Below are 68,827 nucleotides of genomic sequence, written 5' to 3' on the forward strand. Positions count from 1 at the left end.
AACCCTCCTTAACCAGCCCCCTTCCTGAGCCCAACCTGCACCCTTCAGGCCTGGGGCAGGGCACCCCCTAGTGGAGCACCGAGGAATAACCTGCCCAGAGGCCTCAGCCGACCCCAGTTAGGGTGACTGGCATACGGCTGAGCATGATTTTACCCTCTCTAAGAATGTGTTCTTCCAATCTGCAGGGTCGTCCCCCCCCCACCATTGAAATGTCCACTCCCTGCTGAGCACCTCACCTATCTACCACAGGTGTTTGCCTGGCCTCCGATAGCCTCACCAGTAATGAGCCCCATGGAAGCCCCAATAGCTGGTCTAAGGTCACACAGGAAGTCTGTGGGGAGCAGGAAACTGCTGTCTGGTCTCTCAAGTTGCTAGGCTGCTGCCTTGATCACCCTCCCTCTCTGAGAGATGTTTCAGCAGTGAGTTCCACAGGTTAAATAGTTAATGTATAAAGCAATGCGTCCTTCGCCTCTGTTGAACTGGCTGCTTTGCAGTGCCCATGCATGAGGAGAAATAGGACATGGGAAAATCTGAGCCATTCAATGCCATGTCCCCACTCTCTCATCTTCTCCAAACGTAGTCCCCCTCTTTGCAGGAGAAGTCTTTCAAGGGCCCTGACCATTCATTTTCAGTGCCCCCCTCCGAATCCCTCTTCACCTGCTGGGCAAGGGTGGCCAGGACTGCGCACAACTCCCAGCTGATGTGTGGAAAGGCATTCGAATGCTTGCTCTCTGATCCTCTCTTCCACTCTCTTGGCTTCTGTGACGGCGCGTTGGGGGTCCCCCGTCTCCTGCACCCCCGTAATGGCACGAACAGACTCCACCAGCCAGTAGAATAGAGGGAGTTTATTGCTTCTCCAGGATACAGCACAGCACAGATGTAATCTGGTTCCAGGGCAGGCCTGGGATGCCTCAGCCCCCCTTGAGATGGGGGGGTCTGGGCTCCTAAACCCCAGCCTGTTGCCTAGGCTGCTTCCTCCATGATACCAGACAGAGACTAACGAACTCTCTTTCAGCCCTGCCCCCCAGCCAGGGGCGGCATTCCACCTTCTTTTGTTTCTCCCCCTGGGGGGTAGCTGGTCAGACAGGTTTGGAGCCCCCTTTGCATAATGACTCACCCCCTGCCCTGCTGGGTCATGCTACAGACAGCAGAGGTCGCCCACAGCCCCAGCAAGTTACCCCCCACTACGTCACAGCTTCCCAATAGTATGTGTCCATTTCTGACTGGCCCTGTGCAAAGGATCTGGAAACGTTTTACAAACTACCTGTCCAATACAGTTAGACGGAGGCCTGAAATGTGGGGTGCCTGTTTTAGAGGGATCACTCAGACTCCCCAACAGTGAGGCAACCAAACCTCAATGACCACTTTTGAAAATGTTGGCCTGTATCAGGAGGGGTAACTTCACCCACCACCGGAATGCAGCCACTTCTGGGATGCTGCAGCTGTTTCACAGCACGAAGCAATGTTACCAAACAGTTAGGAAAAGTGGAGGAGACTATTGTGTCTTTTAAGTATAGGGGAATGCAAGGATGCTGGATGTAATTACCTGCATTGGGTGTGTATGCTAACAATCTGGTAAAACTTGCCACAGCATCTAAGTGGCGGGGTTTATGCACCATTCTATAACAGGGTAATAATCTACTACATATTTGAGAGAATTTGTTTGTCTGTCTGTCAGCCTGTTTGTTTGATCAAGAACCCTTCCTAAAAGGTATGAACAAGGACCACAAATTCGGGATGCCGCTTCCTCTTATTCTATCTTAAAGCAAGGTGAGGGGTTGGTTCTGCCAGGACAATGGGAGGTGCCTGAAATGGGATTGCTTCTCATCATCTTCTCTTTCTGATATATTTTAGAAACGGGCATCTGTCTGTCTGTCCATGTCTGTTCAAGAATGCCTCCTAAATGGTAGGAGGTAAGATCACCAAATTCGGGATGTAGCTTCTTCTGATCCTAACTTAAAGCAAGGCCAGGACAATGGGATGTGCTTGGAGTTGGGCTGTTTCTCATAAAATAGAAAGGGAGGGATCTGATAGAAGGGAATTACATTGCAGAATGACGATAGGGGGACAGCAAAGGGCCAAAGATGGGGACCTGGACAGCTATAACCCGACTGGGATGGCCGGACAAAGGGACAGCCACCTTCTATATATTTCAGAGAGTTTGTCTGTTTGGCTACGTCTAGACTGGCATGATTTTCCGAAAATGCTTTTAACGGAAAAGTTTTCTGTTAAAAGCATTTTCAGAAAAGAGCATTTAGATTGGCATGGGTGCTTTTCCGCAAAAGCACTTTTTGCAGAAAAGCGTCCGTGGCCAATCTAGATGCCCTTTTCCGCAAAAAAGCCCCGATCGCCATTTTCGCCATCAGGGATTTTTTGCACAAAATAAATCTCAGCTGTCTACATTGGCCCTTTTGCGCAAAAGGGACTTTTGCCTGAACGGGAGCAGCATAGTATTTCTGCAAGAAGCACTGATTTCTTACAGTAGGAAGTCAGTGCTTTTGCGGAAATTCAAGTGGCCAGTGTAGACAGCTGGCAAGTTTTTCCGGAAAAGCGGCTGATTTTCCAGAAAAACTGGCCAGTCTAGACACAGCCTTTGTGTGTCTATCTATCCCACACCAGTGCCCGCTGGAGCTGCAGTGGTCTTGGAGAGGTGCTTCTCACCTGACCCTAATCTGCTGTGGTGAGAAAGGGCTGGGGTTGTCCTCTCTCCCCAGGTCAGCCTGCATACTGACTCCTCATGCCCAGCCCCCCTCCCCCCCCGAACAATGTTTTAAGAAAATAAAACACAGGGGGCCCAATCGGCACAGGGTGTCATTGCCAGTGGAAAGAACCTAGCGGATATTGCTAGGACAAGCCAGGCTGGCAGGCGGCAGGGAAGAAAGGGGGCTGGACAAACGGAGAAAGAGGGCAAGAGGGAAGCCTGTGGAAGGGGGAGGAGGCAGAGAACCAGGGCTCTGACTGACAGCCTCTTCCATCTGAACACCTTACTGCAGGAATTCAGCTTCACAGCCTGAGTTGGGTAAATCACATTAGCATGGGGAAACTGAGGCATCAAGGGACGAGGCCCCACGGTCTGTCTACATGGAACCCAGGCCCTTTGTCTCCCAGTCTGACTACAAGCCCAGCCTTCAGGGTAGGTCTGAGACACGCTGACATGTTCTCGGGGCCGGAATTTCCTCGGCAGTGTGACGGAGGGTCCTCTCTGGACAGCAGCGTCACAGAAGGCTGAGATGAAGCAGGCAGCCTGCTAGGACCTGATCTGCATTTAAAGGTCGATGTAAAATGTGTTGTAAAGAGACTTCCCTAGTCTCCACCCAGCTCCGAGTCCTAAACCTGCTGCTGGCTGCTCAGCCCCTGCCCCAGTGCCCAGCCCGAGCCAGACTTGGGAGTCTCCTCAGGATACTGGGAGGCACCAGGGGCCCAAGCTGGATGGCTCTTGCTTTCCTCAAGCCACCAGGGTGCTGGCAAATGTGGGCGAGTATCTGCTCAAAATCATGCCAGTCTAGACGCAGCCTGTGACGTAGTGGGGGTACTTGCTGGGCTGTGGTGACCCCTGCTGTCTGGAGCAAGACCCAGCAGGGAAAACCTCACTAGGCAGAGGTAATGCCAAACTTGTTGAACCAGTGGCCAGACACCCCCCATGGAGAGGAACAAAGGAAGGTGGAATGCTGCCCTGGCTGGGGGGCAGGGCTGGAAGTTAGTGAGTTGGTTGCTGGCTGTCTGAGGGCATGGAGGAGAGCCTAGGGGAAGGGGCTGGAGTTTAGGGGCCCAGTCTCCCCCATCTCAAGGGGGCCTGAGGCATCCTAGCCCAGTTCCTGTAACCAGATTACATCTGTGCTGCGCTGTGCTGGAGGAGCAATAAACCACCCTCAATTCCACTGGCTGGTGCAGTCTGTTTGTGCCATTTCGGGGTGCAGGAGACGGGGAACCCCCAACGCGCCGTCACACAGCCATATTGTAAAAACTAATAGGTCAGGTCAAAGAGGTGAGCTTGAAATACACAACGAGTCAGATTAGATGGACAGGCAGACAGACAGGTCGCTACAAAGGACTTGGAATAAAGCATCTGATACAGAGAAGCAAAGATCCAGCGTGGGGAATGGGATGACAGGAGGAACAGGATAAAACAAAGCAGAACCCTGCGCTGTGAAGTCAGGTCTACCATTAAGTGCTGTCCCCTCCTAGCTATTGAAAAGCACCTTGGTGAAGGCTCAAAATGCAGCTTCCAGGTGTGTCTCCTGCGCTGTAGCATCACCTGCCACACACGTCATGTTGGGAGGAGCGTGGTCTCTGGCCGGAAGCCAGGTGTACTGAGGTCCTGCCCTGGCTCCCCGCTGCTACTGGGCCATTCCTCTTGGTGCTGAGGAGCTTAGTTGTTGAAACAGGGCAAGGAGAGGTCTCTTGGGAGGCTGGGGGCACTTTAAGCTTAGCAGAGCAATTTAGAAGTCGCTCCTTGGTCTGAGAATGGATTTGCTGTTTCAGCTCACAGGTAGGTGACTAGAACTGCCTTTGAGAAGCGCTTGATTGATTTAGGAGCATCAAGCCAGTTGTGAGAGGATCACCTGCTGATTGCAATGGGAGTTAGGAGCCTACACACCTTTATGGATCTAGGCCTTTCAGGATCCCGCCTCGCCTGCTCCTCCGCCAAGGCAATTTGCTCCAGTCAGTCCTCTCCCCGCACTGCGACTCAAGGCCAATGACATGGCAGGTACAAATGCCTGCGCGCTACTTACAGGGATTCCGACCTTTGCTGAAGCAAATGGATCACTGCAGAAGTTTCAGCCCTCGCCAGAGAAACCTGCTCAGGGAAAAGCCACCCGTCAGAGCTGCTGCAGGAGGTGTGCAGTGCTCGCTCCCCTCCCTTCCGGAGCCAGAGGAGTTTTGGGGGAGAGGGAGGGGGAGCAGCCCTGCCTTCCCTGGCCAGAGAGGTGGGGGAAGAGCCCTGGAACTGCTCCCACCCAGGCAGAAGGGGGAGAGGAGGAACCCTCCTGTTTGCCCTGGACTTGGAACAAGGCTGAATGGCTCCACAAGCGCAGGGGGGTAGGGCTGGAAATGGAGCTGGGAGGGCGTAAGAAGCCACTGGGCAGAATTAGTGAGAGACTGGGGGAGGGGGCTGGGCAGAAGCTGGAACCTCCAGAGCTCTGCACCCCCCAGTGGGTGTAACCCCCAACCGCCCTGGCTCCTGATGGGCAGGGCTTGGAGAGCTGCAAATGCCCCTGCACTGCACATAGGCGGGTGCCGGGCAGAGAGGTAACTGCCCCTGCACTGTGCGGGGGCGGAGAGTGCAACACCCCCTCCTCCCCCATCATCTTATTAAAACCATCTGTTGGGGGGGGGGTGACACTGATGTTGAACTCTGGGGGCTGGCAGGGAGGCGATCTGGCTGCCAAGCCCCAGACAGAGGCCTGGCCGGGCGGGGGGCTCGCTCCTTCCCTTTCAGGGGCTGGGGGCGGCTTTGGAGAGCCCGGCCGCGGGGCAGGACAGCGGCTGATTCCTGCAGGTGACAACGGAGCCAGGCTGCAGCCGCCCCCCCCCCCAGCTCAGCAAATTCCACCCGAACGTTTTCCTGCCGGGCTCGCTCCCGCCGGCTCTGCGGGGAATCCGGAGGCGGGGGGCGCACGGGGGGCCCAGCACCGCCCCGCAGCTCGCGCCGGGCTCGGCAGGCGCCGCACACGTGCCCGTGGCCGGCTGCTCCGCCTCCTGTGCCGCTGCCAGGGGCGGGCGAGCCTGAGCCGGACCCGCCGCCGCAGCGCCCCGGGATCCCGCGCGCCGCGCGCTCCCTTTGTCCCGGCGGAGCCGAGCCGAGCCGAGCCCGGCGCCGCCATGGCCTGCAGCCTGAAGGACGAGCTGCTCTGCTCCATCTGCCTGAGCATCTACCAGGACCCGGTGAGCTTCGGCTGCGAGCACCACTTCTGCCGCCGCTGCATCACCGAGCACTGGGTGCGCCAGGAGCGCCAGGGCGCGCGCGACTGCCCCGAGTGCCGCCGCACCTTCGCCGAGCCCGCGCTGGCGCCCAGCCTCAAGCTCGCCAACATCGTGGAGCGCTACGCGGCCTTCCCGCTGGAGGCCCTGCTGGGCTCGCGGCGGCGCGCGGCGCCCTGCAAGGAGCACGAGCGGGCCAAGCTCTTCTGCCTGACGGACCGCGCCCTGCTCTGCTTCTTCTGCGACGAGCCCGCGCTGCACGAGCAGCACCAGGTCACCAGCCCGGACGACGCCTTCGAGGAGCTGCAGGTGAGCGCGCGCAGCCTGGGCCCTCCCCCCTGCTGGCAGCCTCCCTGGTTTCTGGGGCGCTAAGGGGTGAGCCAGCGGCCCCCCCACCCCCGGTCCCGAGGCAGGGCCTGCTGTGCCAGCTGCTGGGCGGGAGCACCCAGCCCCTCGGAAGCCAGGGAGCAAGGATCGCGGCTCCCCCTCTCCCCCATGCGTAGGGAGTTCTGCTGCTTCTTGGCCCCATTCCCAGCCAGTTTGCCCGTCCGAGTGGCCACCTCGCCAGGGCAGCTCCCAGACCGCTCCAAAGGTTCTGTGGCACTTGATTTGAGTCACCTAAGGGACATGGCCTGGGCCGTATCCTGCCGTCCAAAAGCTGCAAATACCCCCTGGGAAGATGCCCAGGCCCAAATGGGGCAGAGGCTGACGGCCCTGGGGCCTGAATCCACCGGGGCTGATGTGGCATTCCCACCATCCTGGTGCAGCTGAGCGGGGAAGCAAGGGAAACCACGGTGCCTTGGGAGTGAGCCGCAGAGGTTGAGATCTAAGATGGAAATGATTGAATGCCATGCTTCAGGGCGTACAGTGGTCACTTTGCAGGGGTCAGGAAGGAACCGTGTTCCTCCTGTGCAACAGTTTGCTTTTGGTCTGGGACACCGTGGGCTTTGCTTTCCCTCTCCTCTTGAAGCATCAGGCGCCAGGACACGACACAACGGACCGGTGTTGTACTTTGCTTTGGCAAACCCTCTGTGTGACACCTTGCTGGTTCCTGCTGCGGGGGGGAGGGATGTGAGCGGTCAGAGTCTGCATCTCTCTCTGCCCTCACTGACAGCACTTGCTTTGCCTCCAAGGCAAGTGATTGAGCCGAGCTCCCCAAATCGGAGACCTCCGTGAGCCTGGCTGCAGCGTTTCCAATGGCTCTCGTAGCCGGGCCCAGCATGGTGGATAATTTCTAATGTTTGCTTGGGCAGGAAGCTTCAGATCTCACATTTGCCTTAATCTTTGGATTAGAGTCTGACAAAAGGGGAGCTGGGGGCCGGGCCTCAGTCTCCTGCTGCTTTGGGAATGAGGAATAACGGTAGTTCGAACTAGGAAGCCTAGTCCGAACTACCTAGTTCGTGCCACGTGTAGCCGCGCGGCACGGGGTTCGAACCAGCCGGGATTTAAAAATGGCGGCGCCCGGCTTATGCAAATGAAGCCTGGGAAATTCAAATCCCGGGCTTCATTTGCAAATGCGGTATGCCTACATTACCCTCCTAGTTTGAATTAGGAGGGTAGTGTAGACCTACCCTGATGGACCTAACCTCCATGAATAGATCTAGTTCTTCCTTGAACTCTGTTAAAGTCCTGGTCCTCACAACCTTCTCCAGCAAGGAGTTCCACAGGCTGATCATGCACTGTATGAAGAAAAACGTCCTTTTGTTTTAAACCTGCTACCTATGAATTTCATTTGGTGACCCCTAGGATGGGAACAAGTCAATAACTTTTCCTTATTCACTTTTTCCACACCAGTCATGACTTTATAGACCTCTGTCATAGTCACCTCTTTTCTAAACTGAAAAGTCCCAGTCTTTTTAATCTCTCTTCATATGGGACCCGTTCCAAACCCCTCATCATTTTTGCTGCCCTTTTCTGAACCTTTTCCAATGCCAAGAGATCTTTTTTGAGATGAGGCAAACACATCTGTACGCGGTATTCAAGATGTAGGCGTACCATGGTTTTATATAGAGGCAATGAGATGTTCTCTGGGTTGTTTTCTGTCCCTTTTTAAATGATTCGTAACATTCTGTTTGCTTTTTTGACTGCTGCTGCACACTGAGTAGATGTTTTCAGAGAACTATCCGCAATGACTCCAAGATCTCTCTCTTGAGTAGTTGTAGCTAAATTAGTCCCCATCATATTGTATGTATAGTTGGGATTATTTTTTCCAATGTGCATTCTTTACATTTATCAACATTATATTTCATTTGCCATTTCATTGCCCAATCACTTAGTTTGGTGAGATCTTTTGGAGGCTCTTCACAGTCTGCTTTGGTCTTAACTATCTTGAGCAGTTCAGTGCCATCTGCAAAATTTGCCATCTCACTGTTTATCCCTTTTTTTCTAGATCATTTATGAATAGGTTGAATAGGATTGGTCCAAGTACAGATTCTTGGGGGACCCCATTAGCTACCTCTCTCCATTCTGAAAACTGACCATTTATTCCTACCCTTTGTTTCCTGTCTTTTAACTAGTTATCTGTCCAGGAGAGGATCTTCTTTCTTGTCCCATGACAACTTACTTTACTTAAGAGCCTTTGGTGAGGGACCTTGCAAAGGCTTTCTGGAAATCTAAGTATACTATATCCACTGGATCCCCCTTGTCCACGTGTTTGTTGACACCCCTCCCCCAAAGAACTGTAGTAGATGAATAAGGCACGATTTCCTTTTACAGAAACCATGTTGACTTTTCTCTAACCAATTATGCCTGCACCCACTGACTCATTGCTCCCAGTTGATAGCAGCGCTTACTGCCTTATTAAGGATACATCTGTCTGGGATCAGGGTGGCATGCAGCCTCAGATCTCCAGGTTAGGGCATAGTCATTCCCACCCCCCGAACTCCTGAGCAGGATGAGAGCTGGCTTTACAGCCTTTGGGCTGCCAAACGATTGGCGGGGAAGGGGGAGAGGGATGATGGGGTGCTGGTGAGGAATGCAGGGTTGCTTATGAATTGCTCCCCCAAATCAGAGGGCCTCAAAGAGTTGTGGGCTTTAGATTGCCCTAGCTGCTTGGAGAGTGTGGGACGTAACTAGTTGGGCTATAGAGAAGAGGGCTCTCCAGTGAGGGCGCTGATTTATTTGCGAGTGGCCAAGGCTCCCCAGCATGAAGTTCCTGGGCTCAGGATTCAGAATTGTTCCCAAATGACTCCTAGGAATTATTCCCGCCTTCTGGGTTGTTTGTCCACCGAGTTTGTGAAATCAGGTCATTCCGGTTAGCAGTACAAGTCGCATGGTTTTGTTCCTGCTTCTTGACTTACGTAGCTAACTAGCAACTGCCATAGACTTTGAAATCGTCTCCGAGATCAAATTTGAAAATTCTCCTTGGTGCTGGTTCTGCTTTGCACTGAGAGAACCCAGACCAAGTCTGTTCGGAACACAGGTGTGGCCAGGCCCAGTTAGAACAGGGACCCCTCTAGCCTGGCCAGTACCAGCTGCGTCAGAGGAAAGTGAGCCCACAAGAGATGTTTTTACCTCTTTAGTCAGTGGCTGGCTGGTGCATGGAGTGGCAGGATTGATAGCCCTCATCCATATTGTATCCTAGCTGATAGAACTGGGCTGGGCGGGGGAAGGGAGTTTGTATCATCCATATAAACCCTTTGTCCTTTTTGTTTAGGTCTCCTAATAAATCTGCGACTGTGTGGTATCTTGTGGCGGTGAGTTCCACAGGTTACTTCTGTACTGTGTAGAGAGAAATGTGTTAGGCTCCGATTTAGGTTTTGCTGCGTTCCAGTTTTATGAGCCGCTGCCTTGTTCTTGCAAAGGGATGACTGGCACTCCTTTTCCCAGGGGAATGAGGGGAAGGGCTTTCACAAAGGAGGGGTTTGCAGCATGGTGGCCCGATTCAGGACTCTCTTGTTCTTTGTGGAAGATTTTGTCCCCTGCCTCTGGATGATTTGTCCTGGGCTTGGCGACCCACATGTTTCTGTTACATAGTGATAGAGATGTAGCCGTGTTAGTCTGGTGTAGCTGAAACAAAATACAGGACTATGTAGCACTTTAAAGACTAACAAGATGGTTTGAAAGCTCATCATCTAATAAACCATCTTGTTAGTCTTTAAAGTGCTACATAGTCCTGTATTTTGTTTCTTGTTACAGTCGTTGATGTAGCTGGGTTGGTTTTTTTAAATAGCTTTTAAAATTAGGATCAAGATGTTCAGTTGGCATTGGAAGCACTGGGGAGCCAGTGGGGAGCTGGGGCCATGGCCCATGTGTTTCCCAGTGGCCTGAGCCACGGAGAAGGTTTGCAGCTGAGTTCTGTTCAGCAGGGGTGGCTGGCTCCCTCCAGAGGAATCTGCATGTGCCTGTCGCAGCCGAGCCTTTGGGATAAGGGGGGTGGGAGCGCTGCCCAGCTCTCTGCTCTGCTGGGTCGTCTCTGAACCTGCCTCTCAGCTGGCTCTGCCCCACAGCGCACGTTGCGTCTCCCCCACCCCGAGTGAGAGGCAGCGCTGACGGGGCAGGTGGGGAGTTAGTCTGCGATACTCGCACCGCGGGGTAGTTGTGCATGGCAGCCGTGCCACAGCCCGGCCCCAAAGAGCTTGCTGGTGCCGTACGGACAGTGATGGGCGGGCGGCAGCAGTGAGATCAGGCCTCCAGCCGTGAACTCTCGAGAGATTGGACTGCAGTGGGAGCTGCCTGGTGTTTACAGGAGGAAATGGTCGTTTTCCATCGGGGTCTTGGCACAGTCAGGAAAAGTGTTTCCTTCTCCCTGTGCCTGGTGCCATCCCTTGTGCCGGGGCTCAGCCCCAGCGGCCTCCCGGTGTGCGGCGTGGCTGGGCTGCTCAGGTCCCGAGAGACAGTTACATGCTGGCACCCGCTGCACCTGCACAATGCAGATGAGCTCTGGGCCTGCCAGCCGCGCTCGTCGCTGCGCATCTGCAGGCGCTCTGGCACATTCAGCCATCTCCTGGCTCTGCCCAGCTGTTTCTCTGAAGCCCCACTTGGACTGCTGAGCAGAGCTCACCTTGGGGAGCTGCAGCTCTGGCCCTGGGTCCTAGGTTCACCCCTCTCCCCCCCTGCACCACTTGCATCTCAGCCATTGCAGCAGGACGGAGACGAGAGCCCAAGGGGCAGCAGGTTTGCATGCAAAGCGCGATCCGGAGCCTGGTTTGGAGGATGCCAGCGGCGGAGCAGGACCCTGGGAGCAGGCTGTCTGGGCAAGGCGGAGCGGGGCCGGGGCTGGCTGTTGGGCGCAGGCAGGGGATTTCTCTCTCCTTCCCTGGAGGTGGGAATTAGGGAAGGTTTGGTGCCTCTGCTGAGCGCCGCCAGCCAGCTCCCCAGCCTTGCTGCTGGGTACTAATCCGCCTGACAATTAGCAGAATCCCGCAGAGGCCAGTGCTAAGGGGAGGTGGCTGCGAGCCCCGCCTGCGCTCTGAGCAGAGCCGTGCGGTGCTGGGAAGGGGAGCCACTCAGTGCACTGGGAATGGCTCCCGGACCCTTGCAGGGCCTGTGGCTTAGCCTGGGACAGGGCAGACTCAGCCTGGTGGTGCCCTGCCGACGGCTGTCCTGGAGCCCAGATAACTGACTCTCCAGGGCTAGGAGATGTGTGATTAGCAGGCAGCCAGGGGTCCTGAGTGCCCACCCCAGCAAACCCCCAGCTTCTGGCACCTTCGGCTTCACCCCTTTGCCCTCGGAGGGCCATGGGGCTCATGAACCAGCAGCCTCTGGCTGATCGTAGGGATGTGATAGTGCAGTCAGTGAGCCGATAAGCTTATAGGTTAATGCTACCCGCATTCCTCCCCCTTCACCTCCCTGGCCAGGACATTTTTTAGCAGACAGGCCAGCAGCCCGGCTCAGTCTCAGCTTATGCCGGGTTCAGGACCTACCCTGCTGCGGCTCTGCATTTAACGTGTATTAGGAGCCAGGTGGGCAGGCAGCCCGGCTCAGTTCCAGATCGTGCTGGGTCTCGGAACTCAGACTCTCTCCTGCACACGGGCAGCTGCCGTCCCTCGCTGCTGCCTCTGTATAAGAGATGGCAGCACAGGGCGACAGGTCCACAAGGGGAGCTGGCGTGACCGGGCTCCCTGGGAGTGGGGTCGGAGGGCACTGGCTGCCAGCCCCACCCCCGGGGACTATCGAATAGTCAAGGAACTGATCGGATTTCACAAGGTTACTGGACTATTCAAGTAACCGATATTTAACATCCCTAGCTGATTGATTCCCACGGCGCTGGGGGGCAGAGCAATCTCTGCACAGCCCCGCTGAGCTGCCAGGGGAAGGGGACGTTGCTAGGTCTTGCAGCGCAGACGGCGCGAACGGGGATGCCGGCGGCGGGCAAGATGCACTGGAGCGTGACGCTGGAAGGAAGCGGCTCATCGATCCCGCTCGCCTTGACGGCAACACAGCAGCCGGCACCAACGGGGGGGGGAGGTGGCGCCAGGAGCTGCATCTCACTGTGGCTTGCTCAGCGAGATGCAGCCCCGTGACAAGGCTCTGCTGCCGGCGTTGGTCGTGGCCATTGTCGGGTGATGGAGAGCTCGCGGCTTCCCCGAGCAGGCAGAGCCTCACTGTCTGGTCAGCACGACCCCCATGGCAGTTCCAGCTCCTGGCTTGTCCCCGGCACCTCTCCGTCCCTTGCCTTCAGAAATCAGGCCCCACATGGCCACTGTGCTCACTAACATTTTCCATCTGGGTGTGGAATACATTTGATGTGCACCAAGGGAAGTGCGGATGTGCACCACCCGGAGACACACACAACCTAGCTGTGGGCGTTCTGCTAATCTGCTGTGCGGCCCTGGGCTCTTTCCTGCGCAGAGCTCAGCTTCCAGGGAAGACTGAGGAAAACGCTTCATACCGACCTTGTCGCTTTCCCCCTGAATTCCGTATAACTCCTCCCTCACAGAACCACTTCGCATGCTGCTTCGGCACCTACTCCTGGGGGGAGCCCTGCAGCCAGACTGTGCCCAGCTGGGGGCACGAAGGGATGTCAGGGAGGCGAGTAGTAATAATCCTGGGTTATTGGGCCAGCTAGTGCCAGGCAGGAGACGCTGGGCCGCGCAGGGCCTCCGTGCTCTGGCCAATGCAAAAGCCCCTCTCTCCCGTCCGGCCGTGGTACTGACTTGGTGCCAACCCAGAGCCCAGTGCACGGGCGACTCGGGGCGGATCGGGAGCTCTCCCGCCGAGCACTGCTGGGTGACTGGCTCCAGCGTAAGAAGCGAGTGGGCCGGCCGAGGCAGCCTGGCCGAAATCGCCTTTTCTGGTCGCCACGTGGGCGTGGCTTCCTGCTCCCGCGTCGAGAGGCGGTTCCAGGGCTCAGCGATGGAGGCTCTTCGCTGCCATGCGCCAGGGCAGGGCCCTCTCCCAGCACCTCGCAGCTCCCAGGCAGGGAGGGGCTGGTGCTGCGAGGAAACAGAGAGCTTTTGTCGCTTCCTGTAACATGAGTCCTGCAGAATCGCACAGGGCCTGTTGCTAAGCAGGAGCTGCACAAGCATAAAGCTGCTTCAAGGGCAGGATCCGGCACGCGTGGTCCTCGCCGCGGCTCTCGGAGCGCTGGGCAGAGCAAGGGAGGGTCACTCTCCGTCTTGTATCCAGAGGGAAACTGAGGCACGCAGCAGCAAAGTGACTTCCCCAACATCACACAGCAGGCCAGCGGCAGAGCAGGAAGTAGAGCCCAGATTGCGTGGCGGCCAGCTCCGTGCTCCAGCCACCCGGCTTCAGGGCTCCTCGTTAGTTCTGTGGCATTGTAGCTGTATCGTTTCACTAATTAACATTCACCAGCTGCCCCTTTCTCGGTTCAGTTTAGCTCCTCTTGGTTTGCAGGTGCCTAGGTCTCCCTTCGCTGCACCGTCCCTCTCCGGTCTCTCCGTGGTGGTAACACTTCGCTTTTCTCCTCTGCTGGTTTCCCGGCAGGGTCCTGCCCCTGGAGCGCCCAAGCCGCTCTGCCAGCTGCAGACTGCCCGGCCCAGAGAGCAACCTAAGGGGAGACGTGCTCCGAGAGCTACGCCGGGGGTGCCTTAGTGCCCGAGCGGTGCATAGAGCTCGCTGGTCCCGGCGCGTAGGGCCTGGTGCGACGCCTTTTGCCTTCCTTTCACCTTTGCTCCTGAGACCCTGTGGCGTGGGGGGGGGGCTGTCTGCTCTGTGACCTGGGGGCCCCCTGTGGCGTGGGGGGGGGCTGTCTGCTCTGTGACCCGGGGGCCCCCTGTGGCGTGGAGGGGGGGGGGGCTGTCTGCTCTGTGACCCGGGGGCCCCCTGTGGCGTGGGGGGGCTGTCTGCTCTGTGACCGGGGGCCCCCTGTGGCGTGGGGGGGCTGTCTGCTCTGTGACCCAGGGTCCCCCTGTGGCGTGGGGGGGGCTGTCTGCTCTGTGACCCGGGGGCCCCCTGTGGCGTGGGGGGCTGTCTGCTCTGTGACCCGGGGGCCCCCTGTGGCGTGGGGGGGGCTGTCTGCTCTGTGACCCGGGGGCCCCCTGTGGCGTGGGGGGGGCTGTCTGCTCTGTGACCCGGGGTCCCCCTGTGGCGTGGGGGGGGCTCTCTGCTCTGTGACCCGAGGGCCCCCTGTGGCGTGGGGGGGCTGTCTGCTCTGTGACCCGGGGGCCCCCTGTGGCGTGGGGGGGCTGTCTGCTCTGTGACCCGGGGTCCCCTGTGGCGTGGGGGGGGCTGTCTGCTCTGTGACCCGGGGTCCCCCTGTGGCGTGGGGGGGGCTCTCTGCTCTGTGACCCGGGGTCCCCCTGTGGCGTGGGGGGGGCTCTCTGCTCTGTGACCCAGGGTCCCCCTGTGGCGTGGGGGGGGCTCTCTGCTCTGTGACCCGGGGTCCCCCTGTGGCGTAGGGGGGGGCTCTCTGCTCTGTGACCCGGGGGCCCCCTGTGGCGTGGGGGGGGGGGCTCTCTGCTCTGTGACCCAAGGGCCCCCTGTGGCGTGGGGGGGGGCTCTCTGCTCTGTGACCCGGGGGCCCCCTGTGGCGTGGGGGGGGGCTCTCTGCTCTGTGACCCAAGGGCCCCCTGTGGCGTAGGGGGGGGCTCTCTGCTCTGTGACCCAAGGGCCCCCTGTGGCGTAGGGGGGGGGCTCTCTGCTCTGTGACCCGGGGGCCCCCTGTGGCGTGGGGGGGGGCTCTCTGCTCTGTGACCCGGGGGCCCCCTGTGGCGTGGGGGGGGGCTCTCTGCTCTGACCCGGGGGCCCCCTGTGGCATAGGGGGGGCTCTCTGCTCTGTGACCCGGGGTCCCCCTGTGGCGTGGGGGGGGGGCTCTGCTCTGTGACCCGGGGTCCCCCTGTGGCGTAGGGGGGGGGCTCTGCTCTGTGACCCGGGGTCCCCCTGTGGCGTAGGGGGGGGCTCTCTGCTCTGTGACCCGGGGTCCCCCTGTGGCGTAGGGGGGGGCTCTCTGCTCTGTGACCCGGGGTCCCCCTGTGGCGTAGGGGGGGGCTCTCTGCTCTGTGACCCGGGGTCCCCCTGTGGCGTAGGGGGGGGCTCTCTGCTCTGTGACCCGGGGTCCCCCTGTGGCGTAGGGGGGGGCTCTCTGCTCTGTGACCCGGGAGCCCCCTGTGGCGTGGGGGGCTGTCTGCTCTGTGACCCAAGGGCCCCCTGTGGCGTAGGGGGGGGGCTCTCTGCTCTGTGACCCGGGGTCCCCCTGTGGCGTGGGGGGGGCTCTCTGCTCTGTGACCCGGGGTCCCCCTGTGGCGTGGGGGGGGGGCTGTCTGCTCTGACCCGGGGGCCCCCTGTGGCGTAGGGGGGGGCTCTCTGCTCTGTGACCCAAGGGCCCCCTGTGGCGTAGGGGGGGGGCTCTCTGCTCTGTGACCCGGGGTCCCCCTGTGGCGTGGGGGGGGCTGTCTGCTCTGACCCGGGGGCCCCCTGTGGCGTAGGGGGGGGCTCTCTGCTCTGTGACCCGGGGTCCCCTGTGGCGTAGGGGGGGGCTGTCTGCTCTGTGACCCGGGGGCCCCCTGTGGCGTGGGGGGGGGGCTCTCTGCTCTGTGACCCGGGGTCCCCTGTGGCGTAGGGGGGGGCTCTCTGCTCTGTGACCCAAGGGCCCCCTGTGGCGTAGGGGGGGGCTCTCTGCTCTGTGACCCGGGGTCCCCCTGTGGCGTGGGGGGGGGCTCTCTGCTCTGTGACCCGGGGTCCCCCTGTGGCGTGGGGGGGGGGCTCTCTGCTCTGTGACCCGGGGTCCCCTGTGGCGTAGGGGGGGGCTCTCTGCTCTGTGACCCGGGGTCCCCTGTGGCGTAGGGGGGGGCTCTCTGCTCTGTGACCCGGGGTCCCCCTGTGGCGTGGGGGGGGCTGTCTGCTCTATGACCCGGGGGCCCCCTGTGGCATAGGGGGGGCTCTCTGCTCTGTGACCCGGGGTCCCCTGTGGCGTAGGGGGGGGCTCTCTGCTCTGTGACCCAGGGGCCCCCTGTGGCATAGGGGGGGCTCTCTGCTCTGTGACCCGGGGTCCCCTGTGGCGTAGGGGGGGGCTGTCTGCTCTGTGACCCGGGGTCCCCTGTGGCGTAGGGGGGGGGCTCTCTGCTCTGTGACCCGGGGGCCCCCTGTGGCGTGGGGGGGGCTCTCTGCTCTGTGACCCGGGGGCCCCCTGTGGCGTAGGGGGGGGCTCTCTGCTCTGTGACCCGGGGTCCCCCTGTGGCGTGGGGGGGGGCTGTCTGCTCTGTGACCTGGGGTCCCCCTGCGCTGGGATGGGAGATTCTCACTGACTCTCCCAAATGTGGATTAACCCAGACACCCGGGCTCAGCCTCCCAGGGAGAGAGACAAAGGGAGGAAGCGGAGACCAGCACCTGGCAGTGGGGCATTGGCTGTCTGGGAAGCATGGAGCGAACAGGCTAAGCTGGGGGTAGGGGTGATGGACCCTAGCCCTAGGGGCTTGAGCCGTCCTGGCCCTGCCCCCGGTAGCCACATCCCGTCTGTGCTGCGCTGTATAAACCCCTCTCTGTTCCACTGGCGGCTGGAGACTGTTCTGGCTGCTACAGGGGTGCAGGATCGGGGAAACCCCGACGCGCCGTCACAGACCCACAAAGCTGCGCTCTGGACCCCCTGTTCCTGGCTCTGGACCCATCTCCCTGCCCGCACTGCCGCGCCCCCCGGTTCCCAATGGCGCTGTGCCAGAGCGCGCTCACCGTGGGGCTGGAGGCAGCAGTCTCGTCAGGGCCCGGGGTGATGTGCACCTCTGCTCCCGCCCAGTGGTACTGCCCCACACGAGAACGGCCCTACTGGGTCAGATGAAGGGCGCTCGTCTCTGGCCGCAGTAGCTGCAGGAAGGTGCCACCAGCCCAGGGAGCCCGAAGCCTGGCTAAGGCTGGCAAGTCTGCAGAGCCAGGCCGCAATGAGGCCCTAGAGTCAGGCCTGCTCTGATTTCCCAGCTTGGCAAGTTCCCCCCCGGACTCTCCCGAGGCGTGGGGAGGGGGGCTACAGGCATGGATGCTTGTGTGGCACTTGGCATTGGAAAAGGTTCAGAAAAGGGCAACAAAAATGATGAGGGGTTTGGAGTGGCTGCCTGGTGAAGAGCGATTAAAAAGACTTGGACTTTTCAGCTTAGGAAAGAGGAGACTAAGAGGGGAGATGACAGAGGTCTATAAAATCAGGACTGGCGTGGAAAAAGTGAATAAGGAAAAGTTATTTACTTGTTCCCACAATATAAGAACTAGGGGGTCACCAAATGAAATGAATAGATAGCAGGTTTAAAACAAACAAAAGGAAGGGTTTTTTTTTTTTCACTCAGTGCACAGTCAACCTGTGGAACTCCTTGCCAGAGGATGTGGTGAAGACTAGGACTTTCCCAGGGTTCAAAAAAGAGCTAGATAGATTCATGGAGGTTAGGTCCATCAATGGCTATTAGCCAGGATGGGTAGGAATGGGGTCCCTAGTTCTGTTCACTCCCACTGGGGTACCGGGCACTGGCCCCTGTGGGCAGACAGGACACTGGGCTAGATGGACCTTTGGTCTGACCCAGCCCAGCCACTCTGATGCGCTTATCAGAGTCTGTCTTTGTTAGTGCCTTGGAAGGGGCCCGGCAGGTGCTCTGGGCAAGGTTGCTTCTCCCGAATGGCCCTGGGTCCTCTGCTGCGGTGCTGCTTGGGAGCTCTCCGAACCCCCTGGCCTGGAGCAGTGAGGGGCTCCGTGTAACCCCGTCCCAACGGTCTGTGCAGAGCCAGGGCAATGGCCATTTCCTGCCCCAGTCCCTGGCAGGATTCCTGTGGGCTCCCGGGGGCAGGATCAGGGTGGGCCCTTGGGGGGTGCAGGTGGCTGGGCCGCTCTGCCCGTGACTGCTCCGTCTCCCTGCCTTGTGTTTCAGAGGGAGCTGAAGGAGCAGCTCCAAGCGCTTCAGGACAGCGAGCGCGGCCACACCGAGGCCCTGAACCTGCTCAAGCGGCAGCTGGCCGAGACCAAGGTACCGGCCTCTCGGGTTCTGAGGCCCCGCGGGAGGGGCCGGATCTGGACCGCCCACAAGGGCCCAGCTGTGGCCTGTGGAGATGAAGGTCCCAGCAGCCTTGGGGGTCTCAGATGCAAGGAGCTGCTGTCGGTGGCCAGGCCAATTGATCTTTCAGAGCCGCCTTCTCCCCCAGCCCTGCTGTCCCCAGGCACGAGCCCGGCTCCCAGGAACTGCGGGCCGGAGGGTCCAGGCCCGAGTGTCACACACGTTCAGAAGCCAGACTCCTGGAGACCAAGCAGGCCTGTTGGGTCCCATTGGCTGGCCAAGGCAGGGCGGTTCCTATTGCAGCGTTTCCTCATGCGGCACCCAGCCGTGCTCCTATGGGTCACCCACAGCCCGCCTGGCCGTGATGGATCTAGAAGCCACCTGCTGGGCCGGGCATCTCTGCCCCAGGCTGCTGTGCCCTGCTGCGTGCCGGGCCGGGGGTGGCTCGGGCGTGCACTCGGAGGTGCGGGGGCGGCAGGGCCGTGCTGTTCCTTGGCCTGCGGCCCTCGGACTCCCGCTGAGGCCCAGGCTGCGCAGTCCAAGGAAAGCGCCAGGGCCTCTCGTGGAGACCTGTGCTTGTTTGGTGTTTGGATCAGAGGCTGCCTGAGATCAGGGCCCGAGGCTCCTGCCTCTGTCTGACATCAGTGGACGTGAGGGGCCTCCGTGAGGGGCTGCTGGGGGTGAGGCAGGAGAAGGCAGGTGCTGTGACCCTGTGGACGCGGAACCCAGGCCCAGAGAGACGAATGGCCGAGCATCTGGTACCCCACCCAGCTGGGGGCGGCTCAGCTCTTGGGACTTGCCCAAGGTCATGCCAGGGGCCGGTGGCAGAGCCAGCTCCCTGCCCCCGCACCCTTCCCTGGGGCCTCCACATTCCTCCTGCCAGGGCTGCTGGGCTGAGAAACGCCTCCCAGGAAGTGTCTTTCCCACGGCCCCAGGCCCCTTTCCTTCTGCCCTCCCTGCCACGGGAGTGGCTTGTCCCCCTCCACGGTTATTCACTAACCTGCTTTTATTCGGCTCCTCGCTCTTCCTGCCGGTGTGGCTGTTGGAAAGGTGACTTACCCCTGGGCGACTGCCCTTTCCTTACCTGGCAGGGTCGGTTCCTCGCTCCAGCAGCTGATGGCCGAGGCAAAGCAGAGGGTGTAACGGGGGCAAGGCGAGGGGCCCTTTGATTTCCTGAGAGCCTTTTCTTTCAGAGAGCTGCCCTGGGGGCACGTGCCTGGCCATGGAGCGGGTGGAGCTACAGCAAGTGTTTCCCTTGGAGGGAGCGGCTGCTTTAGTGTCACCTCAGTGTGACTGGGTCTGGCTCTACGTGGCCAGTGGGGCGGGCACCCGGCTGGAGAGCGTGACGCAGGCATGGCCCCCACTGGGCTGCACCCCACTAGCCAGGAGGGGAAGAGGGACCGGTCGAATGTCTCATTTTCACGCTGTTTCCCCACAACCGTGGGGGCCAGACGCATCGTGTATTTTTAGGGAAAGCCGAAATTCTCGCGATGACGGGACTCCAGGCGCTGGGGCTTTAAGCAACAGACCAGCTGTTGAGAGAGGCACACGGCGAGCGACCCGCCTTCCTCTCACACAAGGGGCCTGGGCTCTGCTAGCTTGGGCTGGCGGGGCTCCGACAACACGGCGCGCTCGCGCTGACACAGGCCTGGCCCCCCTCGATCCCTCCCCGCTGGGGACTGCGAGACATGCCAGGCCCAGCCAGAGAGCAAGGCTGAGTGTGTGTGTGTGGGGGGAACCTCAGGACCAGGCAGTGGGGGGGAGGGAGAGAGAGTGGCAGAGCTGAGGGTGGGGAGCTGAGGGCCAGGCAGTGAGGGAGGAGTGGGATGGTGGTGGCAGAGGTGGAGGTGGGGAGTTCAGGGCTGGGCGGGGGGGGGGGCAGAGCTGCGGGTAGTGAGCTGAGGGCTGGGCAGTGTGGGGGGGGCAGAGCTGGGGGTGGGGAGCTCAGTGCTGGGTTGTGCTGGGGGGGGGGGGGCAGAGCTGGGGGTGGGGAGCTCAGGGCTGGGCAGTGGGGGGCAGGGGGCGGGGGTGGGGAGCTGAGGGCCGGGCAGTGGGGGGGGGGGCAGAGCTGGGGGTGGGGAGCTGAGGGCCGGGCTGTGGGGGGGGGGCAGAGCTGGGGGTGGGGAGCTCAGGGCCGGGCAGTGGGGGGCACTGGCACAGCTGAGGGGAAAGCTGGCTTTGCTGATCACCCTGCTGCTGCGTGGCCCACCGGTGGCGGCGTCGGGGAAGGGACACGGGGCGTGTGGCTCTGGGGTGACTCTGGGTGTCTGCCCTGTGCAGTCCTCCGCCAAGAGCCTGCGAGCCACCATCGGGGAGGCCTTTGAGCGGCTGCAGCGGCTCCTGCGTGAGCGGCAGAAGGCCATGCTGGAGGAGCTGGAGGCCGACACAGCCCGGACCCTGACCGACATCGAGCAGAAGATCCAGCGCTACAGCCAGCAGCTGCGCAAGGTGCAGGAGGGCAGCCAGATCCTGCAGGAGCGGCTGGCTGAGGTGGACCGGCACGCCTTCCTGGCCGGTGCCGCCTCGCTCTCCGAGAGGTACGGGAGACGCTGCGCCGGGCTCTGACCTGGGGAGCGTGGCCTGGCTCTCGGGGATGGGTATCCGGGGGGCGTGGCCTGGCTCTCGGGATGGGTATCCGGGGGGCGTGGCCTGGCTCTCGGGGATGGGTATCCGGGGGGCGTGGCCTGGCTCTCGGGGATGGGTATCCGGGGGACGTGGCCTGGCTCTCGGGGATGGGTATCCGAGGAGCGTGGCCTGGCTCTCGGGGATGGGTATCCGAGGAGCGTGGCCTGGCTCTCGGGGATGGGTATCCGAGGAGCGTGGCCTGGCTCTCGGGGATGGGTATCCGAGGAGCGTGGCCTGGCTCTCAGGGATGGGTATCCGGGGGGCGTGGCCTGGCTCTCAGGGATGGGTATCGAGGGGCGTGGCCTGGCTCTCGGGGATGGGTATCGGGGGGCGCGGCCTGGCTCTCGGGGATGGGTATCTGGGGGGTGTGGCCTGGCTCTCGGGGATGGGTATCCGGGGGGCATGGCCTGGCTCAGGGGCAGGGGAGAACACCTGGAGGCACAGGAGCATGGGGGTGAGGCCTGATCAGCCCTGCAGCCAGGGAAGGGTTTGGTAGGTGAGGACAGGACCCACCTACTCCAGAGCCTCTCCCCACGCCTACCCTGGCTCCCGCTCCTGTGGTATCCGCTTCCTAGAATCCATGGGGGCAAGGCACGGGAGGCAGTGTCCGGTCACTGAGCCTCACCGGCACAGCTGCCTCTAGCCCCTCTCCCAATGAACCCCGCCCCCCGCCACCTCTCCCGATTAACCCCGCCCCCCGCCACCTCTCCCGATTAACCCCACCCCCGCCACCTCTCCCCTTCCTCCCCAGCAAGCCCAGGTTGCGGTGGGGAGTGCCAGGGGCTCCTTGTTAACCAGACTGACTCTCCCACCAGGCTCCAAGGAAAGATCCATGAAACAAACCTCACCTACGAAGATTTTCCAACCTCCAAATACATGGGCCCCCTGCAATACACGATCTGGAAATCGCTCTTCCAGGACATCCATCCCGGTAAGGGGCCCCAGCCAGCTACAGCAGCCTGCGCCCTGGAGTGTGCTGTGGGCCTTGGGCGTGCTCCCAGGTCTGCTGGCTGGGGGGCAGTGCGCTCAGCCCCCTGCAAACCCTGCCTTCGCTGAGTAGATGCAGCCTGCGGGGGGCCCTGCGCCACGTGCCGGGAGGGACTGAACTGCAGACGTCCTGGCCACTCCGTCAGGGCGCTGTGGTCTGGCGCTGGCAGGATGGCCTTGCAGGCCGGGCCAGATTCTGAAGTGGGAGCCGCAGGCCGGCGGGGGGCGAGCAGCAACAGGAGTCGGGCGCCAGGCGTGTCTGTCACCGGGGCCCCGGCTGTGCGGCTTGACGGCTCCCCTGTTCTCGGGAGCGTCCCCTTCACAGGCCAGCAAGGGGCGGCCGTGAGCGAGGGCAGCCTCATCGCCCAAGGACACGCGGCTCCGTCCCACAGCGCATGGGGGAGGGGGGTGCCGCTCTGCAGCAAAGCCGAGAGAAGGGAAGGGACTGGAGCCCAGCCTGGCGCCCCTCGCCGCGTGCCTGGTGCCCGCCTCTCACTGGCCGGTGGGACGTTACCGAGTTACCGTCACGTGGCAGCCTCCGCTCACAAACTCAGCCTGGGACCCTGAGGCTCTCTGGGAGGGGCTGTGGCCTTTCCCCGCCGGGGCTGGGGGAAGGGGCCGGGCAGTCGTGGGAAGGGAGAATCGCTTTTCCAAAGCTTGCAAGGGGGCCAGAGTCTCTGGGGATCCTGAGGCCCGAGGGAGCTCCCTCCACCTGCATCTACTGCCCAGCTCTGGCCGGGACCCTGCCCCATGGTACGGCGCAGCGTGGACGTCTCCTAGATGGAGCTGGCTGGAGCTCTGGTGCTTCCCACCAGCCACCCCGGCTTCTCCTTCCGAGCTGTTCTCCAGTGCCCTACCCCCCCGGGCAGCAAGATTCCTCCCCCTTGGGCCTCCTGGACCCACCCTGCCCCAGGATCCCACTACGGCGCCGCGCCATAATCCGGATGCCCAGCACCTCCCACCCAGGGACCCCTCCGCAGAGTGGGCCCAGGAGCAGAGCCCTGGGCAGGGAGCCAGGCAGAATCCCCAACCCTGACCCCGAGGAGCCGGGCAGCAGCCTGGACCAGGGCTGTAACAAGGGGGGGACAAGCGGGGTGCTGGCCCCGGGCGTATCAGTGTCAGGGGCGCAAAGACGCAGCGCGTACGAATAACCAGCTGCAGAAGGAAAGTGTGTGCCGGGGCAGAGGGGGCGCCTCATTAATATTTTGCCCGGGCACAAAAATATCTAGTTACGGCACTGGCCTCCTCCCCGGATCCCCCACCATGCGGGGGTGGCTGGGCATCCTGGATCCCAGGCAGCCGGAAACCCACACGCGGCCTCGTGGCCCTTGGCTCGAAGCTGGGCTGCAGGCCAAGAAGCCAGGGCACAAGGCAGCTGCCCGCGCTGGGGTGTCACCTTGAGGCCTCGTTGGCACTGGGGCAGTTTGCAGCTTGGGCGGATGTACCCGTATTCGCTCCAAGAGCTAGTATGCTGCAGCCAGCTGGGGAGAGGCAGCCGCACCCAGGAGCTCCGAGGGGTGTGCAGGGGGCAGCTGGCGCCACCGGGGTGTCTGTGGCGTGTCCACCCCAGGGAGTTGCTTCAAGTCAATAACAAGGCGATTGTCCACACTACCACACCTGCTTGTGAAGAGGAATAGGCTTATTTTGGGAGTTCTTTCGAAGTAACCTGGCAGTGTAAACCAGGGGGGTGGCCAACCCGTTACAGACAAAGAGCCAAAATAGTGGTGGATGCAGTGTGAAGAGCCGAGGGAAAGAAAAGTTGAACAAAACAAAAAAAAGCTGCCCCTTTAAGAGCTGCGTGTGACCCATGCAGGCTTCCGTCGGCCACAGCATCAGATCTCGCTGCCCCAAGCGGCACCCTGACCAGACAAAGAAAAAGGGTTAGAGCAAGGGAACGCAGAACAGCCCTGGGTTCGGGAGCCACAGTTTTTCCTTTGAAGAGCCGCATGTTGGCTACCCTGGTGTAGACGTAACCTGCAGTCAGAGCTAGCCTGGGTACATCTCCGGCTGCCAGCCCAGCGGAGCCGCACCTCCCCAGCACGTTGATCTGCATGCCTGGCTCCCTCTGCCGCCTCCCTTGGGGGGAGCTCGGAGAAGTAGCCGGCTGGGGCTTGCTGTTGCAGGCATGGAGGTGTCCCTCAGAAAAGCCCAAAGCATCTGCCCCCATCTCCAAGACTGGTGCATTTGTGTGAGAGGTTTGCTCTCTAGCCAGAGCGCCCCCTTGCCCGCTATCTCTCTCCTAGGAAGCTTCCGTGCTGACGGGGTTGTTGAGGGGTGTCACGGGCTCGATTGGAAATGTAGCCGAGTCACTGGGTAGATGCTGCCTCTCCTGTGCTACGGGATCCCAAGAAGGCCCCCCCTGCCTGTGGAGCCAGTCCCTGCATGGAGCTCCGGTGGGGAGTTGCAGGGCACTGGCTGCCCAGCTGCCTGACCCATCACACGGGCGTCAGCCCGCTGCCCTCTGCTGTCCAGCGAATCGTTGCTCAGTGCTGTGCGGGTGCGGGGCGAGGCCTCTGATTTGGAGCATTTTCATTCCAAGTGTTTTGCCTGCAACTGACAAGCCACTGGGGCGTGGCTAGGCTCTGAGCCCCTTCCTGTCCCCCCTTTGCTTCCCCAGTGCCGGCCGCCCTCACGCTGGACCCCGTCACCGCTCACCAGCGCCTCATCCTCTCAGATGACTGCACCATCGTGGCCTACGGCAACTTGCACCCGCAGCCGCTGCAGGACTCGCCCAAGCGCTTTGACGTGGAGGTGTCGGTGCTGGGCGCGGAGGCCTTCGGCAGCGGCGTGCACTACTGGGAGGTGGTCGTCTCCGAGAAGACCCAGTGGATGATCGGGCTGGCGCACGAAGCTGTCACCCGCAAGGGGAGCATTCAGATCCAGCCCAGCCGGGGCTTCTACTGCATCGTCATGCACGACGGCAACCAGTACAGCGCCTGCACCGAGCCCTGGACCCGGCTGAACGTCAAGAGCAAGCTGGAGAAAGTCGGCGTCTTCTTGGACTACGACAAAGGGCTCCTGATCTTCTACAACGCCGACGACATGGCGTGGCTCTACACCTTCCGGGAGAAGTTCCCCGGCAAGCTCTGCTCCTACTTCAGCCCCGGCCAGAGCCACGCCAATGGCAAGAACGTGCAGCCGCTGCGCATAAACACTGTCCGGATCTAGGAGGGAGACGGGGGCTGGGCAGCCCTGCCAAGCTGGCAGCCTGAGTCCAGGCGCCCGGCTAAGTCTTCCTGCGGAGACTGGAAGCCTCCAGGGCCGTGCCCACCTGCTGTTCTGTTCCTAGCTCGGACCTCCAGCTGTTACCCATCTGGAAGGGGCAGGACTAGGGCAAGGGGGTTGTGGGCCATACGCTGCCTGCCGTAAGGACTCGAGTTGGAGGATTAGATGTGGCTGGACCCGGCCCTGCTGCCCTCACACCCCGAGCTGCATTCCAGGCAGTGGTGTTCATTTCATGCCCCTCCTGGGTCCACATCGCCTCCCGGGACTAACGACCCTGCAGCCTGGCCTGGCTGCTCCCTGGGGGACAGGCGAGGGAAGCGTGATGCTCCCCCATTTGACGTTTCCAGTGGAAGTCTCTAACAAGCAACGGGAGAGCGGAGACCCCACCCGCAGGGCGCCAGCTGGCCTCCCTGTGCTGAGAGCTGGCCAGGGACTCCCCTCCTCCGGGAGTGACTCCCCTCCTCCGTACATTGCATGCAGCCTGGTGCGCGGGGCACGGCGTGTTGGTCCCGTCTTGGCCAGCTCTTGCTGGGAACGCGGCCCAGCTTGCAGACCAGGCTAAGAAACTATTGGGAGAGAGCCCCCCAAGTGCAGCCCTATCCCTGCACACTCCTCCTGCGGGCAGAGCCCTGATGGGTGCAGCCTCTCGAGGGTACCCAGGCAAGCAGGCTCGGCCCCTCGGCGAGGTGGCTGCTCTGTTGACTGTGGATGGGAGCTGCAGGGAGGAATGTGAGGTGCTGGGGGGACAGTGTCCTATAGCCTGGCAGGAGGGCATCTCGCGGGGCCGGGTATCCACAGGCCACCGTCCTGCCAGCCACGGTCAGTGAGTGGTAGGTGTCGGCCTTTCCTGGCCCCCCGCCCCTGGTCAGGCGCCCCCAGTGCTGGCGGGTTGCATTTCCTGGAGCTGCGCCGGTACTGTGGGCTCCCTCTCCCCGAAGCTCATGGATTCTGTATTGATGCTGGGCCCTAGCTCTGCAGCACTTGGTCTCAGCTGCAATAAAGGCAAACAAAGGCCTGGAAACCTCTCTCGGCAGTGCAGCTGCCCCAGAGGCTCCTGCCCACGTCCTGGGGCAGCTCGCCCAGCGGGCGGAAATGCAGCCAGACCTGCCGGGAGCTGCCACTCGCCCACTGTCCACATGGGACTCTCCCCTTGGTTCACAACACCCTTCCCCTCCTGCCATCATACACGAGCCTGATCATAACACTCCTATCCCTCCCCTTCATCATACAGGGGCCTGATTCTGTTCTCGCTGGTGCAGTTCTGGTGACGGGTGTGATGGATAAGGGGGGCAGGTTGGGCCCTGACTCAGTGGGTCATACACAGGGAGGTTCACCCCATGTAGCCATGGGACCCAAGTCTCCCCTGCATCACAGAAAGTTCCTGTTGGCCTCAACGAGCCAGCCAGGTGCCCAAGCTGCCTTGGCAAATGGAGGCAGCTCCACCCAGTGCCTTGCGGATCCCCGCCCGCCTCCCAGGGATGGAGTCTCCTCCCTCTTATGCAGCACTGGCCTGGCTCCAGGATTACAGACCATGCAGCACTAGCTACGCACTCCCCTTCCCCCTCTTACCACTCGCCTTGCTGCTGGGGGCCTGCGGCGAGCCCTCGCCAGGCCATGCACAAGTCTCCTCCAGCGGGAGCCACCGCAGGGCCAGCGGCTTTAAGATTCGTTTGCTGGCGCTGCCATGCCATGCAGAAGCCCAGTTGCATTGGAAAGCTGCTCTCAAGCCAGCTAGTGGGGGGGGGGAGCCCGCTTGTGCGCCTGCAAACAAGGAAGAAAACGGATCCTGGGCGAACAATTTGCGCCACTAGACCAGCTGGAGCCACTAATACAAGCTGGTGCAAATCCAGAGGGACTCCACTCAGAACCGTTTCGCTCAAGTTTTTATTTGGGGGTTAAAATAACGTACATGACGTGCTTTACAACAGCCATCGTTTTTGAAAAAACTACCCCCCCCTTTTTTTTAACTGAAAAAGCGGGTGGGGTGGGAAACGGGGTGTTTTGTGAATTTTGACGATGACAAAACGTTAACCAGAAACCTCCTGCCGCAGCTATTTGAGGATAGTTGACTCGCTCCACTGCTGCGGTGAGGGCAGAATCAGGGCTGACGCCCGCACTGAGATCACGGCAACGCTAGACACTGCTGCCAGTAGCGGTGGGCAGGGAACCCATTTCCTCTCAAGCACAAGCTTTGAGTGTGTCCCTAACAAGTCCCGTTCCGCGGGGGGCTGGCGCAGAGCCCTTCCAACGTGGTTCTCGAGCCCGGACGAGTCCAAGCGGTGGGGGGGTCGCAGTGGGAAGGGCGCCGTTCCACACACTCCGGTCCTGGGCGTGTTTCCTGCCCAGCTCTCCGGAGGGGCCTGAGTGTTACTGACCGTTCTGTGCTGGCCAGCGGCTTTGTCTAGACACAGGCACGCTGGGCAAGGGTGTTTGCTGGGGCCCATGCTCCGGCTTACCCGCGCAGCCCCTTGTGTCTCCATGGGGGCACTTTGCAGGCTGTAGGCACAAGCTGGGCTCCTCTGAAATGAACCCTCAGGGAGACCAGGGGCAGGAGGGCCACCTGTCCCCCCCTCCCCGGACTGTTGGTGACGGTGGCACCTTGGGATGCTGCCAGTGCTGGGTAGAGCAGAGGCATCAGTCCCTGAGCGCCCAGAGCCTCTAGCAGCACTAATGTACCTCTGGGGTCCTGATTCTGGCCCCACGGGGCGTCACTGCCCCCTTTTCATCCCCTGGCAGGTCCCTGGGCTCAGCCCTTCTGTGCCTGTCAGGCTCCAGGCAGTGTGGGGAGTGCTGGGCTGGGCTGACGGGTGCCCGGTGCCAGCTCCACCCACGGGAGGTGCTCAGAGAAGGGGTGCACCCACAGCCCTCCTGCGTGGGAGGAGGGAACCCCCCCATGGCAGATGCCAGGGGCAAGGCACCAGGAGTGGCAGTGATGGAGGAGGCAACCTGTGGAGAAGAGACCAGGTTTCCTGGAGAGGGTACAGGGTGAGGCAGGAGCATGGCCTGGCTCGGCCCCAGCCGCCGCACTGTGCCCAAGGAAGTTCCCCACCTGAGCCAGACTTCCCCTGGCCCCAAGTTCCCTGGCCCCACCTGAGCCAGACTTCCCCACCCCCCACCCTTGGGACCCAGCCCCCGGGGCACAGCTCACACCTGCAGCAGGACACAGGCCCTCCTGCGGGCTCCCACCCCGCTCAGGCCTGCCCCAGCTCGGGGCGATGAGAAGGCTGCAGAGAGGAGTTTGACAGCGCTTGGCTGAAGCGGGGGTGCAGCAAATCCTGCCCTTCTGTAGGAGCAGCTCGCCGCAGAGGCCTCTGTGGGTTACCTGCTCCCGGCTCTGAGCGCTGGACGTGGACTCATGGGTCCCAGGCTAGTTCCTGGTGGGCAGCACCGGCATCCGCCCTGCAGGGAGCCTGAAGTCCTGCTCCCCCAGGAAAGGGACCGCTTCCTGCAGCTCAGCTCTGCGGTCCAGTGGCAGGGGGGAGCTTGCTCTGCCCAGGGGCCAAGCGCCAGGCTGTCAGATGGGCCCTGTCCCGAAGTGCCACGTGCTGGTAAGGGTGGTGCACGCAGGTGGCCCTTGGCACCAGTGGCATAGCCAGGCTGGGACAAGCGGACTGGCTGCAGCTTCCGGTGGCAGGGAATGACGGGCCACCTCTCCCCCACCCTCCAGCTGGCCTGAGGGAAGGAGGGAGGCGTCTCAGGGCTTGCCCCCCGTGGGGTCAGGACACCAGGACTTGCCCTGGCCCCTGAGCTCCAGCCATGGAGCAGGATCAGGGACTTGCCCCGCTCTGCTCCCTGTGCTCCTGCGGGGGCCTGGGGCACAGGGGCTTCCAAGCCCCCAACTCCACTGCAGAGCCCAGGCTGGGTCCTAAGTGGAGGGGCCCCAGGCCAGGCCCACCCGTGGCTCAACACAGAGACCCTTTTCCTCCCATGGCCCAGCCAGATCCTGCTCTGTCCCAGGCCACACAGCCCTTCCCCGGGGGCCTGCAGCTGCCCGCCTCTGGTCGAGCCCCTGTCCCGCTGAGGTGCTGAGAGCAGACCCCGCCTGAGGCGTTGGAGCGGCAGAAAGCCACAAGGGACCCCGGTCCGGCTGTCCGAGGAGCTGCGGCCACGGGGGGGAGGCTCACGTTCGCTGCGGCCGGCCTGCTGAGGGAGCGTGGGCCGCTCGCTCGCTTCCTGCTGGGAGGCCCACGTGTGGCGCACAAGCTCACGGGCTCCCCTGTGCTCGGCGTGCCTGGCTTGGGTCCCTGGTGACTCCTGCCCGCCCTGCAGGGGCCGGCCCACCCGCGGAGCTGGCTGGTGGTCGTTCTGCCTCCTGCATCGCCAGCGCGGCCTGGTCCGCTGCCGACCCGTGTCCTGTCCCCGGGGAGGGGGAGGAAGCAGCTGGGATGGCAGAGCCCAGAGCGGTCGGCTGGCTGGGAGCGAGAGCAGTGCCACACGAGGGGAGGAGCAGGGCTTTCTAGGCGCCTTTTGAGGGTATGGCCGCGTTCCAGCTCCCTGCCCCTCGGTGCTCCCATGGCAGCCCGGGCAGGGTGGACACGCAGCCTGTTTTGGCCAGGACCGTCCCTTCCTGGGGCAAGAGCAGACAGGACAGGAGGCAGGCGGAGGTGGGGGGGGCAGGGCTCCAGCATGGGGAGGGGAGGGAAAGTTCCAGTGTGCGGGGGGGGGGGGAAGCAGGCAGGGTCCGAGCGACCAGTGACAGCCTTGGGCTGAGCGTTTGGGGCCAGCCCTGCCCTGCCTTCCCTGTCCGCTCGGCCCGGGGCTGCTTTCCCAGGGCATCGCAGGCTGTTGCAGACCAGGGACTGGAGTGGAGCAGCCAAGCTCTCTAGTCTAGTGTCAGTCCGGTCCAGAGGGGGTGACACGCTGCCCCTCTCAGGCCAGCAAGGCAGGCGCGAGCTGCGTGTTCCCATGCACAGAGGGGACTGAGGAATTGCTGCTCTACACGGGCTGATGCAGCTGCTAATGGGGTAACTGGTCAAGGACCCAGGTCTGGGAGCCAGGCTGGCTACGAACTGACGAGGTCTGAGGCCCCTTTGTCTGCCTTGGACTAAGCGACACGAGGCCCCAGGGCCAGGAAGACCTGCCGAGTGCCAGGTGAGCCAGTGAGGTGCCATTTTGTGCTCAGGGTTTCTGCCCGGCCCCCTGAGCACCGAGCCAGGGGAAACCTGCTCCGGAAGGGGAAAGATTCTGGCAGAAAACCAGTTTTTGAAAGGCTCTGGCTTGTATCAGGCTCCCATGGAGACACGGGGACCCTCTGGTGGCGCATTTCCCAGGGCCGTCAACCCAAAGCACCGACTCTCTCTCCAGGCCCTGGGAGGTAAAAGTCAGTGGGGACACGGCTCCTGCAGCTCAGAAATGATTGATACAAAGCAGAGTGTTTTCACCTAAAACCACACACACACACACCACACAGCCATGCACACACAGAGACACCACACACACCCTGCACACACACCACACACACCGTGCACGCACACACACACACACACACAGACATGCACACACAGAGACACCACACACCCCCTGCACACACACCACGCACACCGTGCACGCACACACACACACACACACCACATAGACATGCACACACAGAGACACCACACACCCCCTGCACACACACCACGCACACCGTGCACGCACACACACACACACACACCACATAGACATGCACACACAGAGACACCACACACCCCCTGCACACACACCACGCACACCGTGCGCGCACACACACACACACACACCACATAGACATGCACACACAGAGACACCACACACCCCCTGCACACACACCACGCACACTGTGCGCACACACACACACACACCACACAGACATGCACACACAGAGACACCACACACCCCCTGCACACACACCACGCACACCGTGCGCACGCACGCACAGACACCACATAGACACGTGCACACACACACCACACGCATGCACACATAGACACCACACAGACACCATGCACACACACCAATACCACACGCTATGCACACGCATACACACACAGACACCACATAGACACATGCACACACACACCACACGCATGCACACATAGACACCACACAGACACCATGCACACACACCAATACCACAAGCTATGCACATGCATACACACACAGACCCCCTCCACACGCTATACACACATAGACCCCCCCACAAGCTATGCACACACATACACACACAGACCCCCCCACACACATGCACACACAGACCCCCCCACACACATGCATGCACACACACACATGCATGCACACACATACCACACACACCACACACAGTTCAGAGCATCTTAAACCTTTATGTTTACCAAAGTTAAGATGGTTTCTGGAAATCAGCAGCCAGGGGCAATAGGGGAGAGATCCTTGTCCAACGGCCAGCTCCCGCAAACTGCTCCAGAGCTCGCTTTCTAACTAGGCCTTTTATACATTTTCTCTGAAAAAAATACCTAACTCATAATACCCCGCAGCTCTCCCCCTATCTATCGCAGCCCCCAATAGGCGTATAGCAATGGCCCACAATAATTCATTATTCTCCTTCTCGACAGCACTTCTAATAAGAACAACAAGACGTGTGTCAGAAGCACTAAACTCCAGGTGGTCGGGGCGAGTAAACCTACTGTCCTCACCAGCCGGCATCCCTGTCCCAGGCTGATGGGCAGAGCTGCCTGGCCCTGCCTCTCAGAGCCCGGTAGCTTTCCAGCTATGCCATGCTTGGGTTCCAGCCGGCGAGGGCTGAACACACTGTGGCGGATTTCCAGCCAACCTGGAACTGGGGTTCCATGGAGCCCTCTGTTCCACCAGCCTGGGCTCCCTCTCGCACTGCGCCAGACAAGCTGCAAACCTCTCCTGGTCCTGCACTTGCACAGACACCCGCGGACACACTCAGCTGAGTGCGTCTCATAGACCAACAGGCAGGCCCCAGCCAAGCCCCCAGAGCTGTAGTGGTCAGAAGGCTGAGCGGTGTGAATGTATCGCCCACTCTGCCCCTCCCAGCATGTGCAGAAGACAGTTTGTTCCTGAGCAAATTCCTCAGTCACGTCAAACCAAACAAACTGTTCAAAGTAAAATATAAAGCAGAACTGATTCATTGTAGAAATGTCGATGTTAAGTAATGAGGCGGACCCGGACTACCTGGCTGTCGCACTCTAATGGACGGCAGGTATACAGGCTGCTGCATAAACAGTTCACTATTCCCTGAATACACTCCCAGGCTATGTCTAGACTGGCATGATTTTGCAGAAATACTTTTAACGGAAAAGTTTTTCCGTTAAAAGTATTTCCACAAAAGCGTGTCTAGATTGGCACGGATGCTTTTGCACAAAAGCATCCGTGGCCAGTCTAGACGCGATTTTGCGCAAGAAAGCCCTGATCGCCATTTTAGCCATCGGGGCTTTTTTGTGCAAAACAGTTCTTCCCTGTCTGCACTGGCCCTCTTGCACAAGTATTCTTGCGCAAGAAGGCCTTTTCCCGAGTGGGAGCGTGAAAGTATTTGTGCAAGAAGCACTGATTTTGTACATTACGAAGTCAGTGCTCTTGCACAAATTCAAGCGGCCAGTGTAGACAGCTGGTAAGTTTTTGCGCAAAAGTGGCTGCTTTTGTGCAAAATCTTGCCAGTCTAGATGCACCCCCAGAGTCTGCTGCCCAGTAATTAAGGCAGGCAGACACCTGAGGCTAGTTAGTAGCTGGCCTGAAGGAGCAGGCCAAGCAGACACCTGCAGCCAATGAAAGCCTGGGGAGCTGCCTGAAAAGGTTCCCCCAGGTAAGGAAGGGGGAAGGAGCAGAGGGACGGACGGGGAGGAGGACGTGTGTTGGCAGAGATGGGAACGAGTCAGTTGGGTACCAGAGGAAAGGTTTTAAGGGAGAGTTTTGGGAAGTGGCTCGTGGTAAAGGCTGCTGTCTCGGGGCTAGAGGGAAAAACATGAGCAGTTGCTGGTGACTTAGGGTCCCTGGGCCAGAACCTGGAGTGGTGGGTGGGCCGGCCAGGCTGGGTTCCCCCCAACCTCCCTGCCCCACAGAAAGAACTAATTCTGGGAGAAGGAGGGCCAGGCTTATGGAGCTATCTCCCCCCCCCTCCCCAGTCATTGATCTTTGCCAATGATGAGACTGGCACAGCGAGTGGTAACCCTGATCTCTAGAAGAACATAAGAGGCCGTGGGGGGTGCCAGCGAGCCTGAGGCCCATAATGGCCTAAGGAGTGCAGGGCCCATGGGGCACAGCCAGCTCCTTGCCACAGTCATCGTAAGTAATAAGTGTACAGGTCAAAGGTGGCTACCCAAGTAAAAAGGGAGTTACAATCGGAGTTCTAAACAACCCAGGTTTGAATCAAGCCGGGTCCCATGCTGACGGTACAGTTCCTCCACACACAAGCTGGGATTCCTCTTTCCAGCCTGGAACCCCTTGCCCCCTCAAAGTCTTTATTCTCCAGGGCTGTGTCTACACTGGCAAGAATTTGCGCAAAAGCAGCTGCTTTTGAGCAAAATCTTGCCACCTGTCTAGACTGGCCGTGAGTATTTGCACAAGAACACTGACGTTCTAATGTAGGAAATCAGGGCTTCTTGCGCAAATACTCTGACGCTCCCGCTCAGGGATAAGCCCTCTGGTGCAGCTGTTCTTGGCAGGAGGCCAGTGTAGACAGGCAACGTTAATGTCTTGCGCAAGGAAGCCTGATGGCTAAAATGGTGCAAGAGAGCGTCTACACTGGCATGGATGCTTTTGCACAAAAGCACATCTCTTGCGCAAAGGCACATGCCAGTGTAGACGCTCTCTTGCGCAAATACTTTAATGCAAAAACTCCTGCGTTAAAAGTATTTGCGCAAAATCTTGCCAGTGTAGACATAGCCCAGATGTGTTTCTGGGTGTTGGGTTGTGAGGGGAGTGTAGATAAATTATCACGTCCCTTCCCCTCCTTTATAAGTTCTTTCCTGCTTGCTGTCACTGGCTGAAAGATTACCATATTTGGGGTGGGGAAGGAATTTTCCTTCAGGGTAGATTGGCAGAGGCCCTGGAGGTTTTTCGCCTTCCTCTGTAGCATGGGGCACAGATCACTTGCTGGAGGATTCTCTGCATCTTGGGGTCCTTAAACCATTTGAGGACTTCAATATCTGAGATGTAAGTGAGAGGATTATTCTAGGAGGGTTGGGTGAGATTCTGTGGCCTGCACTGTGCAGGGGGTCAGACTAGATGATCATAATGGTCCCTTCTGACCTTAAAGTCTATTAGGCTGTGTCTAGACTACATGCCTCTGTTGGCAGAGGCATGTAGATTAGACAGATCGGCAGAGGGAAATGAAGCCGCGATTTAAATAATCGCAGCTTCATTTAAATTTAAATGGCTGCCCCGCTCTGCCGATCAGCTGTTTGTCAGCAGAGTGGGTCAGTCTAGACGTTCCCCTGTCGACAGAAAACCCTTTTGTCGACCTCCCGGTAAACCTCATCCCACGAGGCATAACGGGGCGGTCGACAAAAGGGTTTTCTGTCGACAGGGGAACGTCTAGACTGCCCCGCTCTGCCGAAAAACAGCTGATCGGCAGAGCGGGGCAGCCATTTAAATTTAAATGAAGCCGCGATTATTTAAATCACGGCTTCATTTCCCTCTGCCGATCTGTCTAATCTACATGCCTCTGCCGACAGAGGCATGTAGTCTAGACACAGCCTATGAGTCCTGTTGTATGCAGATCCTGGGGCAGACCTGGGGAGTGTGGCTTCCCCTTCATGGGCTGTTCTCAGGATCTGGTTGCCCCATTGTTGTACCTGAAAGGCTGGTTGCAGGTGTCCATGGCCTCCCAACACCTGTCAGTAATGCACACACAGCAAACGCTGTAGCTTCACATCCAACGACACAACATTCAGTCCAGCCACATACAGCTGTTCAGCAGATCAAGGCTTTTAAAAAGCCTCACAAGGCAGACGTTGTGCAGAACAATCCTACTCCTAGCACCGGGGCAAATGTGGGGGGCTAGAGTGTCACTTGGGGGTACCGCATCTGTGAGGGGGTTCGCACTCACCACCGTATCCCCCTGCCGGCTGTCCTCACGAATTGGCTCCCTTGGCAGGTGGGGTGCCTTCTCTGGGGTGGTGTCTCCCCTCTTCACTCCCGGCTGCGGCGTCCTCTTCGCCACACTGCCCTCCGGCAGTGCCCAAGTCTGTCTCTGAGCCCCCCTTCCGGGGGTTGATGTTCCTCCAGCGGGCCTTCTTTCAAGCCCTGCAGTCTGGGGATTTGCGGGCCAGAGCTCCCCTAGCCCTGCCTGGCCTCCCCAGCCCTGCCCTAGCTCCAGGGAGCCTCCTCCTCCCTCAGCAGCCAGGTTCTCACTGCCTCCTCTCCACAGCAGCAACCCATTCTCTATTATGGCGCCCAGCTGGGCCCTAATGGGCTAGTACAGCCTCAGCTGGGCTAAACTCCCCGGCCCTGGTTCAGGCCGGGGTCTGCCCTTAAAGGGCCAGTGCAGGGCAAGCGCCCTGTCACAGCGTCACACGTACAAAATGGCTGCCTGCCATGCTGTCAAATTCTGGGATGCACCCGGGAATGTTGACTGGCACCCTGCCCGGCTCGTTCCTCTGTCTTTCACAGGCGTGAGATGAAAGCTTGCGGCACTAGGGAGTCCTTGAGCGGAGAGTGAAGCGCCAGCGCTGCGATCATAAAGCTGCCTGATCTTAGACCTTTGCCCGGAGCGTCTCCTCCAGGCGCCTGCCAGTGGGCGAGGGCGCCAGGCAGCTGGCACAGCTGGGGAGCGAGGGAGGTCGCCAGGCCCCCAGCAGGTCCCCTCCCTGGGACACACTCGCCGTTCCTGCAGGGAGCCGGGGCAGGTGGAGTTCTGCACGTGGCCGAGAGCTCTCTGCAATGGAGCCCCAGACCCTGAACTGCAACGCCTCCAGCGGAGCTGACCAGTGCTGTAAGTCCTGGACCCCCCCGTCTCGGCTTTTTGGGGTGTTCTCCCTGCCCCTGCACAATGGTGGGAACTTCCCTTAAACCAGGGCCATACCCCCCAACCTCACTTCCCCAGAGAGCCCAGAGCCCCCGGAAAGGCACAGCCATAGCTCAGCCCGGGGAGAGCTTGCTGGGACGTTTTGGGGCCAAAGGCCAAAGCTGGGGCATTTAAACCTTCCACCCACGTCACCGCAGAGATACTGACCTCGTTTGTGATTTTCTTTTGGAATCTTCAAAACGACTTGGATCACAAACCCCTCATTAGCAGGAATTACGTGTGCCCGTAACTTTGTGAGTGTTTCTAACTGGGAAGTGGCCTTGTGCTCTCTCCAGGCCGTGCCCACAGGGCTGTGCAGAGGAGAGGCAAAGGGGTAGGAGCCAGAAGGACCAATTGGAGGGGTGGGGAGGAAGCCGTGAGGGGAGGGTGGGGCAAACAGAGGGATAGTTTCAGAATGAGTCTCTTTGGAGAGGGAACCAGCAGGGCCCAGGGGTTGGTGAAAGAGACGTGAGCAGAGCTGGCTGGGGAAAAAAACAAGCACATTTTTCAAGAGGGGAGAATTTTAACCCCCAGGGGTTTATTGTTTTCTTCCTTCCTCCGAGGAAGGGAAGGAAAACCCCAAAGGCCAGAGGATTTCTCAGTTTCTAACAGAAACATTTCAAAATCAACCCCCTAAAAAGGCCACGTTTTCATTTTAAAGAAAAGGCCAATTTGGGATTTAAACCAAACCACCTTTGTTCCAGCCACGCTCGGCTGCTGGTCCAAGGCCGAGTGGCAGAAAGGAGGGGGGCTTGGAGCGCCAGGGGCTCTTCGTCCGGGTTTGACAGCCAAGAGCCTTTTAAAACCGTTAAAGACAAGATCCCCCCTCCCCCAGTGGTTCCCTTCTGTTTGTGCAACCACCACCAGGACGATTTGAACTGGGGACCTCTGGAACTTAGTTTAGGAGCCTTGACCCTTTGGGCTGAAAGCCAGCTGGCTGTCAGCCTTGCCGTAAGAGGTGTCTTGGTCTTATCTATTGTTGTGGTCTAGGTGCCACTGCATGGGACAGTGACCCACACTAGGTGCGTGGGTTACATTTGCAGGTGGAGAGTCCTGTAGACGTATCTCCTGGTATGGGCTAGGGCAGCGCCAGCGCTGTGTGCGCCCATTTCACAGACGGGCCAATTCCCGAGCAGGCGTTAACACTGGACGTGCTCTAGCCACACCGGCACAATAGCGATACCTAGGGTTGCCAGATGGGCTCCCAAAAAATACCGGACTCCGGAACGCAGGATAAGCAGCGATCGCAACCCCGCCTCCCAGCTGGGACTCCCAGCCACTCCCCCCGCCCCCACCAGGCTTCTGCGCAATTACAGCTCCTAGCCCCAATCGTGGCCTTCCAGCCGCTCCCCCGCCCACGCCAGGCTTCCGTCCGGTGCGCAGCCGGCAAAGTCAGAGAATACCGGGCATTGCACATGGCTGCTATTCTCTGATTTTTTTTTACCAGACAACGAGCACAAATACCGGACTGTCTGGTAGATACCGGACACCTGGCAACCTTAGATACCCCTCTAAAAACCAACATTAAGTGAACAGACAGCCCTTCCCCCAGCTGGCACCGTGACCGCACCCCGGCTACAGTCCCCACTCGCAGCCTGGGCTGTGCCCGCTTGCAGCTACGTGCCAAGGTCACAATACTGAGTGACGAGAGGCTAAAATCCCTTTCCCCGCTCAGCAGCTAGGTCAGCATTGCATTCTGAGGCTAGCGCTTCAGTGTCGCACACAGCACAGCCCCTGCAGCGTCACGCACAACACAACACCGAGCTCTGCTACTACCCAGCCCTGCGGTGTCATACACAACACCACATAACACAACACTGAGCTCTGCTACTACCCAGCCCTGCAGTGTCACACACAACACCACATAACACAACACTGAGCTCTGCTACTACCCAGCCCTGCGGTGTCACACACAACACCACATAACACAACACTGAGCTCTGCTACTACCCAGCCCTGCGGTGTCACACACAACACCACATAACACAACACTGAGCTCTGCTACTACCCAGCCCTGCAGTGTCACACACAACACCACATAACACAACACTGAGCTCTGCTACTACCCAGCCCTGCAGTGTCACACACAACACTGAGCTCTGCTACTACCCAGCCCTGCGGTGTCACACACAACACTGAGCTCTGCTACCACCCAGCCCTGCGGTGTCACACACAACACCACATAACACAACACTGAGCTCTGCTACTACCCAGCCCTGCAGTGTCACACACAACACCACATAACACAACACCGAGCTCTGCTACTACCCAGCCCTGCGGTGTCACACACAACACCACATAACACAACACTGAGCTCTGCTACTACCCAGCCCTGCGGTGTCACACACAACACCACATAACACAACACTGAGCTCTGCTACTACCCAGCCCTGCAGTGTCACACACAACACCACATAACACAACACTGAGCTCTGCTACTACCCAGCCCTGCGGTGTCACACACAACACCACATAACACAACACTGAGCTCTGCTACTACCCAGCCCTGCGGTGTCACACACAACACTGAGCTCTGCTACTACCCAGCCCTGCGGTGTCACACACAACACCACATAACACAACACTGAGCTCTGCTACTACCCAGCCCTGCGGTGTCACACACAACACCACATAACACAACACTGAGCTCTGCTACTACCCAGCCCTGCAGTGTCACACACAACACCACATAACACAACACTGAGCTCTGCTACTACCCAGCCCTGCGGTGTCACACACAACACTGAGCTCTGCTACTACCCAGCCCTGCGGTGTCACACACAACACCACATAACACAACACTGAGCTCTGCTACTACCCAGCCCTGCGGTGTCACACACAACACCACATAACACAACACTGAGCTCTGCTACTACCCAGCCCTGCAGTGTCACACACAACACCACATAACACAACACTGAGCTCTGCTACTACCCAGCCCTGCGGTGTCACACACAACACCACATAACACAACACCGAGCTCTGCTACTACCCAGCCCTGCGGTGTCACACACAACACCACATAACACAACACTGAGCTCTGCTACTACCCAGCCCTGCAGTGTCACACACAACACCACATAACACAACACTGAGCTCTGCTACTACCCAGCCCTGCGGTGTCACACACAACACTGAGCTCTGCTACTACCCAGCCCTGCGGTGTCACACACAACACCACATAACACAACGCCGAGCTCTGCTACTACCCAGCCCTGCGGTGTCACACACAACACTGAGCTCTGCTACTACCCAGCCCTGCAGTGTCACACACAACACCACATAACACAACGCCGAGCTCTGCTACTACCCAGCCCTGCGGTGTCACACACAACACCACATAACACAACACTGAGCTCTGCTACTACCCAGCCCTGCAGTGTCACACACAACACCACATAACACAACACTGAGCTCTGCTACTACCCAGCCCTGCGGTGTCACACACAACACCACATAACACAACACTGAGCTCTGCTACTACCCAGCCCTGCGGTGTCACACACAACACCGAGCTCTGCTACTACCCAGCCCTGCGGTGTCACACACAACACCACATAACACAACACCGAGCTCTGCTACCACCCAGCCCTGCGGTGTCACACACAACACCACATAACACAACACTGAGCTCTGCTACTACCCAGCCCTGCAGTGTCACACACAACACCACATAACACAACACCGAGCTCTGCTACTACCCAGCCCTGCGGTGTCACACACAACACCACATAACACAACACCGAGCTCTGCTACTACCCAGCCCTGCGGTGTCACACACAACACCACATAACACAACACCGAGCTCTGCTACTACCCAGCCCTGCGGCGTCACACACAACACAACACCGAGCTCTGCTACTACCCAGCCCTGCGGTGTCACACACAACACCACATAACACAACACCGAGCTCTGCTACTACCCAGCCCTGCGGTGTCACACACAACACCACATAACACAACACCGAGCTCTGCTACTACCCAGCCCTGCGGCGTCACACACAACACAACACCGAGCTCTGCTACTACCCAGCCCTGCGGTGTCACACACAACACCACATAACACAACACCGAGCTCTGCTACCACCCAGCCCTGCGGTGTCACACACAACACCACATAACACAACACTGAGCTCTGCTACTACCCAGCCCTGCGGTGTCACACACAACACCACATAACACAACACCGAGCTCTGCTACTACCCAGCCCTGCGGTGTCACACACAACACCACATAACACAACACTGAGCTCTGCTACTACCCAGCCCTGCGGTGTCACACACACCACCACATAACACAACACCGAGCTCTGCTACTACCCAGCCCTGCGGCGTCACACACAACACAACACCGAGCTCTGCTACCACCCAGCCCTGCGGTGTCACACACAACACCACATAACACAACACTGAGCTCTGCTACTACCCAGCCCTGCGGCGTCACACACAACACAACACCGAGCTCTGCTACCACCCAGCCCTGCGGTGTCACACACAACACCACATAACACAACACCGAGCTCTGCTACCACCCAGCCCTGCGGTGTCACACACAACACCACATAACACAACACCGAGCTCTGCTACCACCCAGCCCTGCGGCGTCACACACAACACAACGCCACACAACACCGAGCTCTGCTACTACCCAGCCCTGCGACGTCACACACAACACCACATAACACAACACCGAGCTCTGCTACTACCCAGCCCTGCGGTGTCACACACAACACCACATAACACAACACCGAGCTCTGCTACTACCCAGCCCTGCGACGTCACACACAACACAGCACAGCCCCGAACGCTGCTATTCACCTAGCCCTGCAGTGTCACACACAACACAACACCGAGCTCTGCTACTACCCAGCCCTGTGGCTTCACACACAACACAACACAGCACAACCCCCAGCTCTGCCGCTTACCCAGCCCAGTGTAGTATGTGCCTGCAGGCTCCCTGCTGTCCCATCTCCCCGAGAACCCAGGGGCAGAGCTCAGCTGCCTGGGCTGGCGATGGGCCGCGGTTGTGCTCTGCTCCCGCTCTGAAGCCTGGTTCCGTGGCTGGGGAGGGGGCCGGTACCTGGGCCGCTCTTGCAGGCTCCTGGGTTCACAGCTCGGGCCATAAGAAACACCCCAAAGCCAGCAGCGCGGAGCCCCCCGGCCACCTAGGGAATCGCTCCCCATGCTGGGGGGGGGGGGATGTGGGACCATTTGGGAACGGAAGGTGAGGGCGTGGGAGGGGGCTGCGGGGGTGGGGGCGGGAGGGGGGGAACGACCCACACGGGAACGACCCTCCCCATGCTGCTTCCACTGCAGGCTCCGTCTGTGCCTCCGTGACCCTGAGCAGGCGCCTTGGGCCTGCCTGGAGGGTCCCAGCTCCGCGCTCCCAGCGCCCATCCGGCGCTGCGCCGTGGGGCTGCCCAGACACAGCTGCTAACGTGGGTCCCGGCCCTGCCGCATTGCACGGAGCAGCTGGGGGGTTGCTTCTGGGAAGGGCCCGGAGCCATGGGATGCACAGAGTGGGGGGGCTCGGCGCAGCTGGGGGGTTGCTTCTGGGAGGGGCCCGGAGCCATGGGATGCACAGAGTGGGGGGGCTCGGAGCAGCTGGGGGGTTGCTTCTGGGAGGGGCCCGGAGCCATGGGATGCACAGAGTGGGGGGGCTCGGAGCAGCTGGGGGGTTGCTTCTGGGAGGGGCCCGGAGCCATGGGATGCACAGAGCGGGGGGGCCCGGAGCTGCTCCCCAGCCGGAGCGGGGCAGCGCCATGCCCCTGCAGCAGCTCGAGGGCTGGAGAGAAGGCGGGTGGGAAGCACCGCGCAGGCTGACCGGGACTGCGCGAGTCACTCAGGGCCGGGCTGGGGCAATGCGGCCTGTGTGCGGCCTGCCCCTCCGGTCCCCGTGCAGACGCGCCTCGCGGGCCCCTCCAGGGCTTGCACCGGGGGGCTCTGAGTCTATCGAGCGACCTTGGCCGGTCAGACACAAACCTAGGGCAACTCCCATGAGCAGGGTCACCAACCTTTTTACACCCACATCACTCAGGGCAAGCCAAAATCTACCCCATCCCTTCCCCATGACCCCACCCTCTCCACTCCCCTCCTCTCCATCACTTGCTGTCACCAGCCCTTACTCACTCTCCCTGGGTTGAGACAGGAGGTGCGGCTCTGAAGTGGGAATTAGGGATTTGGGTGTGGGAAGGGGTGAGAGGTGCAAGCTCCGGGACAGATTTTGGGTGCAGGAGGAGGTGGAGAAGGGGATGCTGGCTCAGGGAGGGGGCTCCAGGCTGGGGAGTGTTGGGGTCAGGTGGAGGGTTAGGGTGGGGATGCAGGAGTTTGGGCTGGAGTCTATGAGGGGCTCAGGGCAGGGGGGGTTGGGTGTATGATGGGCTCAGGGCAGGAGGGGATGGGTGTATGATGGGCTCAGGGCACAGGTTTGCAGTGTGTGGATGGTGCAGGAGTATTGTGGCAGAAGACAGGGATGCGGGGGTGCAGGAGTTTGAGGATGTGAGGGGCTCAGGGCAGGGGGTTTAGGTGTGTGATGGGCTCAGGTTTGGGGTCTGGGCGATGCAGGAGTGTTATGATGCTGTGGCCACACGGGGGCTTGGCCCCAGTTGGGGGTTGGTTGGCCAGACTTCATTTTAAAATAAAATATTATGTCACAAAACACAAAACACAAAATGTTTCAGCAATGTCTTTATTTATGGGAGAGGCAGGGAACATGTTTTGGGTCAGGAGCCACAGACCCACAGAAAAATCAGTCAGGGACCACACAAGTGAGATGTAAAAAAACAATCCCTGGTGTTAGTAGGGATCGAGCCAGGGGGCAGAGCAGGGTGCTGGTGGGGGTCTGGACAGGAGGCAGGGTGCTGGATGGTGTCTGGGCAGGGTGCTGGTGGGGGTCTGGCCAGGGGTCTGGAGTAGGGTGCTAGATGGTGTCTGGCCAGGGTGCTGATGGGGATCTGGCCAGGAGGAGGGGGCAGGGTGCTGGATGGTGTCTGGACAGGGGACAGGGTGCTGGTGGGGATCTGGCCAGGAGGAGGGGGCAGGGTGCTGGATGGTGTCTGGACAGGGGACAGGGTGCTGGTGGGGGGTCTGGACAGGTGGCAGGTGCTTCTCCCTTGCCCACAACAGTGTGAGCTTTCTTGTCTTCCTTTCCTTTCCCGTGCTGCCTGCCTTCCTGCAGCAGTGTGATGGTGGGGGGAAGTCCCGCGGCTGTACACCAGAGCTGCCCTCTCAGGCAGTGCCTGCTGTTGTGGGGAAGGGAGAAGTGCACTTCCTGAGATGCCAGATGTGGTGCGCAGCTGCAGGACTTCCCCCCATGCCACAGGAAGCTGGAGCTAGCTCCATTTTTGCAGAGGCTGTAGCGCCAGCCTCCTCATTGGAGACTGGGGGGAGCAAGCGGGGGCTGGGAACACCTCGCGATCGACTGGCCGTGGCCCCACAGTCGACCAGTCAATCACGATTGACCGATTGGTGACCATGGCCCTAGAGGCCAAACAGGGCTGTGCTGAGCCGTGGGCTCCGACCGCTGGCCCAGCCCTTGCACTGAACGACTCAGGGCTGAGTGGGATCTGCCCAGGCTCCTGGCTAGCACCAAGAGACTCCTCTAGCTTCTCCCGGGGGGCTCCTTGTTGCAGATGACAACAGGATGCGGCTCGCAATGTTCGTTATCCCCTCTCTCCTGGCCTCCTGCACGCTGCTGCTGGTGATGCTCATCCTGTGGAAGACATGCCGAAGGGGGCGGGGCACTGAGGGGGAGACCCTTATCTTGCTGGAAGGTAAGGACGTGAGCTCTGCAGCGTGGGGACTCGGCCCCCCTCCTGGCCTTTGCCCATCTCCAGCCCAGTCCTGGGTCTCAGCAAGGTACTCAAGCCCTCCTGGCTCCCTAATGGCTTGTCTGGATCCCTCCAGCAAGGACAGAACCCAGCCAGCTGGTCACACGGCCTCCACTGGGCTAGCAAACAGGAAGGGCTAAAAAGGGGCTGTGCACAACAGCCCCTAGAAATGTGGGCCCCGCCTTTGGAGCAGCTGCTGCTGTGTAATTCAGCTACACAATCCCGCTGAAAGGATGATCAGAGCTTGCAGGCCTTGTGAGTCCGTCCTCAGCTCTGACCACTATGCAACACTTCCTCTGGGTCAGCGATTGGTCCAAGTCAAGGGTGTAAGCTGAACACTCAGCTACAGCACGGTTTGTAGAGGCAGTGCAGCCCGTGTAGCACACTGAAGCGGGAAGCAAAGTCTCCACTGGAGGGTAGCAATTCAGTGGGGTTTCTGTTGCTTTGGCCAGGGAGATGCCACAGCAGCCGGGCTCTCAGGGCTCCTGTGTGGTACCAAGATGAGTTGAGCTCCAGGCCAGACCCATGTCCAGGAACAGCCCCTTGGGCAGTCCAGGCAGAGATCCTGGGGCCTGAATTAGCAGCCAGCCTGGAGGGAGCTCACCAGTGCAGCCAGGGGGCCCAGCTCCACTGAAGGGTACATGTGTCCACCCCTCCTGTAGCCAGGTCCCCTGGGCAGCACCGCTCTGCTGAGCCTCCATGGACATTGCCCCAGGTGCTACCCACAAGAACCACGTAACAGATCCCTGCACGCTAGGGATGGACGCGAGCACACGACCTGGCTTGCCAGGTAGCCAGTCAATACTCGACCACTGTGCTTGCATCTCCCCCTCCTCCCAGGGACCCGGGACAAGCCGGCTGCCCTACGGGGGGCTCAGCCATGGCTCCTCTCTCTGCCCGTCCCATGCACTGGGCTGGCTCTGCTCCTCCAGGAGCCCTGCTCACGCCCAGCAAGCAGGGAAGGGGCTGGGGCTGCCTGGTGCTGGGCCAGAAGCCGTGGACTGAAGCCTGGGCAAGCGGAGCACAGCAGCTGGGCGAGCTCGGCGCTCCCAGACTGGGCTCGGGGAAATGTGGGGGGAGGACTGTGCACACAGAAACGGGGGAGAACTGTGCACACTGAAACGGGGCCGTGCACACTGAAAGGGGGGGGAGGACTGTGCACACTGAAACGGGGCCGTGCACACTGAAAGGGGGGGGAGGACTGTGCACACTGAAACGGGGGGGGGCCGTGCACACTGAAAGGGGGGGAGGACTGTGCACACTGAAACGGGGGGCTGTGCACACTGAAAGGGGGGGAGGACTGTGCACACTGAAACGGGGGGCTGTGCACACTGAAAGAGGGGGAGGACTGTGCACACTGAAACGGGGGGCTGTGCACACTGAAAGAGGGGGAGGACTGTGCACACTGAAACGGGGGGCCGTGCACACTGAAAGGGGGGGAGGACTGTGCACACTGAAACGGGGGGCTGTGCACACTGAAAGAGGGGGAGGACTGTGCACACTGAAATGGGGGGGCTGTGCACACTGAAAGGGGGGGAGGACTGTGCACACTGAAACGGGGGGCTGTGCACACTGAAAGGGGGAGGACTCTGCACACTGAAAGGGGGGGAGGACTGTGCACCCTGAAACGGGGCCGTGCACACTGAAAGGGGGGGAGGACTGTGCACACTGAAACAGGGGGGCCGTGCACACTGAAATGGGTGGAGGACCGTGCACACAGAAACGGAGTGGGCCGTGCACACAGAAATGGGGGGGGACTGTGCACACTGAAATGGGGGGACAGTGAACACTGAAATGGGGGGACAGTGAACACTGAAATGGGGGGGACTGTGCACACTGAAACAGGGGTGTGTGTACACAGAAATGGGGGGACAGTGAACACTGAACTGGGGGGAGGACCGTGCACACAGAAACGTAGGGGGCCGTGCGCACAGAAACGGAGGGGGCCGTGCACACGGAAACGGGAGGTGGGCCGATGTGCCGGGCGGGGCTGTCTGTGCGGGCTGGTGTCATTGGCTGTGCTCTGGGCAGCGTAAGAGCGATTCTCTCTTGGCAGATGCTGCTGCTCTTCCCAGGCAAGACTGGAAGGGACGGGACTCTCTTCCCACAGCCACTTCTGCAGAGAGGCTGCTGGAATTCCAGGATCCCCTCCTAGCCAAGTGGAAGCTGCCTGAGGACTGGCAGGTCCAGGCGGAGCAGTTCCTGTGCATGGGGCGATACGGCCCCATTTCCCGGGCCACCCTCGTCAGAAGAGGATCTTTGGGGCCTTCGCTGCCCGTGATTCTGAAGAAACTACCCGGTGAGCAGGCGGGGGAGAGGGACCGTTCTCTCCCCGCCGGCCAGGTCTGGGCTGTCTGCTGCCCCGGGCAGGCGGCTCGAAGAGGGGCTAGAACAGGCTGTTAGCCACCTGGCCAAGCGCAACAGCAGCCAGCTTGGCCCTCACAACCGGGTTTGAACCAACGACGTCCAGAGCAAAGTGCACCTGCCGCAGACCCATGCCCGCGGGATTCAGGCACCACGGGGGCGGGAGGGCGCCTGGACCACACCCTGCCTCTGCTCCTTAGATAAGGGCATGTGGCCAAGGAAACCCAGCAGCTTCTAGCAATTCCTCCCTCGGTTCTGCAGCTGCAGGATCCTCTAATGGCACCGGGGGGGACTCCGCCAGGGCAGCTCCTGTTGCCTGGCGAGGGGGGCAGGAGGCTTCCAGGGCACAATGTGCATGAGCAGCAGCCTCCTGACGTGCATTTGCATGTTCCGGTCTGCGCCCGCGGGAGCCCTTTCGCCCAGGGAAGGTCTTTGTGGGGCCCTCGGGTGGCTGCACCAGCCTGCACCAAGTCCGGCAGCCCAACGGGCAGGCAGGCTTGGAGCTGGGGCCATGGGGAAAGGGGGAAGCGGCTGAACAGCCAGGGGCACTTTTGTCCACCAGCCTGGCCTGTGGGATACGCTCTGTTGCCATGTAAGTGGGGAGATGCAGGGGCTGAGGGGCCAAGGTCTGGGAGGGGCTGGGGCCAAGGGAGATGCAGGGGCTGAGGGGGCTACGGTCTGGGAGGGGCTGGAGCCGAGGGAGATGCAGGGGCTGAGGGGCCAAGGTCTGGGAGGGGCTGGGGCTGAGGGAGATGCAGGGGCTGAGGGGGCTACGGTCTGGGAGGGGCTGGAGCCGAGGGAGATGCAGGGGCTGAGGGGCCAAGGTCTGGGAGGGGCTGGAGCCGAGGGAGATGCAGGGGCTGAGGGGCCAAGGTCTGGGAGGGGCTGGAGCCGAGGGAGATGCAGGGGCTGAGGGGCCAAGGTCTGGGAGGGGCTGGAGCCGAGGGAGATGCAGGGGCTGAGGGGCCAAGGTCTGGGAGGGGCTGGGGCTGAGGGTGATGGAGGGGGCTGAGGGGCCAAGGTCTGGGAGGCGCTGGAGCCGAGGGAGATGCAGGGGCTGAGGGGCCAAGGTCTGGGAGGGGCTGGGGCCGAGGGAGATGCAGGGGCTGAGGGGCCAAGGTCTGGGAGGGGCTGGAGCCGAGGGAGATGCAGGGGCTGAGGGGCCAAGGTCTGGGAGGGGCTGGAGCCGAGGGAGATGCAGGGGCTGAGGGGCCAAGGTCTGGGAGGGGCTGGAGCCGAGGGAGATGCAGGGGCTGAGGGGCCAAGGTCTGGGAGGGGCTGGAGCCGAGGGAGATGCAGGGGTTGGGGGGGCTACGGTCTGGGAGGGGCTGGGGCCAACTCATTGTTGATGTCGCACTGAAAACCTCTTGCCAGGTCAGCCAGCTACAGACTGGGCCCCTCCTCAGCTGGGTCCGGGCAGTCCCTGCTGGTTGGCTGTTTCCTCCCCTTGGGTACTGGTGCTTCTGAACCTGCTGGGCCTGACCCACAACAGCCAGATAAGCCACTGGGTTGGGGGACCTTGGACCGTCAGCACCAGAGTCATGTGGGTGCGTTTCTTCCATAGCCAGGCAATTGTGTTGGTGCTCGAGGTCTGGGCCACAGCCGACATGGCTGGTCCAAAGCTAGAGCAGACAGTCCTGGTACCCCGAGAACGGGGAGCACCAAAATCCTGGGTCTACACAGGAACTGGCCGCAGCCGGCAGCCCAGAGCTGGGTGGCTCTGCAGCAAACCCAGCTCTGGGCTGCAAATCCAACCTGCAGCCAGTTGCTGTGGAGCCACGTTTTGCTTCTCCTGTAGGTTAGCCCCTTTCTGGCCAGGGGTTAGGCCCTCAGCTCTGCTGGCTTCCCCCTCTGGGCCCACACTTGGTATTAACGTTGCTTCTGTCTCCCGGCCATCAGTGGCCTCCAGCCCCCAGGAGATGAAGCGTTTTATAGAGCTGATGAAGTTCCACATCCAGATCTGTACCCATGACAGCCTGGTGAAGGCCCTGTGGTGTCAGAGCCAGACGCTGCCCCTCTGCCTCGTCCTGGAAGCCATGAGTCTCGGGAACTTCCTGGGCTTCCTGTGGCAAACCCGTCAGGTAAGAGGAGCCAGGTGGGTTTGAAGCGGCCAAGCTGTGGTGGGGGACGCCAGGCAACGGGCCCCCCCCCAGCCCCTGCCAGCTCGCTCTGCAGTGCAGCCTTCTTAGCATCCCCTGGCAGAAGGGGGAGATTTTAGCAAATGCACAGCAGGCAAGGCTGGGGGAAGGCAGAGGGCTAACAGTCTCGTGGTATTTGGAGTTTTTCTGAAAGCCCCAATTTGATAGAGTTCTAGGTAGGGTTGCCAGGTGTCCGGTATTGACCCGGACAGTCCGGTATTTTCACCTCCTGATCGGTAAAAATTTTTAGAAAATACCGGACACAAAAAAATGTTCGGTATTCTCTGATTTTTTTCCCAGCCAGGAGGCGAAAATACCGGACACCTGGCAACCCTAGCACCCAGGCCCTGCCCCCGGCCTTCCCCCTGGGCCCCGACACCCCCAGGCTCCCGTCCCCGGTCCCCATGCTTTCCTGGTTCCACAGGGAAGCTGAGTTCTGGCTTGAACAAGAACACAAAATGGACACTGGCAAAAAGCCTAAAGACCAAGGGGAAGCAATGCCTTCCCTGGGTCTTAGTGCTCAACTGCTCCCCTGTTCCTATCCCTGTTCTAACTCTGCACTCACTCTGAAAGGGGCCATGCTGTTTTATTTTTTATTTATTTTTCTTAATAAGTCTCGGTGTCCTTTTTACAACTTTGGTCTCCCCCCACTTTTTTTTCCCCCAACAGAATTTTCCCCCCGTTTTTTTGGGGGGGGGGGAGGGGTGTTCGGTATTTTTGGTTCAACCATCTGGCAACCCTAGTTCTAGGCCGGGAGGGCTCAACCGGTCCCCTTGTCTGACCTCCTGGCTAGCCCAGGCCACTGCATTTTATGCTACCTCAGTGTATCAGAGGCAGCAGTGCAGGGTGCCAGGCAGGAGCTGGTCTCTGAGGGGAGCCAGTTTAAAAAGCAGCTCCCTTCACGGACCAGCTGCCTGACACCCTGTACTGCTGCCTCTGATAAAGAGGCAGCAGTGTGGGGTGGCAGCAGCCCTTGTCTAGGGGGGGTCTGAGCTCCTGGGCCCGGCGCGAGCTGGAACTAAGCTGGGCCGTCTGCCTGCCCGGCTCATAATACACTTTAAATGCAGAGCCACAGCAGGATAGGTCCTGGACCTGTCACAAGCCACGACTGAGCCGGGCTGCTGACCAGCCTGCTAAAAATGTACTGGCAGGGGTGGGGAATGCGTGTAGTCTGTAGCATTAACCTATACGCTTTTGCTTATCGGTTAATGGGTTAATCGACTCCACTGTTACATCCCTCGTGCTGACTGGTGCCCTCGCTGTGCCTGCAACACCACAGATCCTGGGACTTCTTTAGGACTAATCAGATCTCTCCAAGCACAAAGCAGAGAGCCGGAGATCCCACCTGCCAACCCAAACGCCTCCTCTTTGAACTGCAGCATAGAAAGGAAGGTTCTGAGCTGAGTAAAGAAATCCCCTTTCCCCCCACCCTGGGCTGGTGGGCCAGCCCCCTGCCCTGGCTAACAGGGAGACTAGGTTTACACTACAGGGGTTTTGCGCAAAACCCCGCAGAGCGTCCATAGCTCTAGGACGTTTTTATGCAAATAAATTTACAGTAAAGCGAAAGAACAGAGGGGTTCTTGTGGTGTACGTATTCCTCTTTCTACAAGGAATGACTCCTTTTTCATAGAATCATAGAACACTAGGACTGGAAGGGACCTCGAGAGGTCATCGCGTCCAGTCCCCTGCTCCCATGGCAGGACCAAATACTGTCTAGACCATCCCTGCTAGACATTTATCTAACCTGCTCTTCAATATCTCCACAGATGGAGATTCCACAACCTCCCTGGGCAATTTATTCCTATCTGTCAGGGTGGTTAAACACTGGAATAAATTGCCCAGGGAGGCTGTGGAATCTCCATCTCTGGAGATATTTAAGAGCAGGTTAGATAAATGTCTATCGGGGATGGTCTAGACAGTACTGGGTCCTGTCATGGAGGCAGGGGACTGGACTTGATGACCTCTCGAGGTCCCTTCCAGTCCTAGTGTTCTATGATTCTATTCCAGTGTTTAACTACCCTGGCAGTTAGGAACTTTTTCCTAATGTCCAACCTAAACCTCCCTTGCTGCCGTTTAAGCCCATTGCTTCTTGTTCTATCCTCAGAGGCCAAGATGAACAAGTTTTCTCCCTCCTCCTCATGACACCCTTTTAGGTACCTGAAAACTGCTCTCATGTCCCCTCTCAATCTTCTCTTTTCTAAACTAAACAAACCCAGTTCTTTCAGCCTTCCCTCATAGGTCATGTTCTCTAGACCTTTCATCATTCTTGTTGCTCTTTTTGCGCAAGAGTTCTTGCGCAAAAAGATGTGTGTGGATGGGCAACAGGGGGGGGGGGGGGGGGTTGCACAAAAAGAGCCAATCGAAAAAGGCACAGGTGCTCTGGTGGCTACTCTGTAAATAGCAATCAGAGCTTTCTTTTGAGAGAGCGGCCATGCCGTCTGGACACTCTCTTGCACACAAGGGCATCGCTTTTCCGATGTGCTTGTGCAGTGTGGACTTGCTCTTGCGCAAGAAGTTTTTTCGGAGGATCTCTTCCGCAAAAAGCTTCTTGCACAAGAAGCCTGCAGTGTAGATGTAGCCAGAGAAGGGGGACCTGGAATCCAACAGTGTCAAGTTTGGGACGGGGCCAGGTTAAAGCTGCCAGGGTCCTGATCTGTAGCCCCAGCCGTGTCTGCAGCGCCAGGGAGGTAACCCAGGTCGGACTGTCACTGGCACAGCTCACTGGCGGTGCTGGTGTGGAGCAGAGTTGCCAGAGTGAGTTGACTCTTGTTCTTTTGACTTGGCAGGGGAGCGTGCCCAGGAAGGGGCATATTCATGTGCTGACGGAGAAGAAAGTGTTTGCCATGGCGATCCAAATTGCACGCGGGCTGGTAAAGAGAGGGGAGGCGAGAGGAGGGGGGTTATTTCAAGGTCAATTCATTAATCTTTAGAGAAGGCTTGTTCCTGGGGTGATCCCAAACTTGGGGGGCCCTTTCCAGCGCTGACCCTCTCGGCGGTCCCAGAGCTCGGCTCCAGCTGGGAGAGCACCTGTCCCTGCCGGGCACACAGGGGCACTCCTAGAGCTCCTCAGCCCTCCCCTACAAGGCAAACGCACTCAGCCCGGTAATGCTGCCAGAAGGGGACGGGGATTTCCTCAGGCCTCGGCCTCAGCCATTCTAGATCCCAAGCAGCCCCCCCCCCCCCCCCCCCCGGGTGCATGGTTGCAGTAGCTAACGCTGGCTGCTGAGCCCGGGTGCGGCTGACGCTCGCTGCTCCCGCAGCTCACACCTGACTGGCTCTGCTGATTGCAGGACTATCTGACAGCAAGCCAGAGGCTGATCCACGGCGACGTAGCAGCGCGAAACGTCCTGATCCACCAGGATCTGACAGTCCGGCTCTGCGGCCTGGGGCTGGCAGGAGAGGTCTACCGCCGGGGCGCACTGCCCTCTAAGGAGGCAGCTGAGGTGCCCATCAAGTGGCTGCCACCGGAAAGGATCCTGAAGCACCCGGTCACCGCCAGGAGCGACGTGTGAGTAATGCACGCCGGCCGGAGCTCGCCTGAAAGCCAAAACACCGGCCCTCGGGGGAAGGGCATGCCAACCCTCAGGAGGAAGGGAGCGCTGGCCATCCAGGGAAGGGCACGCTGGCCATCGGGGGAAAGGGCATGGCAGCCATTGGGGGAAGGGCATGGCAGCCCTCGGGGGAAGGGCACACTGGCCCTTGAGGAGAAGGGTGCCGGCCCTCGGGAGGAAGGGAGCACTGGCCATCCAGGGAAGGGCATGCCAGCCCACGGGGGAAGGGCACATTGGTCATCAGGGGAGGGCATGCCGGCCATCGGGGGAAGGGCACGTTGGCCATCAGGGGAAGGGCACACTGGCCCTTGAGGAGAAAGGCACTGGCCCTCGGGAGGAAGGGAGCGCTGGCGATCCAGGGAAGAGCACGCTGGCCATTGGGGGGAAGGGCATGCCAACCCTTGGAGGAAGGGCATGCCGGCCATTGGGGGAAGGGCGTGCCGGCCATCGGGGGAAGGGCACGCCGGCCCTTGGGGGGAAGGGCGTGCCAGCCATGGGGGGAAGGGCACGCCAGTTATCAGGTAGATTCTGGTTCCACTGGCTACTGGCCCCTTGTCCCTCCACTCCATGGCAGTGGGGGCACAGGACCCTCTCTGCCCCCCTCCCATCTGTGCCACCTCTGCATGAGAGGAGCCACTTTGACTTTGTTTCTCGTGTTTTCTCCCCAGCTGGGCGTTTGGGATCCTGCTGTATGAAGCCGTCACACTGGGTAAGTCAGCTTTGCTGTTCTAACCGAATCGATCAGTGACGATCGACGGAGAGATCCCGTCCCACCGGGGGCAGGGCCGCTGTTCCTCGCCGCTGCGCCGGCCCCAGGAGGAGAAGCAGCCCAGCTCTGGGAAGGGGCCTGCGTCCAGTCCCTCCAACCCCGACAGGGGCCTTGGATCCAAATCAAACCCCCAACCCTGCATCCCCAGGGCATCGCCCGAGAGCACGTCCGGCACTTCCCTAGCCCCTCCCGAGGGCCCCCAAGCACTGCAAAGTGCAGTGTCCTTCCTAGAGATGGGACAGCCCAGAGCCAGGCATGAGGAGCCTTGCACCAGTCCCCAGGCCCTGCACCCCCCCAGGCCCTGCCAGCCCCCAGGCCCTGCACCCCCCCGGTCCTGCCAGCCCCCAGGCCCCGCCAGTCCCCAAGCCCCGCACTGCCCCCCCCCCCACCCTGTCCCCCCCCCAGGCCCTGCCCCCCCCCAGGCCCTGCTAGCACCCAGGCGCCCCGCCCCCCCCGGCCCTGCCAGTCCCCAGGCCCCGCACTGCCCCTCCCATGCCCTGCCAGTCCCCAGGCCCTGCACCGCCCCTCCCATGCCCTGCCAGCCCCCAGACCCCACACCGCCCCTCCCATGCCCTGCCAGTCCCCAGGCCCTGCACCGCCCCTCCCATGCCCTGCCAGCCCCCAGACCCCACACCGCCCCTCCCATGCCCTGCCAGTCCCCAGGCCCTGCACCGCCCCTCCCATGCCCTGCCAGCTCCCAGCACCGCCCTCCTGAGAACTAGCTGGGGTTGTGTCACGTGTGACTGTGGGGCAGTGGGCGGGGGGGGGGGGGGGGTCAGAGCACTTTCCTAGGCAGGTTTCTCCCTGGCTCTGAACAGTCTGAGCCCCTGCCCCCTCCCGCCTCAGCAAGGGGCACTGCTCAGAGGGCAGCGCAGCGAGTGGGCCAGTGGCTGCTCCCTGCTCAGGCTGGGGTGAGGAGGCCGATGACACACCAGCGGGGGGGACGGGATTTCTGACTCAGCCTCTGTCCCGGCCCGATGCCAGCCGCCCTGAAAAGGCTCCTGGGCCCCGCAGAGTTAGCAATGCCTTGTGGCCCTGCACACAGGCGGAGGCCGCTTGGACCCAGGAGCAGTACGGCCTGCGCCAGTTAATGGGGAGGGGGCATCAGGCCTTCCTGGAGTCCCAGGGCCGGCCGCCCCCAGCGGGGCATGTTAGACCATTCCCATTTCTGCCTGGCCTAGCCCCGTGGCCCCGGGCCAGGTCTGGCTGCCGGTGCATTTGCTAGATCTGCAGGTGTCAGCAGCCCTGGAGAGTTGGGGCAGGCGCTTGGGGAGTCCCAGGGGGTCCAGGGCGATTACCAGAGGGCCTGGCGCCTGCAGCAGAAGTCAGGCCCATCCCGCACTCCCCAGCGCGGCGGGAGCCGTGGGCAGCAGAGTGACCCGGCCCCAGCCTGCCCTGCCACCCCAGCTGGGTCACTCGGCTTCATCCTAGCAGCCAGAAGTGGAGTGACCCAGCTCCATCCTGCTCTGCTCCCCCCCAAGAGGGGCCTGGGGTGGGGGGTGGAGGAAGAGCAGACTGGGGCCAGCTCAATCCATTCCCCCCACTGTGCTGAGGCTGGGGAGACCCCTGCTGCCAGTGCCAGGCCCCTTGGCAAGCCCCTCATTGCGTCGCTCGGGGCGTGGGGGAAGGGGAGGAGTGGGGCAGGGCAGGGCCTGCGGCAGAGGGGCTGTCCTGGGTCTTGCACCCCCTTAGGAATGGCCTTGCATGGGGCTTCCCCTGCTCTCCTAGGAGTCTGCGCTGCAGCCACCGCAGAGGCCGGGAGCTTCCCTGGCCCTCAGCTTCATTTCTCCCACTTTCAGCGCCCGCCGGCCCGTTTGCTCCCTTCACCCACCTCCAGCAGCCCCCCCGAGCCTGCAGTCGCTGCTTAGCCCAGATGCCACGCCCCGGGGCCTGAGCCCACGTCCTGCAGCAGCCTCCTGTGCCACAAGCACGTCTGACGAGCCCAGGAACTAGTGTCACCAGGGGACCAGGCTGAGCCTCTCACAGGGCTCCTCTAAGCCACCAAGCCAGCCTGCCATGGCCAGGACAGGGGGCCCATGCCCTTCCCTTTGGGGCCAGCTAGTGACGTGGCCCCTTCATCCCTCCTGCACACAGCCCTGCTGCTGCTCGTCTCCGCCCAGGCCGCTTGGCCAGGAGCGCCTCAGCCAGGCAGACTCAGGGTTCATCTGTTGATGGCTCCATATTCTCCTTCCCCAGGCGCTCCCCCTTACCCGGCCCTGCAGCCCTCCGAAGTGCTCCCCTGGCTCCAGCGCCAGCACCGCATGGAGAAGCCAGACCAGTGCGGGGACGACCTGTAAGTGCCTGATAACCCGCAGAGACACCCAGCGGGACATGTCCTGGGAGGCCTTCCCCAGGCCGTGCTCCAGACCGACGGGCAGCGCTGCTACTAGCCCTGCGCAACCCGCCCTGCTCAGCGACGGCCCGGCGTCCCTCGCGTAAAACACCGGCTGAGTCCGGAAACACACCTGGAGAAGGGCTGCCTGGGTGGGCAGGGCTGGGCCTGCCGCTGTGATTTCTGTCCCTTCCCCTCTCTCTGCCTCCTGTGTACAATGGGCTAGTGGAGGCTGTGAGCTGTGAGCACCCAGAAGCCCTAAAGCCCCTAGAGCGCTGATGGGGGGAGGCCCGGAGAGTCCTACAGCGCTTCTCAGGTCGGTGTGTCAAGGCAGGGCAAGGGAGCCATGGGATTTGCTTCTTCGGCAGGCTGGGAGACGGTGCCAGCTGTCACTCTCCTGAACTAGTGGGTGCGTGGATGAGAAGTGACCAGCGTGTCGCACACACCCTGCTGCGGCTAGGCCTTCCATGTCACACTCGTGGGGATTAAAGGCAAAGGGAAGTCAAAAGGACTTTAAAAACCCGCTACAAACGGGAAGTCAAAGGGAGCTAGCGCAACAGACTTCACGAGAGCCCCCAAAGACCACAGACTCAGACAGGATACGAGGGCGCCCGCGTCAGGTTTATTGTCAAACGAAGCACGTGAATAGTCGGCGGTAGCCAGACAGCCCCCAAGCCCCTATGAATCTGTACCCCTGACAATGGACCCAGCTCAGTCAATAGTAGGAGTTCACTATTGCCCCCTAGGCCGGACAAAGAGTTAAGCTGAGGCCCCCAAACGTTTATAGATGGAGACACTCTAAGATACTCATCTTACTATTATCTTACGCAAGAAGGACACCTGTGGTACCTCCCTGGGACTTTCCTCCAAAGCCTTCCGACTCCCCACCCCTTGGTCCGCTTTCACTCCTGGGCTATGTCTAGACTGGCATGATTTTCCGGAAATGCTTTTAATGGAAAAGTTTTCCGTTAAAAGCATTTTCGGAACAAAGCATCTAGATTGGCATGGACATTTTTCCGCAAAAGCACTTTTTGCGGAAACGCGTCCGTGGCCAATCTAGACGCGCGTTTCCACAAAAAAGCCCCGATCGCCATTTTCGCGATCGGGGCTTTTTTGCGGAAAACAAATCTGAGCTGTCTACACTGGCCCTTTTGCGCAAAAGTTTTGCGCAAAAGGGACTTTTGCCCGAATGGGAGCAGCATAGGATTTCCGTAAAAAGCACTGATTTCTTACTGTAGGAAGTCAGTGCTTTTGTGGAAATTCAAGCGGCCAGTGTAGACAGCTGGCAAGTTTTTTCCGGAAAAGCGGCTGATTTTCCGGAAAAACTGACCAGTCTAGACACAGCCCTGTTGTTTCAGACAAAATGTCGCTATTCACCACTTCCTGTCAGACTATTTTCTCGTGTGCTATGTAGGGGTGCCCTTGTCCCATCCTGGTGGACGGTATTTACACGTTCCCTGTGCTTTAGCAGTCCTAGCGCTGAGTCAGGTCCCGGACACCGACTTGCAGGCAAACACCTGCCTTTGACAAGGCCTGTCTGGGACTCAGGGTATCACTCTTGCTGAATTTGGCTCAGGTCTCAGGCCTTCCACCAGGCCCATGCATCCAGCTCTTTCTTTCTCCTACACCCAGGAGTGCTCTCAAAAGCTACTGGCCCTAAACAGAACAAAATCCCTGCTCCAAGTGGGGGGGAGGAATCACTCAGATGGGACGCACTGTTCTGCAGCCTTTCGAAACCACCATCACCGAAAATAATAGATCTCCTTTGGACGCCTGCCAGCGACTAATTAACCTCCTTCCTGCCCCAAACTGAATCCAAGAGGCCACATGACCTGCTGCATGCTTGGAATCCATCTGAACATAGAGCAGTCACCCACCATGCAGAATTTAACTGGTACCTTTAACTCTCTGTACTGGCTGAAAACTGGCAGTCAAGTAGGCAAGAGCTAAGCTATTATTACTATGTGTTGAGTTCAATGCGGAGACCTATGGCAAGTTCTCGCAACTGGGACTTTGCATCTTTCTTGGATTGTTCTCTTGACTTAAAGCAAAGGTTGTGCGTGATATAACTTGAGTCTGTTCTTGCCGACAGGTATCGTATCATGAGGAGCTGCTGGCAGTGGAAAGCTTCTAAGAGGCCTACGTTTTCACAGCTGATTGACCAGCTAGACTCTCACGTGCCCCGTGCAAACGAGGCTGAGACGCTTGCTGCCACTGAAAGGCTGGACCTCAGTGACTACCAACGCACGGCTGGGGTGTCCCCTAGAGAAGTGCAACTCTGTCTCTCTGAGCCTTGTGTTATGCACAAGGCAGACAGCCTGTGAAAGGCCCAGCAGAGAAATAGTGACTGTGACAAAGTCAGTATTTCCATGTTTATTTTTTCGGGAAAAGCCTACACGAGATGGAAAGGATCTGAAAACTCCATGGACCTGACCAGGCAAGGAAACTCCTGTCCGAACCCAGCACCAAGGAATAGCTTCTGATTTCTTGTGTATTTTCAGATGTCAAAAACATGGCACAGAAGGCAGCTAAGGAAGCAATCTTGGCATTAGCCAAAATGGGGACAGAACACACTAAGAATACAACTGTTATTTACATCCCTCCCCTATGTCAAAACATTGGTGAGTGCCCGATAGGAAAAAAACATCTTAAGTACAAATAAAATCCCTCCAACCTGCAAACCAGGGAACTAGCTTAGAGCAGGAGACTGGGAACCAGGAGTTGCAGGTCTAGCTCTGCCACTGACTAGCCACAACCTTGGGAAAATGAACACTTTCATAAGAGGCCGGTGATATTTAGGGCCTAACTCGATAAGGATGTTAAATGTAGATTAATCAACTAATTGAATAGCTGATGGAATTTGCATCGATTATTTGATTAGTCGATAAGGACACCTCTGCCTTGAAAATGTAGCAAGAACCTGCCAGCTCTTGCCACATTTCAAAGGCAGATGTGCTGCGAGGAGCACAGGGCTGTGGGGAACTCAAGCAGTCCCCGGCTGGCCCCACGCTCCCTGCTTTTGAGCTCTTGTACATTTCAAAAGCAGGGAGAATGGGGGCTCTCTGCTGGCTCTCTGCTCCCATGGTGCTTCTGCTTTTGAAATGAAAGAGCCCTGCTCTTGCTGCATTTCAAAGGTGGAAACGCCACCAGTTCCCTGCTGTGTCCCCTCACCCGCCGAGACAGTGCTAGGGGGAAATGGCTTTTAAGCCAGCTCCCCCCAGCACCAGCTCCTGCTTCCCCACTTGCTCCCTCTCTCTGGGTATGTCTACACTACAGCACTAATTCAAACTAACTTAGTTTGAATTAGTTAATTCGAACTAAGCTAATTCGAATTAGCGCATCTAGACTTAAAAACTAGTTTGAATTAGCGTTTTGTTAATTCGAACTAGCGCGTCCACAGTGATTGGATGCTGGGGCACATTTAAGGGAAGTTGAAACTGGTTCTGGCAGGGCATCAGGTCAGTAGTTGCTTTGTGTGGCTGATGTCTGAGGCTATCTGAGGCTCATGCTTAAAGGAACCCCCCCGGACAGCCGGTTCTCAGCTTTTCCACTTGCTTGCCTACCTCGCCGAGGGACAGCAAAGCATTTTTCTCTGCGCCTGTTTGTGTCGGCAGTTCCCTTTGGGGACGCCGCCGCAGTTGGCAACATGGAGCCAGAGCTCGCCCTGGGCTTTCTGGTGCAGTTTTTGGACTTGCTGCTGCAAGCCTGCCAGCAATGGCTGGAGGCTGCCTGGCACCAGCTGGTGCATGTCAGCCCCCTACCTCTCCGCCTGGCCTCCCTGGGGGCCATGGAGGAGCCGCAGCAGCACTCGGATGCCAGCGAGCCCCGCAGCGTCTGGTGTCTGGACACCAGCAGCGACTGGTGGGACCGCATTGTCCTGGAGCGCTGGGGAGACAGACAGTGGACCCAGAACTTGAGGATGAAGAGGGACACCCTCCTGGAGCTCTGCGAGTGGCTCGCCCCTGCTCTGCGGCAACGGGACACTCGCATGAGGCCCGCCATCCCCCTCCAGAAGCGTGTGGCCATCGCCCTCTGGAAGCTCTCCACGCCGGACAGCTACCGATCCGTCGGGAACCAGTTCGGCGTGGGGAGATCCACTGTCAGAGCAGTGCTCATGCAGGTATGGCACTCACCGGCCACTGGGCCGGGGGGGGAGGGCGGCTGCAAGGAGGGGATGGGCCGCCCCAGGGAAAATGGGGGAGGGGGAGGAGGCGAAAGTGTCCCGCACCGGAGGTCTGTCCCGGCCGGACTACACGCTGCCCGGAGGGGTTGCTTCCCTACTGATTTGCGGTTTGCTGTCTCTCTCTGCAGGTGGTCAAGGCCATCAGCCGGGTGCTGCTCCGCAGGGTGGTCCGCCTCGCCGACCCAGACGCCGTCATCCGGGGGTTCGGCGCCCTCGGCTTCGCCAACTGCAGGGGGGCCATCGACGGGACGCACATCCCCATCTGTGCCCCGGAACACCAGGCCTCCCAGTATGTCAACCGAAAGGGGTACTTCTCCATCCTCCTGCAGGCCATGTGTGACCACTGGGGCCAGTTCACGGACATTAATGTGGGCTGGTCCGGCAAGGCACACGACGCCCGGGTGTACCGCAACTCCTTCGTGTGCCAGAAGCTGCAGGCCGGACCTTCTTCCCTGATCACCACATTAGGATCGGGTATGTGGACATGCCCGTGTGCCTGGTGGGGATGCGGCCTACCCCCCTACAGCCCTGGCTCATGAAGCCGTACACAGGGCATCTCAACCCCTCCCACCAGGCCTTCAATGACAGGCTCACCAGGGCCCGCATCATGGTGGAGGGGGCCTTCGGCCGACTGAAAGCCAGATTTAGGTGCCTCCTCACTCGCCTCGACCTCGCCGAGCACAATATCCCTCCCCTGGTGGCAGCATGTTGCGTGCTGAACAATTTGTGCGAGAGAAAGGGAGAGGCTTTCTTGCCAGCCTGGATGGCTGAGGCTGACCGCATGGCTGGCCATTACGCTCAGTCCCGAACCGCCGCCATCCAGGAAGCCCAGCGGGGGCCGTCCGGATCTGGGAAGCCCTGCGGGAGAGCTTCCAGGTGGAGGAGGAAGACTGAACTCTCCCTGCATGCCCCACTAGGGCCTTCTTCCACCCTCCCCCCTTCCCCTCCCTAACCACCCTTCCTAATGTCAAATAAAGACACCTGTTTTTCAAACAAAAACGTCTTTTTATTTTACATAACTTGGGTGGGGGGAGGGAGGAGTGAGGGTGGGAGAGGGGAGGGGAAACCCGGGAGGAGGGAGCTAGAAGGGGGAGGAAAGGGAGGAAGGGAAGGGAAAGCTCAGGCTTGGGGGTCCTGCTGGCTCTCTTGTCTCGCAGCACTGTGGGTGTGGGGGCATCGGGGAGGAGTGGGTGTGGAGGGTGGGGCAGGAGGGATGGGGGGAGTGGAGGAAGCGGGAGGGGGAGCAGGGGTGGGAAGAGGAACGAGAGCTGGGACAGCCGCAGGGGCCGGAGCAGGAGGAGGCAGGAACCTGTCCACCAAGGTCTGGAGGTGGCCTCTGAGGGCACAGCCCTGCTCCTCCAGCGCCTCCAAACTCCGCTGCCGCAGCCGCAGGTCCTCCCAGACCCAGTGGTCCTGGGTGCGGAGCTGGTGCTCCAGGAACCGCAGGTGCCGCCGCTGGTACTCCTCCTGGTTTCTGGCGCACCTGCTGGCCCAGGTGCGGGTGGCTGATGCAGGCGGGGTGGTGCGCCCTGCAGTCCCAGGTGCTGCGGCTGTGGTGAAACAAGAGCAGTGGTCAGTTCTCCCTGGAGACACGGTGGGTGAAACCCAGCCCCTCTCTGCAAGGCCAGGGCCCCTGCATGACACCCAGCTGCTGCTCCATGGTGGGCAAGGCCAAGGTGCACAGTCCCTGGGCTCCCTCTCCCCCCACCCTCCCATACACATAAGGGGAGCATGATGGCACTCACATGTGGAGCCCTCCTCAGCCTCGGATGACACAGGCGATGTGCTCTGTGGGGTGCCTCGGGGGTCCTGGGTCCTGGGTCCTGGGCAGCCTCCCTGCAGGCTCCTGGCTCTCGGCATCCTCCTCCTCCTCCGTATCATGGACAGGTCCCTCTGCCCCGGGGTCGATCACCACCCAGGGGGCATGGACAGCGTGAGCCCCCAGGATGCAGTCCAGGGCCTCAAAGTGGGCGCAGGCTTCCGGGTCGGCCCCTGGCTGGCAGGCCCGGGAGTAGGCCTGCCGCAGGTCCTTAATTTAGCAGCAGACCTGTTCCCGGGTCCGCATGTGGCCTCTGGTGGCCAGGCTGTCAGCCATGTGGCTGTACACAGCCACGTTCCTGTGGCTAGTGCGGAGATCGTGGACGTTGGAGGCCTCCCCCCAAACCTCGATGAGGTCCATGATCTCTGCACTTGACCAGGCGGGCACCTGCCTCTTGCGGCCCCGGGCAGGCTCCTGTGAGCCGCCAGCCTGGTCCTGGGAAAAGGGGGAGGGCTCGGTGACAGCGTGTGGCTGGCTCATGGTGTGCCAGGTGCAGGGTCTGCTGCCCGCCAGGGGAAATCTGAGTTTGATCTGGGCAGCAAGAGCACAGACTGCACCAGGGCTCTCGAGCCAGGCTGCTACAGACTGACAGCCTGATATACGCGCCCATTCCTCTGGCTCCCCATCCCCATCCCCAAACCTGTGCCACAGGCTGAGAAATAGGGAGGCCAAAGGGGCACTGACCCTGACTTTGAGAAATGGGTCTTGACCGGGGTGCAATCGGTGGAGGGGGGGCCAATCTGGATCTGGATGGTGTAACAGCAAAGCTTTCCCCCACTGAGTGAGTGGGGCTGTCATCTAGTGCATGATGTCCAGCGCTGCTCAGATCTGCCCGGTTTGGAGGGGTGGCCTCCACCTATGCTCCCGCTACTCTTTTCCACCCATGTGGAGAGTTTTCCTGTCCATGTGCAGAATAAATTTTTATGTGCACCGAGACGTGTGCAAATGTGCACCACTGGCGGAAACACAAAACCCAGCCATGGGCTCCACCCCCACAACCTTTGCCAGTCTTCTGGGGCCCTGCTCTGTGCCTAAGCTGGGGCTCCCCGCGAACCCCCAATTGCTGCGGGCACCATCCAACAGGCTCCCCCAGCGCCAGCCTCCCACGCACCGAGAAGGGGTTTCCCCGACCCCGCTGCACAGCCTGCCCGCTAGGGGGCGCCGCGCTATGCCAGGAGATGCTGGGCTCTCTTGCCGCCCTGCTCCACCGCGGGCTCCCAGCCTGCGCCTGCGCCTGCGCCCTCTGCCCTGCTCGCGCGTTTCCCCGTGCTGCGCCGGCGCGTTACCCATTTTTTTTTCCACGCACCGTTGACGCACGCGCGCCTTCTTTGTGCGCGCGCGCGCTTCCACGGGGAGGGCAGGGACGAGCAGTCGAGTGCCGAGTGCTCGAGGGGCCCGCCCGCCATTTTGCACGCGGCGGGCGGCCCGCGCCATGGAGGGCGGCGGCGGCGGGCGCAAGGAGAAGCCCCGGGCCAAGGAGCCCGCGGCCCGGCTGGAGCGGGCCAAGCAGCGGTCGGCCCAGCAGGAGCTGAAGCAGCGGCAGCGAGCGGAGGTGGGCGGGGTTCGGCGCGGGGGGCTGACGGGGCAGCCCAGGCCCGGCCCCGCCGGCTGCTCCCCGGGCGGGCTCCTGGCGCCGGCAGGGACCTCGGGAGCCCCCGGGCCGCGCGGCGGGACCCGGCCCCGTCTCGACCCGCGGCGGCCGAACTCTTCGGCGCCCCCCCCCCCCTTGGTTCTCGGGACCCCCCCCCCCCCCAGCAGCAAAACGTGGAGCGAAAATAAAAAACAACTGACCGGGGCCGGAAAACAAAAATAGCAAAACCTGGGGGAGGGGGGCTGGGTTGCCTCGCGCCCCCCCCTGGAATTTCTTCCCCCCCTCCCCCCGGTGCGCCCACCACTCAGTCTGGGAACCCATGATCTGGAGCAGCGGTTCCCAAACTTTTCTGAATCATGCCCCCTCTTTGAGAGACCCTCACCCGCCCCCCCCCAACAAAAAGCAGCAAAACTTGGGGTGGGATTGACGGGGGGGGGGCTGGGTCGCCTCATGCCCCCCCTGGAATTTCTTCATGCCCCCCCCCAGTTTGGGAGCCCGTGATCCATTCTAGACCATCCCTGACAGGTGTCTGTCCAACCTGCTCTTCAGTATCTCCAGTGATGGGGATTCCACACGCCCCCCCCCCCCCAGGCAACTTATTCCAGTGTTTCACCACCCTGACAGGCAGGAAGTTTTTCCTAATGTCCAACCTAAACCTCCCTTGCTGCAGTTTAAGCCCCTTGTGCTTGTCTTGTCCTCAGAGGCCAAGAAGAACAATCCCCCCCCCCCGTAACACCCTTTTAGATATCGGAAAACCGCTATCATGTCCCTTCTCAATCTTATCCTTTCCAAACTAAACAAACCCAGTTCTTTCAGCCTCCCTTCATAGCTCATGGTCTCTAGACCTTTCATCATTCTTGTTGCTCTTCTCTGGACCCTCTCCAATTTCTCCACATCTTTCTTGAAATGCAGTGCCCAGAACTGGACACAATAGTCCAATAGAGGCTTCATCAGCACAGAGTCGAGCGGAAGAATGACTTCTCGTGTCTTGCTCACAACTCTCCTGTTCATGCAGCCCAGAATCACGTTTGCTTTTTTTGCAACAGTGTCACACTGCTGACTCATGTTTAGCTTGTGGTCCACTCTGATCCCTAGATCCCTTTCTGCCGTTCTCCTTCCTAAACAGTCACTTCCCATTCTGTATGTGTGAAACTGATTGCAAAGTGCTTCCCTTAGGAAAGAACATTTGTCCTTGTTAAACTTTATCCTGTTTACCTCAGACCATTTCTCCAGTTTGTCCAGATCAGTTTGAATTTTGACTCTATCCTCCAAAGCAGTTGCAGCCCCTCCCAGCTTGGGATCATCTGCAAATGTAATAATCTTAGTTAAAGGTAACTAACCCCACATGGGGTTTTGCACTTACCCAGTGGTTCTCAGACTAGTTTGGGACCCTAGAGTTGGTTATGATCCTAGTTTAATGAGGTTGCCAGGGCTGGCTTACACTCACTGGGGCCTGCAGCTCAAGCCCCACTGCCTGGTGCAGAATCTGAAGCCGGAGGCAGCTTCACCACTGGGTGGTGGGGCTTAGGTTATAGGTCCCTACTGTGGCTTGAAGCTCTTGGACTTCAGCTTTGGTCTCGCTGCCTGGGGCAGTGGGGCTCATGCTCAAGCTTTAGTCTTCCCTTCTGGAGTCCCATAGTTATTTTTGTTATCATAAGGCGGTCATGGTGCAATGAAGTTTGAGAACCCCTGCACCTGGGTGGATTGAGTTAAATTATGATTTAAATAACTAAAAAAGTCATTGATTTGAATCAAGTTTCCCACTGATACTACTTCACACCAGAGCCAGAGGTCGAGGGTTCAAGCCCTGCCCACCCAACCTGGGGTCACCCAATACAAGCATTGTGAAGGATGGACCAGGCACCCTTGGAACAAAGGGAGGATAAAGGGGGCCCAGAATGTAGGGAGGCTGGGGGGCTCCCCCAGTGACACAGTGGATAAGGTACCCACTGCCAGAGGTTAAGGGCCCAAGCCCCAACCCCAGGGAGCAGACAGAACTGCAGCCAGCTCCTGCTTGTGGAAAGCAGGATGAGGGGGACACAGAAAGTAGGGAGGGGAGGTGAGGGGCAGTGAGGTGGCTCCTAGAGTGGCTAAGGGGATAGGGCATTCACCTGGGGAGCACAGGGGGGTGGGTTCAAGTCCCACCCACCCTGGGAGCAGCCAGACAGCCAACACAGACTGCCCCAGGGATGGACCTGGCTCCTATATGAGGAAGGCAGGATAAGGGACCCCCCAAAGGTAGGGAGGTGGAGTAGGCTCTGGAGTGACCTAGGAGATACTGCAGAGCAAAAGCTTATCAGTTAATGCTATAGACTACACACACTTTCCTCTCTTTCCCCCCCCCACCCCCTTACCAGTACATTTTTTAGCAGGCTGGCCAGCAGCCTGTCTCGGTCCTGGCTTGTGCCAGATCCAGGACCTACCCCTGCTGCGGCTCCGCATTTAAACTGTTTTAGGAGCCAGGTGGGCAGGCATCTGGGCTCATGCTGGGTCTGGGAGCTCAGACACACACACCCTTTCCCCACACCACTGGACAGGGGCTGCTGCCACCCCATACTGCTGCCTCTTTATCAGACGCAGCAGTGCGGGGTGACAGGCAGCTGGTTCGTGAGGGGAGCTGGTTTTTAAACTGGTTCCCCTTATGGACCAGCTCCTGCTGGCCACCCCATGCTGCTGCCTCTTATTCAGAGGTAGTAGCGCTGAGTGGCAGGGGACTCCCCGGGAGCAGGAGCCAGAGTGCGCTGGCTGCTTTCCCCATCCCCAGGCACTGTAGAATAGTCAAGCAATGGATAAGAATTCATGAGGTCAATCGACTATTCAATTAACTGATATTTAACATCCCTAGTTGAGCAGTGACACCACTACCCGATTAAGCCTAGGCTTATCCAGTAGTAGACTAGTCACTTACATCCCTAATTGGGACATGCTCAGTCATAGTCCTTCTCTTCTCTCTCCTTCACTGACTGACAAGGTGCTTTAAAATGGTTTTGCAGTATTAATGTTATCCACTTAAACCAATCGGGAAGTGTCAAAGTTAGAGTTCTCACAGTAGTTTGCCTCATGGCAACTACTTGCAGGGCAGGACAGCTAGTTACCAGGAAAACCTTAGTTTCTTTCTAGACAGTATGTAAGTTAGTTTCCTTATTTTGTAAAGGTTAAAACATGAAGAAAAGTGGTTTGGGCAGGGATCTGTCTCTCCTCTAGCTCCTGAGTTTGCTTTTGAAGCTCTTGGGGCCGTTCCCACAAACCCATACGAGGCTCTGTCACATCATGCCTGGTTACATGCTGCCTTCAACTAATGCAGAGAGACTGGGAGAATGACACTGTTCTTACAAGTTTATCATGGATGAACTTTCCTTATGCTGTGGGCAGCTGTGTGTGTCAGGGCATTCACCATGTTTTTAAATGTTGACTCACGAATCCCATGAAGGGAAAATGGTATGTGAACACAAGAACAGCCAGACTGCATCAGACCAAAGGTCTGTGTAGGCCAGTGTCCTGTCTGCCCACAGTGGCCAATCCTCAGTGCCCCAATTATCCCCAATTTGGGAGCATCTTCAGGCATCTAACTGTGCAGTGCTGAGCAACTAATCACATAGAGTGAAACACAACACTTATGAGACACTCAGAGCAACAGGTTGGTCACTTAAGTATGCAAAGCATTTTGCCTGAAGTTCTAAGCTATGTGCTCAGCCTGTAGATACACAGGTACATATTCTACCATGACAAAAAATAAGCAACTTAAAGACTCACAAACTAGGGAGTGAACAAGACAGGTAATCATCACATGTGACGCTTGTAAACCTGGTCTACACCTAAAAGTTAGATCCACCTACCTATATGACTCAGGGCTGTGGAAAAAGTTAATGCCCAATTTTATGTAGTTAGGTTGCCCTACCCGCCACTGCTGCCTCACTAGATGAATGAAAGATTTATTCAGTAACCTAGAGAGGTGGTTTTACTGCAGTGACAGACAAACCACTTTGCAGCCGCTTCCTACAGTGGCTATCAGGGTGCTACGGTGGCACAGCTGAAGTGCCATAGATGTGCCACTTTAGTGCCATAGATGTGCCACTCCTCGGGAGTGCTGCTTACTCTTGCTCCACCTACTTTTCTCTGATCGTTTCCTCCTCTCCAGATGTTTCTGCCTTACTCTGATCAATGGCAGCAACCAAACATTATCCTTTAAAATGGCTGTCAGTTTCTGGCAGCACCTCTAGTCCACTCCTTCCATAGCCCTGCTCGTTGCTGAGCAAGGGAACGTCCCTCACTTTTCCATGTGCAGAGTGTTGCTTTGGCAGAAGGCATTTGATTGGGAGCTACGGTGATGGTATCTGAATGGGGGATCACTGATGTTGAGGCTGGGAAAGGTGATCTAGGAAAAACCCCAGAGGCAGATGTGCACCCCTGAAAATCAGCAGAGGGGAAGTTACAGTCTCCAGTGTCTTCAGCACTTCTCTGTAGACCCACTCATCCTTGGAGCCTTCTTCTAGCTGAGGGCCAATATGGCAATGGCCACAGCAGCTCTGGGATGGGTTCCTCCTTACTGATGCTACCAGCTTCAGAAATGACTTAAATGTGGCTTTGGGGTAACTCCTGCCCCAAATTTCCCAGGCCGTTTGGGTTCATTTTACATTTCAACACAGGCATTTCTTTCCTCTCTTCCACACGGAAAGACCTGCAAATGGGACACTGACTAAACAGGTAGAAATGGCTAGACTGCTGTACTGACAGATGTGCGCAGGAAGCAGGCTGAAAATCATTTCTCCTCCTCTCAGTAAGGGAATCCTTGGGTGTTCCTCGTAGTAGCCAGTAAAAGCATTGGAGACAAGTGTGATTTTTTAGGTTGAGATGTCTCTTGCCAGTCAGTTTCGTTAACACTTGGACTGACGGTGGGGCACAGTGTAGACTAGGCCTAAGACAAGCAGCTTCAGCTACGTGAATAGTGAAGCTGTTGTACTTACCGCCCTGCCAACCTTGCCAGATGGCTGCTCTCCTGGAGACTCCGCCTACACTTCTCATCCTGGTGGAGTCACAGAGAGAGCTCAGAGGTCGATTTATTACACCTAAGAGGCATGATAAATCGATCGCCAGTGAATTGATGGCTGCAGTGTGGATCCACCTGTAGCAGAATAGGGTTCTGGTCTCCCAGCAAATACCTTGCACTCAGACACCTCCTCTTCTCGGCACAGATCTATGCTCTGAACAGAGTGATGACGGAACTCGAACAGCAGCAGTTCGATGCCTTCTGCAAGCAGATGCAGGCTTCGACAGAATGAAACTGCCTGCCGTCCCGGGATCGCCACAGCCATTTGGACCAGGAACATGGACGAGAGGCCTCAGTGTTCCCAGGCATCTTTCTGCTGACTACGGGCAATAATAAAAGGACCTTATAGAACTGCATCCGTGCAAATACAGAGGGGGTGAGATCACTTGTCCTGCATGAGCCTGGCTCCTGCCCTTCAGTGTAACTGCCTTTGACCCATTGTCTGGCGTCTCCCCACCAGCAGCGCACAACCTCTGGTTCATCCTTGTTAGGTTGGCACACTTTCCAGTTTTTGAATACTGTCCGTAAAGGTATTTATTACTTTGGTTTGACAAATAAACCTTTTTTCAAAATAAAACCAGTGGTTGCCCATACCTGGTCCTGCTGCATTGGGGAAGTGTCTTCAGAAAGCAGCCTGTGTTGTGATTGCAGCTCTGAGCCACAGCCAGGAGACTTGAACGCCACCCGTTGCTTTTAAATGGTACTGGATACAAGGCAGGCGAGTAACTGGGGGGGGAGGGGAGAAGGAGGGAGAATGTTCATGGCCTGGGCATGCCATGGGCACGCAATGCTTCCAGCAGGTTGAGAGCAGAGAATGGACTCCCAGAGAGCGTGCCATAGGCACGCAGCCCCAAGACTGGGAGGGCTGGGAAGGGAATGCCTACTGACAAGGATCAGGCGTCCACACCTCTAAGCTATTGGTTCAGTCTGTATTCATATCCATGGAAGATTGTGTTAATTCAGTAAGAACTTTCCATTATGATGAATGGGCCATGTCACACCTGTTTAAGCCTCCTGTACTTCAGGTGGATGGTAGGGATGGGGAGTCCATTTAATTGGTTAACCGGTTAAACATAATGTTTGACTGGTTAACCAAGTAAAGAGGTCATATAGGGGACAC

The 68,827-nt window shown here is 59.4% G+C and overlaps 3 protein-coding genes across 3 annotated transcripts; all 3 read left to right on the forward strand.

Annotated features, from left to right (window-relative positions):
- Positions 1 to 5,823: 5,823 nt before the first annotated feature.
- Positions 5,824 to 26,137, forward strand: TRIM62 (tripartite motif containing 62). The gene is made up of 5 exons (XM_075906263.2): positions 5,824 to 6,231; positions 18,166 to 18,261; positions 20,569 to 20,825; positions 21,729 to 21,844; positions 24,518 to 26,137. The coding sequence occupies exons 1-5, from the start codon at positions 5,824 to 5,826 to the stop codon at positions 25,066 to 25,068; spliced, it is 1,428 nt and encodes a 475-aa protein (XP_075762378.2). The 3' UTR covers positions 25,069 to 26,137.
- A 19,781-nt stretch (positions 26,138 to 45,918) lies between these two features.
- On the forward strand, positions 45,919 to 52,978 carry LOC102448697 (tyrosine-protein kinase STYK1-like). Its single transcript, XM_075906633.2, has 5 exons — positions 45,919 to 46,212; positions 48,177 to 48,358; positions 51,202 to 51,285; positions 51,706 to 51,923; positions 52,635 to 52,978. Exons 1-5 carry the CDS (start codon positions 46,122 to 46,124, stop codon positions 52,696 to 52,698), a joined length of 639 nt encoding a protein of 212 aa, XP_075762748.2. The 5' UTR covers positions 45,919 to 46,121; the 3' UTR covers positions 52,699 to 52,978.
- Positions 52,979 to 62,417: 9,439 nt separating this feature from the next.
- On the forward strand, positions 62,418 to 68,284 carry SVBP (small vasohibin binding protein). The gene is made up of 2 exons (XM_089773148.1): positions 62,418 to 62,621; positions 67,853 to 68,284. Exons 1-2 carry the CDS (start codon positions 62,502 to 62,504, stop codon positions 67,937 to 67,939), a joined length of 207 nt encoding a protein of 68 aa, XP_089629274.1. The 5' UTR covers positions 62,418 to 62,501; the 3' UTR covers positions 67,940 to 68,284.
- Positions 68,285 to 68,827: the final 543 nt, after the last annotated feature.

The sequence above is a fragment of the Pelodiscus sinensis genome, chromosome 24 (assembly GCF_052426305.1).
Source record: "Pelodiscus sinensis isolate ZL-2025 chromosome 24, ASM5242630v1, whole genome shotgun sequence".
NCBI lineage: Eukaryota > Metazoa > Chordata > Testudines > Trionychidae > Pelodiscus > Pelodiscus sinensis.

Excerpts from the sequence above, each read along its gene's own strand:
- TRIM62 (XM_075906263.2), top strand. The coding sequence starts at position 5,824 with ATGGCCTGCAGCCTGAAGGACGAGCTGCTCTGCTCCATCTGCCTGAGC. Across the intron at positions 6,232-18,165 it reads ACGCCTTCGAGGAGCTGCAG|AGGGAGCTGAAGGAGCAGCT; the intron begins GTGAGCGCGCGC and ends CTTGTGTTTCAG. Across the intron at positions 20,826-21,728 it reads GCCGCCTCGCTCTCCGAGAG|GCTCCAAGGAAAGATCCATG; the intron begins GTACGGGAGACG and ends CTCTCCCACCAG.
- SVBP (XM_089773148.1), top strand. The coding sequence starts at position 62,502 with ATGGAGGGCGGCGGCGGCGGGCGCAAGGAGAAGCCCCGGGCCAAGGAG. Across the intron at positions 62,622-67,852 it reads AGCAGCGGCAGCGAGCGGAG|ATCTATGCTCTGAACAGAGT; the intron begins GTGGGCGGGGTT and ends TTCTCGGCACAG.
- LOC102448697 (XM_075906633.2), top strand. The coding sequence starts at position 46,122 with ATGGGGCGATACGGCCCCATTTCCCGGGCCACCCTCGTCAGAAGAGGA. Across the intron at positions 46,213-48,176 it reads GATTCTGAAGAAACTACCCG|TGGCCTCCAGCCCCCAGGAG; the intron begins GTGAGCAGGCGG and ends CCCGGCCATCAG. Across the intron at positions 51,924-52,634 it reads GTCACCGCCAGGAGCGACGT|CTGGGCGTTTGGGATCCTGC; the intron begins GTGAGTAATGCA and ends TTTTCTCCCCAG.